This window comes from Melanaphis sacchari, unplaced genomic scaffold, assembly GCF_002803265.2.
Source record: "Melanaphis sacchari strain LSU unplaced genomic scaffold, SCAv2.0 Contig54_pilon_pilon, whole genome shotgun sequence".
Lineage (NCBI taxonomy): Eukaryota > Metazoa > Arthropoda > Insecta > Hemiptera > Aphididae > Melanaphis > Melanaphis sacchari.
Window position 1 is genome coordinate 291071 of NW_020271380.1, and position 72089 is coordinate 363159.

Sequence of the window (72089 nt, forward strand, 5' to 3'; positions counted from 1 at the left end):
ACGAATGATACCATTATGATAGGTATATAATATTATGTATGTCTGGCACTTAAAAACTGTTTTCAAACCGTAACAACTGCACTGCAGCTGCGGGCGGCCTGATGCACTCTGTATGCGCGTGCCTATACGTACATATAATAATTTGTAGTTTTCTGGCGCACGTATAACAATAATAACGATAATAATAATGACAAGAGAAACAGCCGACGATCGTGGTGTATTGCATAATATTATAATATTATGTTTATGTTTATGTGTATAATAAAGACGTACCGTGGTCGAAGTCGTGCGTATAAAATTTTATTTACGACGCGCGCGCCGGCCCGGCAGAGCGCGTTAGCGGCGTAAATACGATCAGCTGCCGCCCCCGCCGCCCGCCAAAGTCAGTCGGCTGGTTCGCGCGCGGATTCCGCTTCCGCCGACGACTACAGGCGGCACGCACTCGCTACTACTACTGCCGATACTACGCGCGACTACTACTACTACTACTACTACTACAACTACTACTACTACTACAACTACTACTACTACAATAACTACTACTAACGCTCAAGTGTAACGGCCATGAGTATACAGAGTGATCCACTTTAACGACTATAGATACATCAGTTTTTCACGTCTTATATTATATTACCACAGTCGTTACTAGCGGATGTGCAGTGAATTCGATATGCGGAAAAACCACGAGGGAAGAATTCCAAATCACGCGAAACTAAGATAAAAATTAATTTAGTGTAACGGAATCACAATTTACGGTTTTATGTAAACCGGCGATGTACCTACTGAAGAAATTTTGAGCGTATTTTCGGTGTTTCAGCATAGGTTCACTTTGAATAACACGCCATACTGGCAATGGGTGGAAATAAATGTGATATTTCCAACCAACGTGTATTGGTGAAGGCGTGAAGCTTTGTTTATAAATTCAAATGTGATAAATTTTTTAATTTAAGCCTGCAGGTTTTTGATCCAGATAACAGATAATACTGATTAAATTAAAAGTTGAAGAGATAATATAATATTTATTTTTTTTCAAAAATGCAATCAATAGAAATATTTTTATTTGTATTGTTCAGATTGAAGAAATTAAATGAAAACTAAAAAAAAATTGACTCTGTACATTTTGCCACATTTATACTTTTAATATAAGAAATCGATTGTAAAAAGTCAGAAGTATCTACATTATATTATCTGAATTTGGAAAAATTGATTAAATTTGAAAATTGTAAAAATCAGTTGCTAGTCATATGCGAAACATAAGATATTTTGTATTTAGCATATTAATGTCTTAAATTAAATGATGAAATATACACTTCACTTATTTTGAATTCAATTTGCAAAGTCGTTAATTTTATCACACAATCGAATAATCTAAATTTTAACACAGAAAATATGTTTTATCATTTTGCGAGGTTGCTTATTATATTTTTTCGTAATTATAGAGGTAGAATATTTACTTTTCTAAAAATATTGATATTTAAATAATAATATAATACAGAATAATATAGTTAAATGAATATATATATATTTTTTTTAATCAAAATAATCGTTATAACTACGTAACTACGTTCGAAATAAATCATGAAACATGTATCCCACATAAGTCGAAGTTCGCTATAATAAATAATAATACACAGTTCAATATTTAAGTAGGTACATGAAAATTTTTTTATGAGAATATTTTACTACTGGCTATAATAAACGTGGTTACCTAATCATGAAACTGTTTTGTTAAAGTGAGTAGATATATGGTATAGTTTTTTGAATATTTAAAAGTAAAATAATATATGTAACAAAATAATAAATTATTATAAATATAGCAAGTATCTATGACAATAACAGTTTTTAAAATCACTAAAAAAGTGTGGCTGTTTAATAGATCATACCGTGTGATAAATTATTTAAAAGGAGATTAATAAGCATATTCATCTACAGTTTCTTTTAAAAATTAGTTTCATGCTTTTAAATGTTGAGGATTTTTTGTTCTACTGAAAGAGTATCAGGTATACATACAAATTTATGTTTTCTAAATAATAACTCCTCTATCTTTATACTAAATAAATTATTTAGCAGATAATTTTTATGAAAATGTCGATAAATCAATATCAAAAATCAAAGAAGCAGTTTTTGAGTTATTCATCTTCGAGTAATAAAAATAATCAATCATACATCGACGATAAAGGCTTTGAAGGATGTAGGGACAATGGAAATTTTAAAATTGTATTATTATTATTATTATTATATTTACCTATTAACATTTATAACATTTTGTAAAAATACTAATACATTTAATACATTCTAAATTCAATATGTAACATAAACTATCGGGTTAATTATAATTATATACTCGTTTGAATTAGATAAATCAACATTTGTAAAACAAAAAAGAGTCTACATAGTTTATGCTAAACAAATTAGGGTTATCACTCGAAAGGAAAGAAAGTAAGTTGTATCGTCGCCTCTCAGGACACTCATTTATAGACGTAATAAAAAAGAATCTCGAGAATTTGAAAATATGCTGTCTTTAAGACGTATATTTTTTTTAATAAATTCCGAAAACAAGAATTTAAAATAACTGCATTATACTAAAAAAAAAAAAAAAAAATAATCGGGGTGAGCACGCATGGCGAATCACTCTATACGTCGCACGCCGCCACGCGTCGTACAAAAATAATAATAATAATAATAATACGGGAAACAGCGCACTGTGCCCGCAGACAGCTGGGGGCCGTTTCGCCGCGCGCACGCACACCGCACCGGTCGCGAGTCGCCGTCGCACCGTTACCGCGTTACTTCCCGTTTCGTCTTTCCCGTCGCCGCCGCGCTGGTCTTCCGTGGTGTCCGAAACTCGTAGTCGTCATCTGTCATTGTCACGCCGTCACCGGCACGACCGTCCAGTTGCCACTTGTTGACGACCGCCGTGAGACTCGTCACCGATGAGCAGCGGTTTTTTTTCTCCGCCGTTTTCCCCCCCACCCAAAAGGTTGGTGGGTTCCCTCCCCCCCCCCTGGAGGGCAGTTCGCGATAGTAAAAAAATTTTTTTTTTTTTTTTTTAATAATTTCGCGGTACGATGAAACTCGCAAGTTTTTCACCGTTCATTGGGCACGATATTATTTTTTAATAATATTATATGCATACTAGCTCTGTTTCGCACTCACGTCGTCGACTTGCCGGGCAGCGGGGTCGACTACTGTGGATGGATGAGAGCGTGTCGTTAAAATATTATACAACACCGACTGCGTTAAATATATTTTAATACATAACCACACACGCATACACGCACTCGAATGGAGTTTCCGAGGTACGTCTAAATTACCAGCCATGTATACCGCGGTAACGTGTCATTAGTTTTTTACAGATGCATGGCGATAGTAATAGACTGGCTATGAGTAGAATGCCGTGATATAGATTAAAAAAAAAAAAAAAACCCCGGCATGCCATGTAGTTATCATATTTTAATATGCTGAATGATTTGTTGACTTGAAAAATGCAAAATATTATGTCATAGTTTTTAAAAATATATGGCATGTATGGACTGTGGACCGTATGGATTTGTCTATGACCGATGTTAACAATGAACACACGCTGGACAATATTAAGTTGTTTTATTGCACTGAAAATATAACATAATATTTTTAATAAGTAAATAAGTAAATAGTTTTTCGATGGCTTGTTGCGAGGGCATGTGGTTGTGATTGTTGTGAATAGTTAAAATCACCAATATTATCTTATCGCTTGAAATTAAACAGACATATATATCAAGGTTTACATTTGAAAAAAAATGTTATACGTTATTTACAATTAAACATAATAAAAATTTTGCGTTTATCGTTATTCAGAATTAAATTTTTTATAAATTTTATAAATTATAACTATTAAATGATTGGAAATTAATTATTTCGTTTAGTGATATACCATAATGCGCCTATTATATTCGTTATGTTTTTTTTGATGATATATCATAGATTTTGTTAATCGTTATGTTTTGTTTTGTGTTATTTAATAATTTATGTTTATTTTTTTTCCGTTATAATTACGTTTACAAGTCCTAATATATATATATATATATATATATATATATATATATATATACACACTACACACATACATATACACGGTATACACGGTGTTACATAAAACCAAATGATTTTGTGTTTTAAACATTTCATAATTTGATATACAAAATAAAAATTTAGAAAACCAGTGTAATTACATGCATGTACTATGTGAAATATATGTAATATCAGATCTAGAGTTTAATCATAATTGGACGATTTATAATCAGATTATTGGTAAATGAAATATAGCCTAAATATCAAAATATTAGGCATAAAATATAACTATGAATATTTAATATAATAATAGGCAACGATCGGTACGGTACCTTATTAATTTTGTATTCTTGGCTACATTTGTTCCTACACAGCTATATTTTATTTATGGCCATACATTTTTTATCGGTTAACAAATGATTTATATAGAATATACACATTTGGTTTGTTAGTTGCCACTTTGTAATATAAAATAAAATAATAAATTCATAATTCGTTTCGTATTTGTTTTTCTGAACGCAGTAGTGAATTAATGTTCGATATTATACAGTATTTGCACTATATTTTACAAGCAATGTGAAATTTATGTTTTTAATTGATTTTTAGAAAAAAAAAAACCAATATTGTGCTCTAGTTATAAAAATAAAAATATATTTTTGAATCAGTAAATGTCTTTATAATTAAAAATAAGAGTTTCATCAACAAAACAATACATATATTAGTATTTAATCATATTGTTTTTTGAAAAAATTCTATTTATCTACTGCAATTATGTAACATTAAGTAATATATGTAACATAATATTGTATATATTAAAAAATAATGTATACTATAAAATATATATCATTTTTTTTGTTATAATTTTATATCTTGAGTCACAATGAAATTTAAAATATCTTAATAATATTTTCTTATATGCAACGAATTAATCAAATATTATTAGTTTTTATTTTGTAATCGTATGCAAAAAAAAAAAATCCATTACGATTTTGTATAATTTAACTAAAAATAATTATATGGGATAGGTAAATGAGCTTAACACACATACAGCAATGTACACTGTTTATAGGGTTAACATACTAATTTTTTTTAGAAAGAATTATGAGTTATTTTTACAATAAACCATCATAATAATCAATAATATTTAATTTTTAAATATAACAACTGATAACATTTTTAATCGATTTAAGAATTTTTGAAAATTTATTGTTTTAAATGTTAATGTTTCACTAAAAAAATATGATATATATTAGTAAAACATTGTTTTACTATTTTATTGTCTTAATCAAATTACTTTTTACTCACTCTGAGAAAATTTTGATAAATTTCTAACCTTATAAAATATATAATATTAAACTTAAATAAATTATATGTTTTATACAGTAATATTAACGAATTTCAGAAAATTAATCTAGGTTGTTTAATTATGTGTTGTTTTGCAATGCAATTTAATTCAATCACACTTTAATATAAACCAATTTAAAACTTGAAATTTCAATCAAAATAATCAATACTTGACTTTGTACATACCAATCACGTATTTGTCAGAAATCGTATTTAATAAAATACAATTAAAATAAGTCAAAAGCTAGAATAGCTTAAATTCGAAAATTACTTAATAGGCAAATTATGTTTTAGTGAAGTCACTGACAAATTAATCTACTGCATTTCAAAATCTTAGACATTTACTACGAAATTGGATTAATTTAATTTATGCATAAAGTATCTAAATTTTAGTTTTTTTTTTTCGAAATATTTACTAGTTATAGGGATCATAAGGTTCAAAGTTTAAAAAGTAGCTTTTAGGTAATTCGCGTATTGTTTAGAAAAAAAAAATAATATTTTTTTTTGTTTTATAAATTGATCGTATAATTCGATGATTGCATTCTTCATTTTGTCGTATTTGCAATAAATTGAAAATACTAAAAAATAGTTGATATTTAATATAACTAATGTTATGTGAAAAATGTATAATAACACTATACAAAATTATATCAAGCAGTAATTATTTATTATAGTAACTTAGTAATATACCAACAAGTTCTTTTTATATAATTTATTAACAGAAATGCACAATCTCAATATAGTTTTCCAAATGAAGTGTACAAACTTTTGTAATTAGATAAATTGTTGGTAATTTTTTAGTGTACGTTTGAAAAGCTTATGTATATTATTATCATTACTATTAAAATTAAATTTTCTCTAAGAAAAAATGAAATTAAGAACCTTTTTCAAACTAATCGAGTTGTGAGAAAAATATTAGAAGGTAATTAAATTTGTTTTAATCATGATAATATTAAATATTTTATTTAACAACTACTATATAATATTGTAAATTAATTTAAAAAAAATAGAATTTATAAAAAATTATTTTAAGTAAAACAATAATTTATTAGATTGTTTAATTTATATTTAAATGTACATACTTTAATGTTTTGTAATCAATGTGAAAAATAAAAGTTTTTCTGATTTCTTTACTACGTTTTATTATATAAATTAGATCGTCTATTTTTATTTTTGTGTTGATAAATAATAAATAATAACCAAAATGACATAGATAAAATTGTATTATATAATATTATTCTTAATTAATTATTTCATAAGTCACATTATTAACTGTGTAAAAAATATACAGGTATATGATTAGTTTGAATTTTGAATAGATTGATGTAATGTCGTAAATTTTAAATGATAAACATTGACTTGCGAGGTAAGGGTCAGTATAATAATCATACAATCTATTAAACAATACTTAAACAAAAATAATCGGTTAATAAGTTTGCATAAACTGTAACTTTAATAAGATATTAGAAATATCTTTATCCCATAATTCATAGTTGATATTATATTTAAAAATCATAAAATATTTACAGTTCACGGGGTTTGAGATTGGTTATAAATTAGTTGTACTATAAATTAAAATCAACGATAATTTCAGTGGTATTCTATCAAATAAATGGACAATTATAAAAAAAAATTGAGGAAAGTGATCTGATGCATAATTTAAGTAATTATTGTACCTAGTGGATTGGATTTATCATTGTAATGGGTAAGTAAGACTTGAATTAAATAATGTACTCATGTTATTGTATTATTGAATATAAACAATAATTCTGAATGAATGCGGTCACCTAACTTTCTAAATATATTTTGGTTACCTATTTATATTAGTCTTATTCTAAATTTCACTAATATTTTAAAAGTATCATTGTGTTTAATTAATTAAATCATAGCTGCGTAATAGAAAAATGTTGTATGTCTCTAAAGGCTACGAATAATATTCGATTTAGAATTTACAACAGAATTTATAATTAAAAATCAATTTTATAAAATATTGGCATTACGTTTATATGCTTATATTTTGTAATTTGTATATTTTTTTTCCTGATTATTAAAAAAAAAAAATTGCCAAGAATATTTTAATTTTGTCTCACTGAAGTAAAAACCAGTTTAAATTTCTTATAAGAAAAAAACTATGTTTAAAATGGAGTTTTATTGCTCAAAATTATGAAGAAAGAAAAAAAAAAACAAAATTGTAAAATCAACACAATTATTGCTATGTTCATAGCCTAAAATATACAATTTAATAAATTTATATTTTACAATTTATAACTTTTCTTTTAGATGTTGACAAATACTTAATAATAATAATAATAATTTTGTTATATCTTATTATATTTAAATTATAGCTACAATATGATTTTACATTAATGAGTTAAATAATATTTAAACTCATACAAAACTGTATACATGAACGTAGCTTAGTGCAAGAATATAGAGGATTTAATATAAGCAAGTTTTCGATAAAAAAAAAAAAAAATATATAAAATTTCGAAAAGAAATGGAAAAAAATATTCTTTGTAATTATTATTATTGTTATTTACTATTGAAGTATTTATACGTTAAATATGAATTGAAAATATTGTCAAATGGAAGTATAAAATGTTTTTATTTGTTCCAAAACTATGATTTTATGAAAAGGTAGTGAAATATCACAAAATAAAAAAATCCAGCTGAATATTGTTATAGTACGAAATTCAAATATTAAACTTAAATTTTTCATATCTAACTAAAATAAGAATTAATCATTCACATTAATTCTCCTACATACTGAAAATGTAGGAACTATATTAAAATGTTGTTGGTCTTTCAATTACTCAAAGTGTTTGATATTTTAGATTCACGTTCACCTCCATCAAGTTTTGAGTTATGATGTTTTTACCTTACTTGCTAATTATATAAGTTAATAATTTTAATTTTCATGAAAATATAATCATTATTTTGTATATATTTTTTCGAGATTTAAGTCGATTCAGCGATTTTATTTCCAATGTGTAATTATTTAGTGTGTAATGCATTATATTAGTAACTCCACAACCTTCAAGAAACAAGATCATTTAGCTAATTTATTTTTATTCTAATTTACAGTTAATAAAAAATGTATAAACATATAAAATATTGCTATTTGAAATATTATTGATTTTGATATTTTAATTACAAATTTTAACATTGAGGGAAATAATAGGTAAGTTTTAGATATTCGCTCCTACCTTTTGGAACAAACGTTCTATTTCAGATCTCTTATAATTATAACACTATAATATTAATACTATGCGTTGTATTTGGATTTTCTTCTTATCTATGAAATAATTATTAACACTATTAATTTAAAATCATTTTGAATATAAATCAAGCAATGAAAGTTTATCTAAAACATAATATAACAGAAAATAATATGTTGTAGCAAGCGTTTACCAATTTAAAATTCAAATTCCATTGAGTCAATACTCAATAGTATTATGACTAGCTAAAGAAAAGATTTATCATAGATGTAATATTGAAGTTTTTAATGAAATTTGCCAGTTTTCAAGGAAAATTTTACTCGGAATATCCTCTGTAGGTTTGCATCAATCAATTCTTTGGAACGGGCTTATGATTTTCAGTGATGATGAAAATCCGTACCAAATGCAAGTTAAACAGAATAAATAACCTATATTATACTATTTTAAAAAGCATTTTCATGCCTGTATCTGACAGAAAAGATATTGTTGCTAGTTACTTTTAAAAATAAATATCTACTTTTTAATGATTACTGTAAAATCGGCTAGTTCTTTTTTTTTTTTTTTTGATACTCAACCAATATTCTTGTTGTCTTTTGACTGAAAATCATAGCGTGAAATTAATATACAAATGCGTTCAAAGTTCGTCGTTTCAGAACATGCATTTGTAAAACATTATTTAAATCTTTGAAATTATTACAGTCTAGTTAATCGTGAGATGTTATTTAAATTTTTATTTAAAATTATTAACCAATAGTATATTTTTTAATTTGAAACTTACAATAAATATTAGCCTATTTTGAAAGTAAATGTCCACAATAATATCATTGATTTAATAACAAAGTTTTCGAAGTGCGAGTAAATAGTTATTCTTATTTAAGTTATACATACTTGTGAAAGTTACTTAGAAAAAATTATCTCCTTGAAACTGCTAACTAGATACAATTTTCAATCGATAATTAAGGCTATTGAAACTTTTGAATTTACTTTTGACCACTTGAGTAAATTATAAAGGTAAAAACAAATAAACAAGCAAAATTAAAACTGAAGAAACCATTTTCCGAGATAAGTTTAAAATATTTTAATTAAGGATCTCCATCGAGATTAAAATGTAAAATAATAAAATACAATTTCAAAAAATTTTATTTAAAAATAATTTTAAGTTAAAATGTTGTTGATGAGACACTCAACATACATTATACGTTACCGATTGTATTTGAGCGTGATTAACTGTGGCAAATGTTTTGATAAGCGACTTATTTAATATAATAAACGATTAGGTAATTTATAGTTTCGATTAGTGTTGATTTAATTTCATGGCACAAATCGGTGTATTTTTAAAACACTGTTTTACAATGTTTGTAATCACATTAAAGATTTTATGATAATGTTTTAGCTAATCTCGGTAATTATTTCTGTAAGCATTAAATCAAAAAAAAAAAAAATAAATAAATAAAATGAGCTGACAGGATTTTTAGATCTATTGAATTTTTTTAAAAGATGCAAAAAAAGATATAATTCTTTTATGTGCTGTATTGTTTTTTTTTTTTTTTTATTCACAAAAAAAGCCCATGAAAATTCCTTGGTTATTATTTTTATGTCGCACATTATATTCACGGCTGTGTATATTTTGTATAACGACAAAAGCTCGCGAAAAAAACCCATTAAAACATTTTATAAATGGTTTACGCGCGTGTGTGTTTATACTGACATTTTTTTTTTCGCGTACGTCGATAAATTATATATATATATATTATATATACATTTATTGACGTACGTAAACGACACGGCGTATTGTGCCTTTGGGAAAATTACTTGGAGATTGGATTTATTTCAATTGTCCCGTCGATGATGATAGATATTATATACCTTCGATAAATTCAATATTATCGTTCACACCTAAAACGTTTACAAACATAATGTAATATTTTCTTATCCGACAAGGCTAACTTGTTTGTATGATATATTAGGACACGTCATAATATTCATACCATGTTGGGTTTTATAAATGTATCTACCATCTGACCGTTCAGCACTACCTTAAACCATAATAATTATATTTCTATGTAGTCGAAAATAATTAATATAGCCTTATCGTGTGCACGGATGTGACGTGTTTAACGAAAGCGTGTTTTATTTTTGTCTAAGTTCTTAGCGAATTTTTTTTTCAAACTTGACTTCTTAACTTAATTCTATTCAGTACTATTAAATTTTAAAAAAAGTTATTTTTTTTTTAATAATAGTTAAAAGTGAAATTATTATATATATTTCAATAATTTTATTTTTATCTTTTAATGGGATCAAATATAAAATTTACATTCACATAATAAGGTATCATTATAAATTACAGCAAAATATGTACAGAAATTAATCAAATTTTGATCTAATATACGTAGTTCCCCAAACTCTTGAGTAATATATTTTTTTTATATGTTTACATAGAATATAACTTTGAAATGTTAATAATAAAAAAACATTAAAATACATCTCTAGTTTTTAATATCACAATATAGGTATATATACAACGAACTCATATTACATCACATTGATAAATAATTTATAAAGTAATATATTAAGTAAGTAAATTTAAGTAGAAAAATCTTTGATAAGCCTGTTTCAATGGATAAAAATTATAATATGTTTCACCATAAATAAACTAAAAAAGATAAACCTCTAAAAAAATATGTATACATATACAAAAATTAATAATATGATTTAAAATTGTTCATAATTAACTATTTTTAATTGTCCTTGATCATCACTTAATAATGGCATTTATATTTAGATTATGAATTATGATACCATCGATTTTTGTATTTATCTAAATGGATAGTGGTATTAGATAAAATATTACATTTATCGATTTATGTAACTAATTTTAAAGTGTGTGAAGTTGGATTAAAAAATCTTTATTAACTGCGAATGATTTTCTGCTTAATAAATAATAATATTAAATATAATATTTGTTATATATAATTTTTTTTTTTTTTTTTAATAGAATAGTGTGTTTTTGTTTTATTTTTTTTACCCGAGTGGTTTACAAATACTAAATTTTACAATGTCCTGATATTCTATGACAATAAGAACACTTGAGTGTGTAGATAATACACTAGACAATAACTAGAGTGCATACATCACAATATTGTACGGTGACCTTAAGCATACCAACAATTGCTCTTTAAATTATTTTTCGTTAATATACCGAATTAAAAACCAATTTAATAACGCCATATTAGGACAAACAATTAAGAATATAATATTCGATAATTTTACTAAACATCAATTATTATTAAAAAAAATATTTATGCATACAGCTATAGTACAAATATATTACAATTTTAAATTTAAATTACTCTGCAAATACTATAAATGGTTATTCAGTAATTAAATATAAATTTAAATACAGAATGAATAATACAATTTTAGGTATATGTTACATTTTTATTTCGTTTTATATTTATATTTTTATAATTTATTATATTAATGTTTTTTTTTATTTGATTTTATGGAAATTTTTCCATTGTATCGTTGTATTCTTAAAGTATATATTTTAGATTTGAACTGATTGTATATTTAATACAACTATATTATTAGTATCAAGATTCAATGCATAAAAAAAAACTGTCTTATTGTGTTTTCTTGGAAACATTTACGAGTATTATTTGAATTAAAAATGTAATCAAAATATATTTATATTCGTATCTTAAAATGTAACATAAAACGCTTTGTTAATTCATTAAGATGCATAATGAATATGGTAATGAATTTAAAATAGCATTATTATTATATAATTATATTTTAAAATTGTTTATTGAATTTTATTTTTATTAATTTAATATATTTTTTTTTGGTATAGTTTATTGTTTATTTCATTTGAATTCTATAAGTGGGTTTTTAAGTTATCAAATTGTTCTAAAAGTTTTTTCAATTATAGTTGTCTTAATTCAATTACATATATAGTATATTGTAACGTATTATAAATATTTAAATTCATTTTATTGGAATAAAAATATAATATATTTTTAATAACCCACACATAAAATATGTGACAGATGACAGATCATAAAAAAATATTTCATTGATTTAGTGTATATACTTTAAATTGATAACATAATGCATTTTTAGTATATTTTATTAAAAGTATACGGTTTTTCAATAATTATTATAGCATTTAATAAATTATAAATTATAATACTGTAAGTGATTGTCTATAAATAATATTATTTTCATTTTTTTATTTTACTTACTTCCGATATATGTTTTAATGAATCATAAAAATTCAATATTATTCATGAATTCAAAATGTTTTATGAAATTTAAAAGATATATGAGGAGTATGTATAAAATATGATTCATCAAGCATGCTCACCCCTTTTTTTATTCAATAACAGATTGAGTTATTCAAAAATATTTTTTTTTTAGAATTTTTAAATATAATTAATAGAACGCCATGCCCGCATATGTTGTCTTCATTTTATAAGCGTACAACATAGCAAATTTATTTTCAGCAGAACCGATGTCGTGTTGTAGTTTTAAAGCAAATTTATCTATTCTCAGACTTAAGGTGAGAACATTATCTGATTTGTTACATGTCGTTTGATTTTTATAATCTTTAAAATTTTGAGTAATTTATGAGTATTTTAATAATTTAGTATTATACGTGATTATAACTTAACTAAGAATAATGTTATCATTAGAATAATGACAAAAATAACAAAGTAAATAATGTCTTATGTTCTTACCTTGAGGTTTAATAATACGTCAATTTGCTCTAAAATTGAAAATAACAACAAACCACAGGTTCTATTGAAAGCAAATTTACTATATTGTACTTCTGTAAAGTGAATGTAATACATGTGAGTGTAGCATCCTCTTAAAGATCAGTGTTTCGATTCCTTATGAATCAAAAGTTATAATTATTTTTGCTCTAATTAAGAACTGTCCTGTAATTATTTCTGTATTTAAATGAAAAAATCAATTTTAAAACTGTAAATTAGTAAGTTAAAATATTAAGAAACCAATAAATTATAGGTTTTTATTCAAAAATCTATGGCGAATGTTATAGTACATACAGCTATATTATTTATAAATTGAATATGTAACAACCACACAATAACAAGTAAATATTCAAATCATACCCATGAATTTTATTTTTCTTAAAACACGCCATACTAAAATTATATATGTGATAAATATGGATATATGCGGTATATGCGGTGTGTTTCTAATGGCGTATGCAATTATTTGTAATATATTTTGTATTTCTCGTTAAAAACTAATGATTTCACAAAGCAGTCTTGCATAGTGTGATTAATATAATTTGTATCTAATTAATGTACACCTACGTTATAACATATCTACCATCGAAATAAATGTGTTCGTTTTTTACCAATTCTTGTGTTTTTATATTTTATTGAGTAAATAGTTTTTAATAGATAAATAATATTATCATTATAAGAAAAAATATAATAGAATATTTTATTAAACTATCTAAAATATTATATTAAATTGATAAGAATAAATTAGATTATTACAAATTGTGATACACCAAGTTCATTTTTGTTTATGTAAAATAAATCTTAAATTTATGTCTTCATTTTTTTTTTCATTCACATAGAATTTAATATTTTAAAACATAATTTAGTGATACACTTTATTTTAATGCTATAGAAATATTTATTTTGATTTTTATTTTGAATAAAATATTATATTTTATTAGCTGTTGAGTTTCAATCGTATTAAATTAATATTTAGTTGTTCAAGATATTGGATATTATTATTTTTCAATTACCTAAAATAACTATTAGTACATTAATTCTAAACTATATTATTTTAACTTTTATTTCAGTTGGTTATTCTGTAATTTTCACATCAAAACAGAGTTTATCCAGACTTTTAAAAATTGAATTGAAATAATACATTTTTTCTATGATTTTCAGTGACACTATAAGCTACACTCTGCACTCTAGGGGAAAATAATAAGGATTTCTATTTTAAATTATTAGGTTACCGTATCAATCGTACACGTTCGAAATCCCTTTTAGAAAATGAAATTATTTATCATACCTATTTTGTATTCATGTATTGTCGTCCTTATGTCAACCGTTGAAATTGCTTAATATTCTAATGATTGTGATCAAAGTATACATCTGCATATTTTGCATCTATGTTATTACGATTTAAATGATATTATTTATAATACATAATACTAGACACAATAATACATTGAATTGTGAATGTATTGTAGTACACAAAATAAAATTAATGTGTAAAGTCGAATACTCTTTATCCAAAAATAAGAATAAACAATAAAATATTTTAAATATTATTTATTATTTTAATAAAATATTTCTTATCTGTATTTTATTAGTTTTTAAATATTTTATCAAGCAATTTTAAATTTTAACTAGCATATACAATTGTTATTATAATTTATTAATATTTATGCCATACTATAATGAATTTTAGGTAAAAAAATATTTTCTATCAAAAATAATGAACAAGTTATTTTTTTTAATTTGGCGTTTTATAGATGTATGTACATAACTATTTTGTTGTACTTGTTTTAATTTTATTAATGTACGATAGTAAAACGTTTTAAGCGAACAGTATAGATAAAAATGAATGTACTATTTAGACAATATTTTACAGGCATAACATAAAATTAAACGTATGTATAGGTACGATAAATAATTTTATCTAGTATCTAGTAGTTTAAATAACATACATGGACTTAATATTGTTTTAGTGGTTTCATAATGATAAATAAATATTATTGCTATAGAAATAATTTGTTTTATAAAACTTAAGACAATGAAAAATGTAAAAAATAAATAAAAATCACCTCTTAATTGAGACGATTTATTACTTTCTTTTCGGAGCTAATTGCCATTTAACGATTTTAAAATATCTTAAAAACCTTTCCGGGTCACGAACTCTTTAAAACACTTAAAACGTTAGTGACTTTTTTGCTTATACAGTAAATAACTGGACGTATATAATACGTTTAGTGATTGGCAAAATTAAGTCTTCTTGATTCTATTGTATTTTGCAAACATTTTACATCTATTGGTTAATTACTAACATTTTCAGATTTCAAAGTATGCAAAAATAGTACAAAAATTAAAATAACATAATTTATATTTATAAACATAAATTATAACTATAATTTTACATTTATACACTGTTATTTTAGCTTAATTATATATTTCTATATAAAATTATACATATATTTAATTTTGTTCTTGTTATTACATTCTTGAAAACATTTTTTTTTTTAATTAAATTATCAGGTAAAATAAAATATCGACGGGTCACTTATTAAATTAATATATAGAAAAAAAATAATGATAAAAGTCATGAATATAACTCACTAGGAATAATAAAATACTTAAAGAATTATGCTTATTTTATCATATATTATTGAAAATTTGCTTATTTTATTAAATGCCTATATATTTTTTATGAATATAAATAAAGTCTTTAAATGCAAATTATTAAAAATGTTAATATTGAAATTTTTGATTTATAAATACCTATATATATTATAGTTTTTTTTTTTTTTTTTTTTTTTTTTAAATATTTAAATTGTATAAAGAAAAACTGGCTTTAAACTATAAATTAGGTATATTTTGTTTTAATTGTACACTGATGATTGTCATGTTGATGTAATGATGTCCGGGAACAAAAATGTAATTCACTTCTTTAGATTTTAACCATAAATCAATGTTTTTATTTTTTATAAAAGAAACGGCACTAATAAAATATTGTGAATAAGGTCAAGTTTTAGCCTATTTATTTAAAATTTAAAATTTATTTGGTTCATAAATGTATATAATTTCAAGCATTTCTAGTACATACAAACCTAGATTTCACTTATAACATTATTCCTTATCTAAACACAATGTTATATCAAAATCATATAGGTCAGGGTTAGTAGATTTTCAGAATACTATTTGCGAGCTATTGTTCTTGATCTCTCCTAACTCAAATATATTGTATTTTTATATTGACACAGTAGTTTTTAATCTTATTCTTTTCAAAATGTTCATGTTCTTTTATGATAGTGTATGAATATAATGAAATATTATCAACAAAACATTTTGTCATTTTTACTTTGTTAGTTTTTTTTTTTTTTTTATCATTTATTTAGTCCCAGACGTTTTACATAACTAGTCTGTTATGATATGTATTTTATATTGTTTTATATGTATAGAATATTAACGTATTTTTTTATTTTTTTATTAAGTCAACTAAAAAAATAAAATAAAAAAAATAACATTTTTAAATTGGTTTAGTTAAAATATCGATTAAAGATAAATAAGAAAATAAATATTACAGCTGCACTGGTTTTTTTCTTTATTTTTATTTTGTTTGCTTCATTGTCTATCTGTACGTACTTTTTCCAAGTTATATATACGTACTTTATATTAGAAACGCATAAATAACTGTGGACGTCTTCTTTAGAAAACACCTGATTTATTTTATGAGCACATATATAGATATTTTAATTGCAAACGACAACATAATTCACGCCAGATAAAATTTTGTTCAATCGAAGTTATCCAATAATAATTTTCAAAAACGTTTACAAAGATTAAGTTTAGACTAGGTAAGTAATCGAATTGACATTAAGTGTTAAGTTAAAAACTTAATATGATAAATATCATTAGATACTGATATTCAATTGTAATAAATATTATTGAAATATTTCATGTGAAATTTATATAAACATTATTGATGGTATCAATGTATTGAGTGTTGTGATTTACATGTTAAATATTAATACGTTGACAGTATGACTTCAATGGCGTTTAAACAGTTTTCGTCTATTTAAAATCACTTTGTCTTATCACGATTCCACAATATTTGAACACGTATTATTGTCACATCAGTCATAATTTTCCTTGTATACACATAATATAATTATACCTGAGTACATTTTAAAAATCATTACGTACAAGTTATCAATACAAATTACATTCAAAATATGTAAATTATAATTGAAATAGCATTTACAATACCCTATGACTTAAAAGTCATGAGCGCTATAAGCATGAGTTAATGTATATTTAAATATACAAGTATGTATTACTATTGTGATGAAAGTATAATATATTTAAATATTTTAGTATGTTTAATTGCCAATATGAAAATTGTAAATTGTTTTAAAATATAAATGCATTTAAATATAATAATAGTTTACAATATAATAGCTTGGAGCTTCAATTCAGATTTTCTTACACATTTTGTATAAAATTTGCTTTGCTGCCAAAACTTATTTCGAATCTTCACAAAAATGAAAAAAATATATTTTTTTTTTGTTCAAAATGTATTATTCATATCATTATAATAGTGAGATCACTGATAATATTATAAAATATTAGCTAGTAATCCCAAGTTCAAGCTATACTGTTGACTTCTAACCAATTATAGACAAGTAAAAACATAATGAGTAAAATTAAAAATATACATTTATATATTAATAATATTAAGAATAATAATAATTAAAATTTAGTAGGGCAGGGGGTTCTACCAAATCTATTTAAGTAGGAAGAGTAATACGAATTTAATGTATATGATAAAATAACGTATAATTTATAAAATAATTAATTTTTTTGTTTTCTAACAAAATAATAACATCATTCAACAGTAGAAAGGGATTTTGGGATGTTTTTACTGTTCAAAAAAAAAAAAAAAAAAATGGTAATAATAATTATCGTCAAGGCACTCGACTGGAAAACAGTATCATATTACATATTATACGCTCTTGTAATGACCGTAATTCAAAAATGTCAGCAGGGACGCCAACCAGAGCGGCGGCGCGTTGTGGGATTACGGCGGGTTGGACAATTGGCCGTGGCAAAAGTACCGGATGAGGTACTCGCCTGAGGTGACTGTGCTGTTTTGCATCGCATACACGGCCGTGTTCGTTGTAGGCTTCGTGGGAAACATGTCCGTGGTGCTTGTGGTGTACAAGAACGTGAGGATGCAGTCGTCGCCCACTAACATATTCATCGTCAACTTGGCAATTGCCGATCTGCTGGTCATCGTCGTCTGCGTACCATTTACCCTCATCGGCAGCATAACCACCGGTAAGCGCGACGCATAACCCATACCGACTTTTACCGATTACTACGCCTATAATATTGTTTAATAATTTATTCGAATTTTCGGACAGTTACAGTTCCATTTCGATAAAAGTGGAATCATCCATGTGCTAACGAGTAGTTTTGACATAGTACAAGTGCATAACAATTTTAACATAATAATACATCATATTATTACATTGGTAGTATACAGGCGTTAAGTACTGTTAAGAATATTCTAAAACAAAATTGTTACCTGTGATCATAAAAAGATTGGATGAGTCCAGTTAAAAATACCGTTTTTACTGAAGAACAAATGTTTTGGGTCTCTTGTAACAAGGAAATTTATTTTGAACAAATTTAAGAAAGAATTTTGAGGCAGTTAATAGCCCCAAATGTTAAATTAAATGTGAATTGTGAAAGCAAAAATGTGCGTTTTTCATTGAGTAAAGATTGAGATAAAATTAAAAATATTCTAATACGACCCGTGAATAGGTTTGAGAATATAAATATAGTTAACAAAAAGATTGAGTTGGAAAAAAATGATGTCATGTATAAGTATTGCAGCATGCAATGAAAAACACAAAATTAATTAAAAACAAATAAATAAATATTTTAAGTATTTTAACTTTTTGTAATATTTGATATTATAAATAAATATAAATTTACAATAATTATTAATACAAGTCGAATTGCGTGTAAAGATGCATTCGTTTTTGAAAATATTATATTATATCAGTTTCTATATTCATAACAATTATTTACAAAATGTCCACTTATTGGTTATGATAGATTATTGTAATATTTTATATTAGTGGATTTTTAATATAATTTAAAGTTCAATACCTAAATTGTTTTGTAACATATTTTTATTTTTATTTCAATAATGGTGTTAAAAACAAAAAGACTAATTAAATTTTGTTTTGATTTATAGGTACATGCATTTTAAATTTTAAATTTATGTGTTTTAAATTGAATCCTTATAGATATAAATATTTTATGTTCAAATAGCTATTCATTTAGTTTCTTATACTAGATTTGTTAACTTTCAAATCATCCATGACGTTTATTACCTCTTTAACATTATCAATAGCTTTATTGTTTAAATCTTCATTTCGTTTGAAAATGGTTAGTGCGTAAATATTGCTTACCTGCAAATTGCAATTTATAATATGGATCAGTTTGATCTAGTATTTCAAAAAATGTGTACAAGCTAACATTATATTTACTTCTTTTAATCCAAATCAATATTATTTGAAAGATAATAATAAAATAATATAACCGAATTCAATTTTTATAAATTATACTTAATGAAATGAGTTTTCTTATTGTGATGTTAAGTTTTTCAAAATTATATTACACTTGTATAGACGTTAATATATAAAATCAATTATTTTTCTTTGTTTTATTACTTATAAAAATTATAAACATAATAATATATCAAATTATCAATAATGTATACCGGTATACCATTACATGTTATGTATGATCATAAAAACGTTGTTTTAAAAACTTTTAAACTGTACTAAACATATTATTTTAATTATTACTATATTATACTACTAAATTGATTAAGTAGCTGTCTAAAATCGAAATTCACATTACATCATGCAATGCGAAAACAGAAACTTATAAGTACTATAACTTTTAGAGTACAAAGGAATAAGGGCCATTCATATCCTGCAGTTTGAAACGTGACAGGACTTGTCCGTAAGTACGACCTGATATTCGTTTTTGCCGAATGTGTAGCATTGTCTGAAATGCACAATCAAAGCCTTCGAGTTAAATATAATATAGTTAAATATAATTATATTCCACTCACATATCTAATATCTATTATATCTTTATATAATATACGTAAATTTAAAATTGTTGGTTTTTACTTCAACTATGGAACTGTTGGCCATGTTTAAATGTGATTAAAGATCTTGAATCCGAGATTTGTGCGTAAGTATTCGGAGAGAATGACTGTTATTCTGTAATAATTTATTAATTATTCATATGAAAATCGATTTTTATTTTACTACTATGCAATACTATACTATTACAATACGTAGTTACTGGTTTGTTATCTCCCCGTCATAATATACTGTTAATATAATATATATTGGTTTTTAATAAGTAATTAAATATTAAAAAAAAAAAAAAAAAAAAAAGATTGCATATTAAAAAAAAAAATGTATTATTTTATTAATGATTATGATAAATAAATCAATATGGTATTACGAAGAAATTTAACATTTTGAAATACCCTAACTACGTTGATAACATTTGTTCAAAAGAATTTTTTTCCCCCCAGGCTTTGATCACTATAAGAACTCTACCAAATAGAACTCAATTAAATTTCGAGTTATATTACAACGTGTTTTGTTTCTTATTTTTTGAACTAACCCGCATTTTTTGTTCGTTTTAAGACTGAGCTTTAGAAATAGGGTCCTGAAATATGTACTTACATTTTGTTAATCATAGTGATAATCTTCTTTTTGATTGTTATTATTCGATTTCTAGAAATCTAAAAATATTGTTATTTGTTGGCCACTTTGAAGTGATTATATTTTTATGCTTTGTGGCGGCATTATAATAAATCAAAAACTAATAATTAAAATCATATCATTCAAGAAAACTATGTTAAAGAACTAATTATTTAATAATATAAAATTGTTTTACAATTCCATAATTTAATATTCATAAGTTATAACTTATAATTATTATTTTTTTTTTATGTTTACGATTTAAGTCTTTATCCTATACTTATATTTTAGATATAAATATGGTAATCATTTTCTGATATTTAAAATAATATATTAGAATTTAATATCCATTTCATATGTAAGTAAATATCATCCTATAATCTTAAAATAATAATTGTAAAATTAAAATCGATATGTTTTGTAATAATAATTTATATATGGAGTAAAAATATTATAAATTAAAAAACCATCACTCAAATTTTATTTTCGCTAATGGTATTTTATTGTATTATATTCGTCAAAATGGAACATATTGAATTATATTACAACAATCCAAATATACCCAGACAGGTCCAATAACATTTTGGCATTCGGCCTATCCAAATCAGTGACATATTCATGGTCGAATCAACGAGGTTCACTTATTGTCTTATTGGCATTTTGTTTTGTACGACTATAATAACTATTTCTCTGAAAATAAATTTCACAGTACTTTAATATTATTGAATTAAAAACATTTGATGTTAAATACTTGTATGTACATAGGGGTTCACCAAGCATACACGTGCCTTATTATTTCTTCAATAATGTAGTTATTTAAAATCTGATTCTTGATATTTTTGTATAATTTACTTAGATATTTAAAAATTGTTGATATATTTGTGAACTAATTAACAAAAATCTTGAAAAAATGGAAGCTTTTGTTTTTTAAATATTCTCTCTCTTTTTTATTAAATTCTTTAATAGATAATTTTTTTTGAAAATGTTGATAAACATTTGAATGAGTAATATTTGAGTTATTTAATTGCACGAACTAAAATTCATAATTGTATTGTGTTAATAGATTTGGAAGATATGTAGATGTAGACATTTAAAAATGTTTATATAATCTATGAACACTCATGTTCGTAAAAATGGTGAAATTTATTATGATGAACACTATTCACTAAATATAATAATAAATATAATATTATATATATATTTTTTTTAAAACTATTTTCAAGCACTTTTTCCCTTAGTAAAAACATGTTAATATTTATTAGCACATTGAAATTAAAAAAAAAATTATATCAACTAAAATAATTTACAGTAAAAAAAAAGTTAAAAAATATAAGTTTGTTTCATCAACATGACACTAGCCTTAAGTGGTGGCATAAAAAAATCTCAATAATTTTAAAATATATGGTCTTTAAGTATATTTAAATATTTCATAAACTAATGATAAATTTTATTTTTAAATGAAAAAAAATGAGAAAAGATTGATGAATCACTCTATATAACTACTCTGTATAATTCACAAAAATACTTGTATTTGTACATAAATTCGTTAAAATAAACGTGAGAGCAGCGCATACTTTATAACAACGAATTTATCACGGAATTATAACTTCAGAATATTATGTTATGAGGATGTAGTTCAAGCTCGTATTTTGCTTTGTTTGTTTTTCTACCGACTTAAGCTCACATAAAATGCGTGTATATTATTGAATATAAATATATAATTCTGATCTGTACACATATCTGTATATGTGAGTTTTTACGCGTGCATTACATTAATATATTGTAACATTGAGAATGACAAACGATCGTGGTCCTATCTTCAACGACCCACAACAATAAGTCTATATTACAGAGACGGAAAAATGACAAGTTTTGGTAACTGGACATTGGATGTTATACAATTACTATTCATCTTAGCATGCGCCTTTTGACAGGAAGATAAGCTTAGTGAAATCTTGGTCGATTTATCTTTTATGTGCGAATTTCAAAAGGATTTATCGGACCGTGTTACTAAAAAGTATGCAAAACGTCTCTGTGACACTATTGCATTATACGATTAATGTGATGTTTAAATAGGTCAGCGTAAAAGTTTTAAGATTATTTTTTGAATGCGATGATCAATTTTTAATTATAACATTATATTTTACAAAAACTTGGACACCATGTTTAATTAACACTGCACCGTGAATCTAATTTGATAGCTGAACGGATGTATTGTAATGTTTTATGTTATATTAAAATTAAAATTAATGTTTGTGATGGTAAATTTTAATGCGAAATGTTAGCATAATGGATAAAAATAGCAGTAAATGTGAATAGATTAAAAAGATTATACTGTAATTTGGATTCTACATGGGTAAGCTTTAAACCTTATAAATAATAATAGTAAAAAAAAACAATACGAACAGTATTTTGGTACACAAGATAGGTTTTTATATTAATTTAAATAAATGAAAACAATATTCTATAAGTTTTTTATACGTTATTAATCCGTTTTCGAGCATAATTTTTATTTAAATGTTTATCTTAATATTTTCTATTCTTGAAAATATTTTGTTATGATTTTATGACTTTAACATGAAATTTTTAACATCTTTTTACAAATATTTATTACACTCAGACGTTTAATAAAACAATGCGTAATATATAGTTAATTTACCTAAATGATAGCTTGATATTGTTTGAAACGATTCATCAGTTGCTAAGAATCAAAAAAATAAATATAATTTTACAATGACTATTACATCATTTAGTTTGGTTTTTTGATCATAAGTAATATTTTTTTTTATTTTTTTTTTTTTTAAATATATATTTAAGTTCAGTTTTTAATTTATTTGTCTAATTAGGTACTTAGGTAGTTGTACCTTGTCCGTAGGTATATTATTTTTGATTAAGTAAATTTTTTTAACTAATAACAAAACATAAAATATATTATTGGCATATAATAAGTGGAAGAACCTAAGTCCTAAGGACGTAAAACAAAAATGTGTACAAATGATATAGCCTTGAAAATGAACCATTGGGAAATATCACCGAACCACCATCAAACCGTAAAAAATCGACGCGTGTTGATCCAAGAACATTTCGAGAAGTTATCTGATATTTTTGCTGGGAACATACCTGTTGATTTTGATGTAAACTGCAATCCGAATCATTTGCTCGCGGACGCCAATAATAACGGCATACTCGTAGATCTCAAAGCCATGAAAAAACTCACGAAGCTTTGTTCATTATTAAGAAAGAACGTGGACGATCTAAAAAATGTGTACAAGAAAAGGCGTCGTATGAGCGACGAGTATTATACTGAATCTGAACTTGCTTATCTGGAGCCAGAATTACGGTCATTGGATGAAGACGTTTGGAAAATGATGGGCATATTAAACGACATCAGTGGGAACAATCATGAAATAAAACACGTTTTAAAAATGTACACTGAAAATGAGAACCGTTACGTAAGACTTTGGTCGTTAAACAAAAGCGCAAGACTTCGATATCAAGCAAAAAAAACGGAAAATGGTATGAACGATGATGAATTTCATCGCGGGCTGTGCAATAAAATTTACAAATGGGTTTGTGATTGTTGTCCGTTCTCCTGCAACACTATACAAGAAAATAATTTTAAACGTAAGTTGTTTCAAGAAAATAGGAAATTTGGCTTAATATGGAAATAATGGTTTTATGAATTCTCGATATGTATCCTATATTATTCATTTAGTATTATCATTGGTTTTCAAGCTACCTAGTAAAATGTATAGCTTAATAAATTATTATTTATTCATACATTTTATTATGCTATCATCGTTATTTTACTATCAATAGGTTACGAATTTAAATTTTATAAAAGTACCTAAAATTATTCTATGAGAAAAATTTTTTAGTAATTATTATTTAAAAAGAAAAATGGTCAAGAATTTAAATCATTTTTAATAAAATAACTCCATTAATAGTTTACATATTTCTGGTTTGTTAAGTTTTTAAATATTTGAAAAGTTGTTGAGATTTTATACAATAATAAAATTAATTTATGTTTTAATCTTTAATTTTTAATTTAGATATCTATCTAATGAGTTATTCTTAGTCATCTGATTATGTTAAATTATATTTTGGAAAAAAAATTATTGTATCCAACATTTTTTCGAGTTTTAAATAATTAAATTATATTAAAAATAAATAAATACATTTATTTTTTATATATCTACAGATATAAATATAAATAAATGTATGATTTATATTTACTTCTTATTATTTGTATCTCGTCTGTATATTTCTAATTTTTGACGTTTCTTAATACTTTTATCTTTTTTTATTTATATTTATTAATTAATTTTAAGTGAATATAATATTTAAATAGTTATATGAATCTATTGAATAAGAAACATATTAAATTAATTAATTTAGTACTTAGTTTTTATACTAAGATATAGATCATTTCAAATTTGCTTCATTTTACACAATGATTGAAAATGTCAATAATCGAATCACGTATCAAAATACGTGTCTATAGTAGAACCCTCGGACAATGTGACGCTGGATCGCAGTGACGTGGATCACAGGGGCAAGAAGAAACTCAGAAAGCTCTGTTCGTTTCTGAGAACAAACGTAATCGACCTAAAAAACTATTACGATATAGCCAGACAACGTCTAAGTGGATCGTTTTATACCGAATCGGAAATCGTTGATCTTGACACGGGGCTGTGGTCGTTGAAAAACGATGTGGATGAGCTGTTGGTCACATTGAACGATATCAATGGATACCGAAACGAAATTAAGCACGTATTGGATGTGTACACCAAATACGAAGTCCGGTATAGAGCACTTAGATCACTAAACAAGGGAGCAATACATCGATACAAAGTTGGCCAAATCAAAAACGATAAGAATACGAATAATACACTTAATTTTGATAAATTCGGAAGATAGTACAAATGGGTACGTGCGGCTGCGCGGTCACCTTTGCACAGGAAAAAAATATAAATTGTACATGGTTTTAAAAGTTACCGATAAATCGATAAAATCAACATTTAATTAAAAATAAATAATAGTCGTAAAAATTGGTTTTTCATTAGTATTTAATTTCCCGAAATCAAACAAGTTATTAGTTATTATATATAGTTATTAGAATAATATTAATGTATCATAAATGATAAAAAATTATTAATGATAATAGTGTTGTAAGTTCCATGATAAAAAATATCAAAATTTGATTAATTTTATTTCAATTGTTTCAAAATTTTGAAATTAAAAATATCGTAATTTTACCAAGTATGGACATTAGTTGTGTTACATAGCATTTGTCATTGTATATTAAACTGGATATTGTATGTCAAATTGATATTTTTTTTTTTAAGATCTAGACAATTCAAATTTTATGGTATTTTAATTTTTTTAATTTTTCAAATCTTTTTTATAATGAAAAAAAAAATTAGATTACGCTAAAATATTTTGTAATTTCAAACGTATTTTGCAACAACATTAATTTTTTAATTATTTTTATTTTTCAATTAGAAGCCCTAAAATAAAATTGAAATCTGGAGTTGTAGTTTATTGAGTTATTTCACTTTTTAACAAAGATAATAGGTCAATAATAATTGGACTTTTATGATATGAAGGCTATAGTAGCATTATAATTTTAGAAATTAATATTAATTTATCAAAATTATCAGTTTATAAAAATGTATAAAAATGTGTAAATTTACTCAAAAAATGAATTGATACCTAAGAAGGCTGGACTCTTTTTGCATATAATTATTTTCACCCAAAATATTTTAAGACTACTTTCTCTTTTTTCTTTAGAATATTGTAGTATTTTTTGACCACACTTTTATAATACACACTTTAAGAAACAATTCATTATTTATTAGTGTAAATTAGTTTTATAAAGCCATTTAACATTACCCACAGAGAATATCACGAGGAGGTGTATTATAAACAAAAAAAAAAAAAATTAGTATTAAAAATATAAATTGTTATAATATAATTATTAAATTTGTAACTTATTTATAAATAGCTTAAAATAAGTGTTTACAGAAGTATGTATCATAAAAATGTGGTCAAAAAATGCTATACTAGTTTTGGGTGAAAAGGGAAAGAACTAAGTAGTTTGAAAAATATTTGAGCGAAAATACGTGGACGAAAAACAAGATGTAATTTTTGCAAATGGTGTCTTGCCTTTAAGAAAATATACATTTTTACAAACTTTATAAGCCTACTTATTATTACTTTTTAGTGGTTGTGTATTTATGTCATAAAATCATTTGTGGGCAATAATTCGATAAAAATTTGAGCAAACATTGAATAATTTAAATGATTACCACGTAACATAAAAGCCTAAAAATATAATATATAATATAATAGCTGCATATTTTCCTTTGTTTATGAATAAAAAACATCAGTGCCCTAATAAAACGCGCTATCTACCTATATAGATTACTATACAGTATACACAATAATAGCGTAAGAAATTATATAGTGCTCACTGCTCACGTAGCTTTGTCATCGTAAAAAATGTTTAATATATTATTGTTATTTATTCTGTTATAATACATATATATTAAATACCTATATACAGTATAATTTTACCGTTGTCATTGTTTTTCCGATGAAATTCCACAGGGGAAAGAGGAGGAATCTCCGCGCGTTTGTTGAGAGTTTTCAATTATTTTTGTATGGCAAAAATTACAAATTATAAAAAAAAAGTTTATTTTTCTATTGTGTAACGAAAAAAAATGCTGGCGAGATGGTCATAGTTTCTTTTTGTGAAATGCATTACCCACTAAACAAAACAAAATATAAAATTAACTGAAAAGAAATTTTCAACTAATTGTGATGAGTAAGTATGCGCATGTGTATACTAACATTATTACGTTTGTGGAAAATAACGAGTTTTGGGAAAAAGTGGTTTTTTGTAAGTATATATAGCCATTTTGTATACCTATATAGATATAGTATCTTTATTATTATATAATATAGAACGTACCTAAACAAAAATAGCCTAAGGTCTTGAAGGTCTAGGTTCGAAAAAAAAAAGCACACCATTATATTATGTATTGTCTTATAATTAAAAGAATTTTTTTTATTTGGTGGGGGGTGGGGTGTAGAAGGTACTGTAAACATATTGTATTATGTATTACAGTAGTGACAGTAGAATATTAAATCATGATAAAACAGTTCAACACTTTATAATCCAAAGAAATAATTTTTTTTTCTAGCAATTTGTTTTTATTTCTATTTTGTCAAAAACCATTCTATTATGGATGTTTTAACGTTTATGTTTTATTTTTTGCATAATAGTAATAAATGTATCAAACACGTTTTATTATTATAGCTATTTTTTTTAATTTAAAAAGTTATATTCAATAATATTATGTTATCCACATTTCACATTAACTGCTAAATTTACATAAAGTTTCGTTTATGAATTCTGTAAATGCATAGCTAATATATTATATAATATGATATTATAGAACATATTATATTATTTATAATATTCAATGTTGATAATTAACATTTAAACTTTTCAAGAGAATAGTGCTTATTATTAAATTTGGTATCTACCTGACTGCAGGTAGTGTAGCAATATAAAATTTTAAAATCCAAACCTAATCGTACGTATAACATATGGTACACAACGGATCCCTCCATACAATAACGTGCACATAATGAAAATTTTAATAATAATATCATATAATATGATATTAATATTATAATATACGAGTTCCTGGCGACGGTGATCATATTTTATTCAACGACTCGGACAGCTAGCGCGGGCTTTCGTGCATTGTCTATCTTTATGATTACCGCGAGCGCTGTGTACACACCCGGAAGGGTTCCACTTGACCGGAACACACCGACCGCGCAGATATTATAAAACTTTTATGCGCTCATTACAATTTCGAGGCGAACGTGGTATGATCTAGGTTAGAATGATAGTTAGTAGCTTATTCATAATATTTTTTTTCCTACCACTCCGCGTCAATATTATTATAATGGGCGTTATGAAGGATCCATGTTAAGTATTAGTTAAACTTATTGGGTATTCTATGTTTTACTATTGATCATAAATACATTGACTACTTAATCATTAGGATATAGTACATTTAAAAATGTACCATGGTTTTGTATTTATGTTAGGTATACAGATTTTTTTGAGAAATTAAATTAAATTTGTAATATTATCTTGGTAGTTGAGTTCTAAGGTTTAACTAATTCATTTGGGGTAAATGAGCAATATTTATTTATTTTTTTTTTTTTTTTATTTTAACCTCGAGGACATTCTGACTTTTTTACGATGAAAATAAATATATAATATATTTAAAAATATGAAAATAGATACGAAAAAATTACTCGAAAGTTTAGATTCAAATCGCGCGACTTCAATTATGATTATGATAAAAATTGGTTCAATGACACTTAAGATAACTCATACAGTATAGACTTTTTTTATATAATAAAATAAAAATTTAGGATTTTTTCCTATCTGTATCTGTCAAAGCCAGGTATAAATACAATATCTATAATTATCTAAAATGTACAAAGAAAATAGAAAACTGTGAAAAAATGTAAATGATAACACCTTAAGTGTTTTTATCAGTTAAAAAAATACCTATTGAAATTGTTATTCAATGTTTCTCAAAATACACTTTCCTTTAATACATATTTTAAAGCTGAATATAATACATATTATAAATATATTAGTTTATTTCTGTTTGAAATCTACAATAAACATATACAATAATCTGAAAATTTGTAATTATAAATATATATATATATATATATGCAAAATATACGTACATATTTTTTTACATGAAATAGTTCAAACTTTATGACATATTCAATGATGTTAATATTAAAAAATAGTAAAACAGCCTATGTTTTTTATTTTTTATTTATAACCGTACAAAGTGCCCTACGACCGATTGATTGCAATCGAATTTTTGAAATTTTACGAGAGAGTGGTTTATTATTAAGCGGAAATCACATATATCACAAATTTAATATTTTTTGTTTAGTTATCAAATAACTTACTGCATTTTGAGAGAGTGAGACTTATTTGAAAACGATCAATCGTAGTTTTTTATTTTCATATCAATCCGGAATTTAGTCACATGTTGATATTGCTTTTATAATGTTTATTTTAGTATATATTTTGTTATTTACTTCTCAATATCAAAATAATATGACGTCCAGGAGATTGTTTTAATATTTAAGTACTCCTTGATCTGCTTTTTCATTTCCTAGTACAGTAGACGCCGCTTATAAGACTCACTTTGGGACCAGCACAAAGTGAGTCTTATAACCGAATGCATCTTATAGGCGAAATGGAAAAAAAAATTAATTACGTATTTATAAATTTTATTTTACTACATATTTTGCTTTGATTTTAATACATGAACACATATTACATATTACATACTTTATTATTGAATAAATTTAATAATCTTGATAAAAAAAACTAAAATTATAATCGTTATAATTATCGTTGCAATAAATGTGAACTTTTATCTGCGATAAAAATTATTATACGTTATAAGGTACCAACAGAAACTAGAAATAATCAACACGAATATTATTTCATTTTTCAAAACCAATTTATTTCTAAATTATAACCAAAAAAGTTTATTTTCTACTATTTATTTTACGAAATTTGAGTCTTATAACCGAAGTGTTGAGTCTTAAAACTGATTTTTTTTTTATGTATTTGGATACGTCCGGACCGTTCCAGACGATTTTGAGTCTAATAAGCGACTGAACCTTATATCCGTGAGTCTTATAAGCGGCATCTACTGTATATCTAAATATCTGGCAATCAATATGAAATTAATCTGTTATGTATGTATGCTATAGCGGCAGCAGTTCAGTGATTGCTTTGGACAGTATTCTCATCGTTATTAATTGTTATCTCTGTTGATCTATCGATGTTTTTGTTTAAAAGAAACCCATTGTCTTAGATGCTTATAAGCTGCTAAATTTCTATCTTTATGCACATTTATTAAAAATCATAATTTAAAATTATAATAGACTAATAGAGTTGTATCTATTAAGTCATCCATTATATATATATATGTGTGTGTGGTGTGTGTGTGTGTGTCTGTTTTATAATTATTCAGTGATTGAGAAAATAATTTAAAATGTTTGTAAAAAAACATTCTGTTATTGATATAAGCTTAAAAATAATTCTAAAAAACTGCTCCAATTCAACTATAATAAAATTATACCAAATAGTTTTTTTTTTAATTTGTTAATCGTATGTTTTAGCCATTTAAAAACTACAAAATCGTATTCCATTGTAAATTAATCACGTTCACAAATCGTCAAGTATTGATTTTTAATATGTTTTCGTTATGTTCGTTCAACAGTATTAATAAATAATAATATATTTTATAAGCCGTTGACAATATTTCGTTAGTGTTTAATTGTTTCTTCCTAACTAGTCACCGTGATACGCTAGACGTGGTCCAGCCTTTTATTACAATGCGTCATATACATAATAAGATAATGAGTTCCGTCGTAATAATGTTCGATAATATACATCTACAGTACAATTTATAATATGTCTGCTGTAATATATAATAGTATGTTTTATGGCAGCCAGTTTGGCCGGTTTTCCAAACCACGTATTACGACACCGTCGTCTCAGTCTAAAATACAACTACATTCGCTCGGTCCGGACAAAATTATATTGATAGTAATAATAAAAGCAGTAGACAGTATTTATCAACGTGTAGTATCGATAAAATCAGATTTTAAGACAAGAAAACAAAATACTCAGAACGGGATACACGTGCATAGCATTCCGTCACGATTTTCGTACACGACACGAAATGAAAATATTATAGTTTTTGTCGATTGGGTTTTGAAAAAATACCGTCGCTTGATTAATATTGCTAAGTTTTTATTTATTAGTTTTCTACTCAAACCAACCTACATGCAAAACAAATATATCACGCTGCATCTACGTATTTCATGATCATTCTATACTATATAACATTTAACAAAATATAGGTATTTTTTTTTTAAATGTTTCACTGTTTTTTGTGTTAATAAAAAGTATAATATAACCTATGACTTGGTTACGATATCATGATGAAGTTTAATAATTTAAAACGTTCACAATTTTATTATTTTTCACGTTGGAGTTGTATATTGATACAAAAAAAAAAAAAAACTCTTTTACACTTAATAAGTTGTATTTACGTAATATCATCTACACTCAAATTAAATCACATAACGAAATCAAATACAATTTATTTATTGAAATCAGTATTAAGTCTTCAGTTAGACAAGTATAAGCTGTGGTCTTCACATGGCTAAAATATCAAAGTATTATAAATTACAAATTAATTTTACCAGAACCCCTAAACCACCTTGTACCCTGTATTCTCGATTGTCCTAACACCCACCTTTCTACCATATCAACATTTGTTTCAAGAGTATTGCGTGTTGTGTAGCATGTAACATTATTATTTATTTATTATTATTAACGAAAAAAATTAAATTAATACGCATAAACATGAATCTTAATTAAATAATAATTAGACCTTATCTAATCAAATCATAACTATTTGTTTAGTATACACACATATATATATATATATGATAATATGTGAACAATATATTTTTAAAATACAGTAACTATAACAGAATCACCATAAAATGTTATTAAAATGGTAAAAGTAATACGACATAAAAAGAGGGAAAATAATTAACAAATTTAAATAATTGTGAAATAATTCAGGCGAAAGTTTCAATATCAAATTACATAGTACCGATTATAAACTAAATGGTTGTATCAAGTATATATTCTACACGATTAGTATTACTGCCGTGTATCTTAAAAAACTCTTCTCTAGGTATTCACAAATTTAAATTTTATAAGTTTAGTCAAAACATTCCTCAATATTGAGCACAATACATGAATTAATGGCTACACTAATATTTGATACGATTTTAGTCGAGTGACCGGTTTGATGTGTTGAATTCATTTCTTTAACGTGGACAGACAAAATAAGTCATCGTGTTTTTGTACCATGTTAGCCGTATTCGTAAACGATTCACAGAGTAAATTATTCGATAACCTAATTCCGCTTTACCATTTTGTCCATCGAAATATTTGCCCGATTTCAATAATTATTTTCTAGCTACGAGTAATTTCATACACAATTCAGTGAATTTGCGTTTTAGAAATTTCAACGTACATAACATGCGCGTTTTAGCGAGTTACCATAAATATGTCTTTGTTTTCGATTCATCATTAATTAATACAGTGATTTCAATCTGTCAATTTATGGATGCAAAAAAGGTGAGGTTAGGATACCCCCCATTTTTCCGTTGAGTTAAGCTCTACCCAATAATCTACCACAATACCGTTAATCGTATACAATTTATCACAAGTGTCCAAGGAATGAGTACCTAAGTAAATGAAAAACAAAAGTAATTCCTTATAGCAGCCTCCACAGACTTAACTAATTATCTGTTTCTATTTAAATGAATACAATTCGGTTTACCCTTAGTATGCTACCCCCCTCTTTTTTAAATTGAATAGTTAATTTTGTTTTTTAGAATTTAAGATGTTAGTATTTTTGGTATAATATTCAAGGAGGGTCCTGTTTCGATACAAATTTCTGGTTTTCAATTGAGATTACTTTATCTAAAGTGAATCATTTAAAAGATATTTTTTCTTAAAGAATTTTGAGTATCATAATCAAAATTTGAACAAGATTAGGTATTTAATTTTGTACTCTAATGGCAAATATAGATCCATGGTAATTTTTTGGAAGATATGGAGGTTATGGTAATTTTAAAATGTTACTAATTGTATTTATCAATATTAATCTTTTAATAATACATTTAAATTTCATAAAAATGGTCAGAATCATCAATACTAAATCTAATATTAAACCCATTTTTTATTTTTGTGGAATCAAGTTAAGAATTATCAATCTTGTTATAAACATTTAAAAAAATTAAAAAAAAATATTTATTCAAATTTTGTATTATGTAAGTACATTGACATTTTCAAAAAAAATATCCACTAAATAATATTTTGAGGTTCTCGTAAGAGAACCAGAAGTTTATATTGCAATGAGATACTCCTCAAACATTTCAAGAAGTGTTATACATTTTAATAAATTAAATTATTAAATGAAATTATGGCAATGAACATACTCGACGAATCATTTTATATTTATTACACCGTTATAATATTATTCCATGTTTGGTTAACAGTTTTAATACATGCTATATTGATAAATAGAAAAACAAAACGCCACACGTTATCGTTTATTCGTATATAATATTTATCTTAAAATAATATTATTACTACCGAAACTACAAAACTGCACAGATAACTCGGCTTTTGAAGACGTGATATGGTTGTGGTCCACATAAGAGAGTAAAAATAATATTATGTACTGTATTTTTCTCACGTTTAAATGAAACGCATGAGCGTACATTTTTAACGTTTGCGAAGTAGTTTTCATACGTAAATAACACTTATGCAGAGATGTAAAAAAATCGGGAACCGTTCAAACTTTATTTCCAAACTACCCAAAAATGTCTATGTTTGACGAGTTATTTCAAAATAATTTTTTGTAATTTTAAAATTATTCATAAGAAGTAATTAGTTTCACTTTTTTAAAGTCACTGAAGTTTTTACCTATAACCAAAAACATATTTTTTTTAAAATAAAAACTATTTTATTTTTTCATCAAAGATATTCAATAATAAGTAAAGTTAAACATTTTTGTTTATTTTTGCTGCTTTGAAAAAAATAATTGTATTTTAATTATAACTATCGTAATTGCTACTGTATTTTATACGCATAAAAATTAATCATTTACATTTTTTCAAATAAAAAATATATGCATATCTAATGTAAAATAATATATTAACTTTAAATGATTAAAGTTTTTATAAATTATATTTGTATTAAAAATGTACATAGAAAATTTGGTATTAAGTACAAGACGTATTCTATTTAGATTCAATAATAATTATGTTCAAAAATCAAAAACATTATAAATAATCTTGTATATACATTATAATATATCACCCAAAAATTTTACTTGTTGATGTTCATCTGAAGATTTAATTCACATTTTTTATTTGTTCACTCTTGCATAGAAAAACCATTAATTATTTTAACTAGATGATTTTTGTGTAGTACACGGAACTTGTAGTAAGGTATTAGTCACGTACGAAATAGTAACAAGATACCGTTAAGATAATTAATGGATTCCAGTAAATGTAATTTTCAAGAATAAATATCATTATTGTGTTTGCTGTTAGTTAAACTAGTTTAAGAAATAATAGTTAAAATATAAATTCGTGTTAATGTTGTATTTAGATTGTATATACAATTGTTATAAACTACAAGTGCTTAAAATTGTATTTTAGCTTTTATTAATATAACATCTTATATATCTATTTCGTTTAATAAGATACTATAAATGTAGGTCATTAATTAATATCATTTTATCATCCTTAATAGTCACTTACATTAAATAAATTCTTTGGGTCACAATTTATAAACAAAGAATTGATATGGCCATTTTTATTGTAAAATATAGCATGGTTTTATATATTTTATTTGATTATTTTGATATTCTGATGTATATATTTTTAAATAAGCGAATATATAAAACAACGAGATTTACTAAATTTTGTTTAAATCACTTAAGTTAGTTTCTCGATCTGAATTTATCAGACCATAGGTGAGCAGCATTGAAAATATTCAGCTTTAATTTCTAACATTATAATTTGTATAATAATCTCTGATCTATAAGATTTATTTAGAAATTATAAGCCAATAAGTTTTGAATAAGACTTAGACATAATATAATATTATGTTAAATATTTATATTGTAGCAGTTATTATTTAGTATTAAAATATAATATTTACCTACCTACATATTATAAACTCCGTGAAATATTGTCATTTATGCAAAGTTTTAAAATAAACCAATTGTTTAAATAGTTATAAAAATGTAAATCTAGTTGTATAATTGTATTGTATTAGGTATATTATAGGATCATCGTTTGGTAGTGGTTCAATGAAACATAACTTAACTTTGTTTTATCAGGAGTATTTTTGATCGAAAATACACCTATCCAACTAATTTTAAATTTCAATTTATATCTCATCATATTTGTTAATCGGTCGCATGTTCAGTTGTTTTTTTAGTAACATTGAATGTTCAGTTATTAGTTATATTTGGTTGCTATAATAATTTTGAATGTAACTCATTTCATTAGAAAGTTATTAGTAGTGATATATTTAATTTGACATTGTGTACAATTGCAGTAAATTTTGATGAAAATTGGTTTAGATTTTAATTTATATATGTGAAATTGTAACATACAATTTAAACAGTATTAATGTGAGAAAAAAACAATTTATATATTTACACCACGATATTTGTATGTTTAAACAAAATTATATAATTTGAATAGAGAAACGTTTAAATTGTTCAATAATTGTTAAAAATAACAGCACAAATATAACATTAAAATATATGCACGCTAATTGAAAATTTGTTTTTATATTACTTTTGACGTAAAAATGAGTTAGAATATTATCATATTATAACGTTTTTATAAAATACTTCTATTATTTTTCCCACGATCCTGGTCTAAAAAAATAACAACATACTGAGACTTCATTTAAATAAACCAATAGCAACAATATGACAAAACGTTAATTGGTTAAAAAAACAAAACAAAAACTGCTGTTGAGAAAGGAAAAAACGTTTCCTACAGAATCAGACATTCAGACGGAATATAAAATAATACGATGTTCATTTATGCAGTACATTATCTGTAATTTTATAAAATGTGTGTTTGTTTATATATATATTATATGTTTTTGGTTTAGGTAATATATTAGGATATTGTTATATATATATTTATAAAAAAAATATAAAATTATTAAATAAACACTTGAAGTAGTTATTAAATGCACGTTGTTATAGCACGCTATTCAACTGCTAATTTGTGAATTGTGAGATTTATATTCAAGTGTGTTTCATTAATTTCCTTTAAGGTGCCGGCCTGAATATGGGTCATCGCGGTAAACTCAAAATATATCGAATTATTTGGGTTGTTCAACACTTACCCTTGCGCACTACCATCCGCCTGTTCTGTATAAAAACATATACAACAATTATATTATACAAGAAAACATGAATAAATATTATACGCCTGTATTAAATTGTTTATCTACTTTGATCAATTAATTCGAAAAATACGCCAATATTTTGCAAGCTGAAATTTAAGCATTTGCTAAAATATCATTCAATACATTGAAATTATAAATAATAAATATTGGAAAATTTATGAAAACGATTGGACGATTTTCTGGTAGACTAAAACACTGTAAGACTTGAAAAAAAAAATGTGTTTGTTATATTTATATATATATTTAATATTTCGACTATTTGATGAAAGATACAACGATTCGATTTATTTGTGCAAATTAGGAGTATAAAAAATGTCTTCTTATTTTGGGTCATGATGAATGACCACATAAACGTGGTTATAACTAACTTGTGGGAATTTAAAACGGTTATATTATTTGATTATCAAAAACTGTATTGGTATTAATCGCTGTAAATATGAAAAAACATATTAAAATGACCACTCGCTACAGCTATACATTACGACGTCGTTGATATTAGTTGAACAATATAATCATTAGTATATATCGTGTATAAAGTTATTTTTCGTTATAGAGTTAAACAATAATACATATAAAAGTAAAAGTCATAAATAATTGCATGTTTACTATACATTATACAACTGTGATGTAATATTATGTGTATAATACGTAAAATTTACAATGGATGTACCAAACGAGAACGAGTCTTGTTTACCTAAAAAACAAAACACCCATGTTTTCTATCTCGTTGAAAATACAAAAACCAATCAGTTTCGTTCAGATGTCACGACAAGTGGATTGCAAGATAATAATATAAAATCTCATCGTGTATAATAAAGCACATTGCTTATAAATAGCTAAATTCACTAATTATTTTTTAAAATGTTTGGTTTTTTTTTATAGATGACGTAATATGGTTTATTCAGTTTCTCAAATTAATACAGTCAATAATTTTGTTTTATTTATGATATGGCTTTTATTTTTAATACCCATTTATTCTTATTATTGATATAGATTAACGATTAAAAAATATGCATAACTACATATTACATTATGTTTTATTAATATGTATCCACAAGAAATACTACTGTTCTAAAGAATTTTTTTCGATATTGCAGATTCTATAGATTATTATTTGAATTATATTAAAGATCTTTTACGATTTGCATAGCTTTTTTGATTTAAGTTATGTTTAATTTCAATTTAAATGATCAATTTTTACATGAATTTCAATGTTTTCCTAAACGTCACTTGACACTTTTTATCACACGATCACGTTATAAGTTATCAAGTAAAATGTTTTTCTGGTGTTGAAACATAATATTAGTTGTAATAATTAGAAGTAAATTACGTAAATGACAGTTAAATAATATTAATATGCGTATTAAATTCATGAATTTCACAAATACGTACAATGATGCGTATTACTTAATTTTTTAAAGATGATAATAAAATTTCAAATATTCTTTCTTAAAAAAAATACATGCTACAACATATAACACAGATAGTTAAGTGTATTCTATATCATTACAACTGATATTACACATGGAATTTTGTCAAAAACATATTACTCATGCTTAAGTTTTTCTTTGTGAAATTAAAATTATTATGTAATATGGTTAAATTTAATAAAAGAAAGATAAACAGTGTTAACAAATATGTTTAAATCTGATGATTTATGATAAGCCAGCGTGGTATGATATAATAAATAGTGACTCCATATTTTGTTCACGATTATGTTTCATAATATTTTATTTTCTAAAATATAAAGCGAATATGTATTGTAAAAGGTTGGAATAATCATTATTCATAAAATATGAACCATCATAAGTATATAAATTTGATGAAATAAAAATTAAATTGTTTCCCAAAGTGTACTTTATACAGTAAAATGGCTATATTAAATACACTGTAAAATGTATTAAATATATGTTAAAATATTAAATACAAACCGAATTGACGTTTTCGGTTAAGAAGGTTTTTCTTATGTTTATCACTTTTTTTTTTTTGTAAAAAAAATAAATACATTTCACATAATATTATGATACAGATTTTTATTCGATTTAAAAATACTTATTATACTATCATATTAAATAAAATTGCAATCTTTAGAAAACTATATTTAATGGATACATCTTTACATCTATATAAAGTATTAAACAATCATTATTACATTGCTATTTTACGATTTTTATGAATATTATTACAGTCATTATATTATACACATTTGGTTTCTCTGTATATTTATTACTTTCTGCTTTTTTTTTTTTTTAACTTTTTGTTTATACATAATTATATTAATCATTTAATTTATTACTATGATATTACACGTGATAAATTTATGATTATTTGTAATATGATGTATGTAGCGATATATTTAATACCCATGGTCGCGAGTTTTTCTCAGTGAGGCCCATCATTTCTTTTTAAACAAATATAATTAAATAAACGAATAATCGGTAAGTTTACGTAAAATAATTCTAGAAATAATTTGTACTATATCTCAAGGAGAATGACGTTAGTCTGTTCTGTATTATTTACTATTTAATACGTCGTTCGTTGAACTCGGTTGACGATGATCATGCGGTAGCCATTGATTGACGTCAACATAACGTACATTTTAAGTAATTTAAGTTTTATTCCGCACTGTTGAACCATACACACTCACGATACCCACCTCTTTAACTCTTGTTGTCCTCAACACAAAAACATAGTACTGCACAAAAATTTTTAGATTTAAAGGTCTACATGATACTTTAATATTCAAATATTTTAAAATTGTCCATTAATGTCAGTGAATTCAACAGTAAAATATTATTCGCGTCTGTAAAAACATTACTAAACGGGCGCACATACAAACAGCCATTATTATTATTACTACCACTAAAAGAGTTTCGTGGCATTGCGTGACGATGCTTTTATTTACCAAGTACAAAATAATCTTTTCCGCTCATGAATATTATTATATGAACATAATATGTTATATACTACATCGTATAGTGCTTTGTGGGCGAGACTTGCGCCTATTTTTTTGTGCACCCGTCTGAATTTGGAATCATAATAATAATAACAATAATAATAATATTCAACATATTTTATTGTGGCACCTACGTCAAATAATAACATGCATCATAATCGTGAGAGCTACAATGAATTCAAAAAATATTATGATTTGTATCTGTAGTGTAAAAACGAGATAACCGGAAAACGCATTTTCTGACCATGGCCTCTGCATTAATTTATTACTATTAACACATCGTCCGAATAATAATATATAATTATTCGAAGGGTTAGCCCGTAGACTGCCAAGGCGAAACAAGGCGGCGACCCGTATAGGCAATTTAGCTACGTCCGTGCTTTGAATACCCGATAACAAACCTGCATTCTTACGGCCAGTGTGCATATATTATTATTATTATTGTTATATTATTATCTTATACTGCAAACAGTAAATGCGGTACGGAGCGTGAACTTCAAAAACCAGAACATAATAAAAGCAATTGGAGACGAAAACTTTATCCAAAAGTTCAGTTCGTCCCATTTCTCGGGGACTGTAGACCGAATGTCACTCGTTATTTATATAATATTATTTGATACGCAATTCACAAATGATCCCGACATGAATGCGGTTTATCCAACACTATATGCAAGTACTCATAAATCGTTATCTTTATTGTTGATATTATTATTATTATTATTATAACACATTTAGACTAGTGAATGATCGAAATACATTTGTATATATTATATAATCTCAATGTTGGTCGTCTATAACTGCCATAAATGTTTGATATTTTCTTCCGAAATACCATACTATCAGTATGACTACTGTATTAATCACAAAAATCCAGAAATCTTAGGTCTAATCTTTATCTTAGGAAATCTAATCTAGGATGCGGATATTAAAATTATTTTTATTACAATATCATCATAATTATTGTATATCATACATACTGTGTGACACGAAATTAAATTACAAAAAAATTGCATTCAATCGTGACCTCCAAACGAATTTTGCATTACGCGTATAGTCGTATACAATTTAGTTAACATAGTTAGTTCATAAGTATATTAATCACTCATCACTCATGTGAATATTTTAATTTAATTTTATTAAAAAAATACCAACTCAAGCAGCCACTAATATTACTGCTGTTTAGGTACATAATATATACTCCGAGTTATAGGTAACAGGAAACTGTTTGGCAATGCATTGAACGCAACATCGGAATTTTAAATTTTAAATATAATATAATATAATTGTATGCTTGTACAAAAAAACAATACCCACCCAGATGAAAAATGTTGAAATTCTTTGAGAGATAACAGTTGAGGAATTGTATTTAAAGTTTGTCAATAACTCAAAACGCTTTGTATAGGACTATATTTTTACAGCGTTAAAGCGTAAAATGAGACGAGGAAAATTTTAAATTTCTAATTTTGCGAATGAAAGCACATTATACGTATTCTCTAAATGAAGTCTTTTTTTGAGGTCAAGGTTAAGGGTACAAAAACGCAGTTTTCAAACTGTGAATTTGTCTTGAACGTGTATGCAATACAAATATCGATTTCAATATACCCTTTCAACATACTCAAGCATACATATATTGAAATTGCATTATGGGATATCGGAATTTTGATGACGTGTTGTTTGTAGTGAAAGAAAATCTTGGTAAAGCATGCGTGAAGTTTATCAAACCAGAACCATCTCATTAAAATTATTAAATAGGAAGCTGTTATTCGCATTACAGCTGCGTATTATAATATAACATCTATGCAATCATTAAATTTAAATTTCAGTTTTAATTTCGGTAGGTTTATTTACTACGTTCCAATGTAAATATATCATTGCAGGTTCAATCAACAAACTGGAGATACAAATATATATTAATACGATACTTTATAATATAAAATATCTATACTATCGTTTTATTCCTTAAAAACATACAGAGAAATAAAAAAATAAAATATACCCTGGAGATATTAAAAACGACGCGTAATTTACTCTGAAAAAGTTGATGTAAAATCTATTAATTTAAGTGTTTATTTATTTTTTTTTTTTGCGTCAATTTTTCATATTGCCATATTATTTTTGTACTAGGATAACAGAATAAAAATAGTAGGCTTAGTTGGTTTCAGAAATTTACAGCTTGGACGAACATTTCTTTTATCTGGATTTTCTTGTATTAACCACTATTGAAAAATATGTTTGTTAATTGCGATCTTTGTAATTAAAATAAAACAAAAAAATAATGTTTATGAAAAAAAAAAAAAAAAAAAAAATTATTAATTATGTAATAAGTCTGCTTTAGTATAGATGTTGAGTGCCATTGAGTAACTATTTTAATGAATGTGCTAAATTTAATGCTATGTATTTTTACTACATATAATGGAAAGTGAAAATGATATAAATTTGGTACCCAAAGTTATTAAACAATTATTTTAAATGTAATATTAAAATTGTATCCATATTTCAATATACTTTGATTATTTTGAAAATTATTAAGTTTAATTAATGTTGATCTATATAAAGTACCGATTAAATCTTATCGTCTATCAGAAACGTCTCTCAAAGTTGATAATTAAAACTTTTTTTTTTTTTTTTTTTTTTTAAAAAAAACAAGAAAAGCAAAAAAAAACACATACATCATTTACAAATCAATACACTTTTTGTTCTACTGAGAATTTAAAAAAAATAACTATTCAAATAAAAAGGAGTTTGTATAAATAAATAAGAAGGATTAATAATTTTCTTGGACACAGAAAATAATATTAACAAAATAAATATCTTTCTCCTAAACTGAGTTGAAGTAAATAATATACATTCAATAAATTGTATGTTATAACATTATGTGTGGTTATCTATAGCTATTTTAACACTTGTGGTTTTACAGAATGGCGTTTAGGATTGGTCATATGTAAACTTGTGCCGTACTTTCAAGGGGTGTCCGTGAATGCATCGATAAACACGTTGATGGCCATCTCCGTGGAAAGATGTTTGTCCATTTGTTACCCCATGAACCCTGTGGGCAAAGGCGTCTGTAAACGGGTTGTGGCCATAATATGGATCATTTCGCTCACTATCACTATGCCGTGGGCTATTTATTTCGACCTGCAGCCAATGGAGGAAGGCAGCGATAATCAGGTGACCATTTTACGAATATTGGTTTTTGTTATTTTAATAATCTTGTCATATTTTTTTAAAGCATATTAATAAAATATATGGAAAACAATTTATTCGATTACATAAAAATTAAAAACAAAAAAATACTCTTGGAAAATTTTTATTATAATACATATTTATTGCCAGTTGATAGTAAAATTTTACGTATATATTTCAAGAAAAAAAAAATCAAAAAAAATCATAGAGTTAGTGAGAATGGTATCGTCACGATAACTATTTATTTTTATCGTCTCGCAAATTATTTATTTGTATATCTACACATGCCTCATATTATTTTATTACTATATATTAGTGACAAACATTTTTTAAGCGTTCACAAGTAATATGCCGTTAGTATGACTAGTATTAGTGACTTTTAAAACCTTTTAATACCTACATACAATCATGACAGAAGACAGTTATAATACGTATCATATATACTGTCATGTTAATATTTTGAAATATTATAAGATATTATACACCACCCGACTTGCACGCTCTACACTAATGCATTTAAATTTTTTTTTTTTTTGTTGTTGTTGCTGATGTCGAAGCATTGGCCTAGCCGGTACAGCTGTTAAACGTCCCGTCTTATACTTTACGTTCATAATCTCGCAGACTTATTTTTCCAGTCTTACAAATACGTATATTATTCATTATGATTTATATCATAGCAGACTAATATAAATCGCTGGAATGTAAAGACTTAAATTTACGGAATGTGTTGTGTCTATTATTTATAAAAAATACAAATGCTAATTATAATAATTATATCATGGTTTTTTTATATAAAAATTGTAATTAAATGATACTGAAAATAGAAAAATGCATTAAACAAAAACAATTAATGCGATTGAAATATAATAAAAACGTGTAAATTATAAAAATTTAGAAACCAACGTGAAATTAGTTTATTTTAAATAAAATGAGTTTTAACATTATCTAACAAGAATAAAAATCTCAATACTTTTTATAAATTTATAATATAGTAGATATATTTTATATATTTTTATATCAGAGACGTCAATTTTTATTTATTTCTAAGTATTTCTTGTTTTATAAAATCCATTAGGTAAGCGGAATTTTATCTTAAAATATATTGACTATTTATATAAAAACTGAGCTCGGCTCAAAATCGTTTTTCAAGTGCATTAATTTATCACGGCTTTCAAATAAAGCAATTCGTTCTGGTAGGATCAACCGACTGCATTACCAGTATTTTTTAGGTTTATTTATAGCTGCAAAATAAAATTACCAATAAATTCTTGTCTCCTATAATTGTTTGGAATATCGTCAATGATATATTTTGAAATTCAAGATTTATGTATAATGGACCTGTTAGTAATTATTAATTAATCATCATCCAATAATATTAGTAATATTAATTGAGCAAAAATTGTGCATAATATATGTGTATTTGTAATATTTTTCTTAAAAACAGCCTAATAGATTTCGTCAACATTTCTTATCTAATAGTTTTTTTCTAAAAAATATTAATTAAACAGATCTCATCCTTAGAAAAATTTACAAAAATCTGAAATATTGATATTATTTGATAATTTCAAAAAACATGTTTTTTAAAGAGCACAAAATAATCGGAACGTGTATTTTTAAGTATAAGACGTTGATTTTCAAAGTAATGTTAGTTATGCGTGTTGTAGTGAAAGTCACGGTAATTTAATTTTTTTATTACTCAAGTCTCATTATACAATCTTATATAATCTTTATAGAAAACATTTGTATTTTTGTTTTTATATAGAATTATACACAATGTACAAATTATAAAATAAAACTATATAACTATTTTTGACAACTTGGCACTTAATCATAAATTAATATTCACTATTTCAATAATTGAATTGTAAACTTATTTACCTGCTAAATTATTATATATATAAAATGTTCTAGCTTACATAATATTAATAAAAAATAATATTTATATTTATTTTCATAATCACACTAAACACGCGACATATAAAAGATTGAATTTATTAAAGTATTACACTAGATCTCAATGTACGAGTATATGATATAATATATACATATTATTGTACACGTTTATTTATTTTGGACATACATTTAGCCTTTTCAACCTTTTTCTTGAAAACAGTTATGTATATTATACATATAAAATATTTTTTGATTTTTGAACTATAGTTTCAGTACTAATACAAAGTTTATTAATAATATAGGTACGTAATTATATTTTAAGTTTGATTTAATTTAATGCTTTTAAGTGATTTGAGTTATTTGAAGAACGCATCATCACAGATAAATGTACAGATTTAATGAAGAATTTATCAATATTAAAGAGCCACGTTATTTTGAAACGATTTGCATATTCTCCGACAATTTGCAAAAAAAATTAATTAAGTCGAGTAAACGTTTACGGTCGATATTATAGAAAGTACCTATACATCTAATGATTTAAAGTTGAATTTATACTATTTGCTGCAGCTTAAAATAAACGATAATTTTAGTATACGAGAAGTAAATATAAGTTCCACTATTAAAGAAGTCATAATGTATTAAAGTCGGACAAGAGAATAAATAATAAAACGTTTCTACGAGTAATTAAATATAGGTTAGTAGACATTTCGTCGATTGTGTGTTTGACGTTTGACGTTTGTATTTCAGCTGTTTCTAGTCGTAGTCGTCTTTAAAATAAATGAACAACATTAAGATGTAGACAATAATTTTAGTATTTATTTTAATTATTGAGAATAATGATTAAATTAAATTTTTGTTTTGATTGTCAAAAGTATAGGGCTACTGTACTAAATCTCAGTATAAAATCCATTAAAAAAAAATTGTGAACTTCATAAATACATAAACATCTTTCCGTGTGTTGCGAGGTCGACCAGTTCTTCCGGGTTACCCCGGAGACACTCAGCCCCTTTGTATAACCGCGAGGTTATCTCTTCTGGGCGGTAAACCCGGATGACTCCGGGGGTCCCGCCCAGGGCGCCGCCTCACCTCGGGCGTTATAATGAGTGACCGCCGCGGCCAGGGCCCGACGGATTATCGCCTGAGTCAAACCCCTTCTACTAAGGCGGTACATCCACAGCCACCACGAGTTCTTCCTCAAGTGTGTCCCCGGTGCGGGCGAGCGCACGTCCTCGGTGAGTCCACGCGGTCGTGCGCCTCGGGTCCAACACCCCCGGAGCGTCGAGGCGCTATTAGCAAGCCGACTCGACGGGGCTTACTCCGAGTTCCGTGGTAAAATACATAAACAGTAAAATTGTTTACCAAAATACATATCAGTTAAGTACAGGTTTAAAAAAATACATTAAATAACAATACGAAATAACTGGGTTTATTCTCTATTTCTGATTATAGTTTATATTATAAAATATATAGTTTGTTCATGCTCCTAATCTTATTAGTTATTACTAAACGTAACCAATATTTATGTTATTATAATTTTTAAGTAAAATGTCACATAATGTTATAATAATATAATATTTAGTCATAGATTAAATTTATACTTAGATCAACCCTAAAACTGAAGTATATTATATAGGGCAGAATGTCTACAATATTAGGGGGTGATTGCAAAGTTGCAATATAGTGTCGTGTAATATTAATATTGCATAATGTCATTTTAGGATATTATATTTTTGTATTATACAATATGTTACTTTATTTGTTATGCACATTATAATATTTACCATCCGACTATATTATGTTTTTTTTTTTTTTATCGGATCCTATTAAAAATAGTTTAACTGCAGCATCAGTATTAATTCTTACTTAGTTATCACTTATCTATATAGTAAAATTAAATTAAATTATATTAAAATGCTAAATTAATGCAATATTATTTCTCATAAAAAACTTAAGATTAAATAAACAAAAAATATTTCTTGATTTAAAAAGAAGTCGCATCATGTAATTTATCCATTAAAATTATTTAGATTGGAATAAACTTACAGAGACAGTATTGTTGACAGTGGTATAATCAAATTTTAACCATGTATGCCATATAACGTTTTTATTTTTCGGTAACTTAAAGATTATCCAAATTACTCATTTGCACAGATTCATTAGTTATTTTATTTGTTTATTAAAAGCTATTCAGAATTGATTTAAAAAAAAACACGACTCCGGTTTTTTTTTTTTTTAAAAGGTAGAAATTTTGTAAATAAACTGTAAATAACATATTCATAAATCGTAGGTTTATCCCATATTAAACCGTTTTTCTATATAATATCCTCATTGAGTAGTAGCTATTGTCGATATGGGACCTCTTTTACAATAATTTATATTACTCTGTTATTCTTAAAACTAGTGTAAATCGATTCTTTATGAAATGTGAACGCAAGATTATCATTTAGGTATTTTTGGAGAGTCTTTATAAGATAAATATTCGATTAGATTTTAATATCATTAAATAATAAGTTACGGTCGTTTTAAAACTGTAAACTGTTCGTAAACGTCAAAATTGTCATAACTCGCTTCGAAATAAAATATGAAAAAAAAAAAATACTCAAAGGACAAAGACGACAATAATTTGTGTTGTGTTGGAACCGTAATCAAATAAAAAAAAAATAAAATAAAAATAAAAAATACTCGGAGATGATAATTTTTGTTGTGTTGAAATCGTAATTGAAAGAAAAAAATTTAAAAATAGAATAAAAAATATAACTGCTAACGTAAAATGCGCTATATATGGCGTAATAAAGAGTTTGTACACACACACACACACACACACACAATAAGCAGTCATCGTAGTTATAGTGACAGCTATAATGCTAAGCGTCACGCGACTAGTGTACGCGCGCTTGACTTTGGTGAGATATCTTCCACCCCCCCCCCCCCCCCCCCCCCCCCCCCCCCCCCCCCCCCCATCTCATGCAATTTCAAACAACTGCAATGATATTAATAACCGTGCGTTGCAGATATGCCTGGAATCGTGGCCGACCGTGGAGAGCGGCAACCTGTACTTCGTGCTGGCCAACCTGGTGCTGTGCTACATGCTGCCGCTGACGGTGATCGCGGTGTGCTACATGTTCATCTGGCAGAAGGTGAGCCGGCGGAAGGTGCCGGGCGAGCCGATGCACAACGGCGCCAACATGGTGCAGCGGTCCAAGATGAAGGTGATCACCATGATCATGTACGTGGTGGTGCTGTTCGCGGTGTCGTGGCTGCCGCTGTACGTGGCGTTCACGCTGATCAAGTTCTGGACGCTGCCGCCGGCCGTCGAGAGCTACACGGTGGCCTCGCTTCCGGTCGCCCAGTGGCTGGGCGCCGCCAACTCGTCCATCAACCCGCTGCTGTACGCCATATTCAACCACAGGTTCCGGGACGGTTACCGGGCCCTGTTGTCCGGCAAGATATGCCAAGCGTTCGACTACAGCAACTCGGTGAGGTACCTGCGCGGCGGCGGCCGGGCCGGTACCGCGGCCGCGTTCAAGCGTAACAACAACAACGACTACGACGGCGGCGGTGGCCGCGACCGCAACCGCAAGACCATCGGCGCCATTTATGTGCACGCCGCGCTACACGACGACCGGCGGACTCGGCAGCGGCCACAGCAGCGGCCACAGCAGCAACAGCGACAGGTCCAACAACTGCAACCGCCGCCGACCCACCGGCCGGCCAGGTCTTCGTCGGTCAGGGAAACGCACGTCGCCGCCGAAGGGCCCGCCGGCGGTGGTCCGGTGGTGCAGTTCTGCCCGACGAACGGCGAAAACTCGTTCGTCTGACCCGTTCGCCGCCCACACGCCGCAGCCGTCGGACCGTGCGCAAGACTCGTAGACTGTACCTATAATAACTACAGCTGTGAAATCGTATTGACTTGTTCACGCGGTGTCTTAGACGCAGGGCAAAGGGCTCGAGTGAATTGTTATTTATTATATATTTAATCGTACAGACGGCGACAAAACCGTTGTTCAGACTTGCGCACGAGACAAAAAAAAAATAAATAAATAAATAAAACGCTACACGCTGTGTCTGAAAATCAATCCGTACATAAATTCACCGGAAGTATCGCGATAATAATAGTAGTAATAATTTAACAACGAAACGCGTCAGACGCAAACGATATACGCGTTTAATATGTATTATACTGGTGACTTGTGGGGTTAGGTGAAACGGACGGACAGGACGACCGGAGGAGATTATAGGGACGTTGAAGTTTTTGAGGTGGACACACAAGTTCACCGGAGCGCCAATCCTGCTGTTCATCGGACAAACCTCGGCATTAACGACGTCGCAAATGTTGATATTATTTCAATTCTAACAATATGGCTTATTTTATCGGTTTTCATCCCCTCTAAAACAACTTAATTGATTTTTTTTTATGTAGGTACAGTTATTGTAACGCTTTAGTAAAGGTATTGCTGTAAAAAAGTTTTCAACGAAATTATATAATTTTTGAGTTTTGATATTTTATGTTCATCCGTGAAATCGCGTAGAAATTAGATTCACAGAAATTATTCTTTCTTTCTAAACTTAACCCGTTGAAAGTTATTCAGAAAATTGCTAGCCCATCCTTGGTTTTGTCAACACTACGGTTAAAAGTGTATACTTATAATATTACATAATACGTATTTCTAGTGCTCTCAACAAAATGCAATGATACTATGAAAGCACCGCTTAAGAAATATATGTATCGATAATGTTATTCCCACAAAGGTACCCATATTTATGTATATTAATTTTTTGTAATATTTATTGAAAGAGACGAAAAATGATTATTATAATTTTTATTTCATCATTACAATTGGATTGGATCTCAAAAATATATGTTATACATAATATATCATATTATATACGACATGCGTACAATATTTTTTTTTAAATATTATATTATTTTGCGAACTTTATCAAATAGACATTTCTCTGGAAACGTCCTTATTAATATATTATTATCATAATCATTACCATTATTATAAATTTACAGCAATGCGCGATCGTCCTGAAGTATAACGAACGCACATTCCTAACCTCAAAACTTATTTTGACGCACGAAATATTGACCAAATCAGAATAAATTTCAAATGAAAGTTCTCAACTTTATCACAGTTGAACCTACCTGTATAATAATTAATAATATACTGCACGTTCTTTGAGATACCAGCTGCAATGACTTATCTCGATTATCATTATTTTAAATTATATTGATAGGGAAATAGTATACGAATATGCCGAACGTTCGTCATTATTAATTTCAACATTATACAATTTATTTGATATGTAATTCAATCAAGCACTGATAATATGATTGTTGAACTACTCCTCCAACTGTAAAATAAAAAGACAAAAATAATTAAGACTTTGTAACTGTATGTGGTGTTAACGAAAAACCCTATCATATTTATATACGTACATTTGTCTCTAAACTTAACCACAACATTATATTATGTTATATTTTAATATTATTGCGTTTGATAATTTGAAAAATTATGAAATTAAAAAAAAAAAAATTGCACAGTGATGATTTAAATGAAAACTTGAGCTCTTGTGCAGTCGCTTAGACCATAAACATTATATTTATGTATTTATAAAATATATCATAAAAATATGTATCCCACTGCCTTCGTAGTATTCATTGTTAAATATTATCGTATTATTATTCATTAGTGTTATTTAATTTTATGTTACATATTATTATATAATATCAAAATATACATAAAAATTTACGATCCTGCTCAAATGTATATTCGTATAAATAGTTGAAACGAGATCTCATTGCCAACGTGTATAATGCAATACAAAAAAAAAAAAAAAAAAAATAATAATAATAAATATTGTAAGCAAATTGTAACTTATAAATTGTGATGAATTATTTTGTAAATGTCAATAGTATAGTATCATAATCATCTATCAGTGCGTTTTACCATCGCTCCAGTGGGATACGTTGTATTATATTGTTATAGTATTGTTTTTATCTATAATATTGTTAGGTTTTATTATTTTATTGTTTCATATTATTATTATTATTGACAATGGACTTATGAATCATATCTTAGCGATTGAAATAGTAGTTATAATCAACACTATAACGCGTAAATCGTAAAAATATTAGTGTATGATTTAAATTACAATATCACGCGAATATTAATAATATAAACAGCAATATTAGACAATAATAATAATAATAAAAGTGTATTGTTAATATTATTTTATACGTAATAATTAAATTATATTATATTATTTGAATATACTGCTTACATACACAAGACGCCGCCTTCAGAAGCACATATTTGTATTATATAAAATTATATATTTATATAGATAATAGGTACATCATTATTTTATAAAATAACAGTAACATTATATGATATATATTTATATAAATTATATAGAATGTATAATACACTCGTAAGTACTATACATGTCTATGATACAACATATCTATCATATAACGATATAATATTAGTAGTGTTGACAGACAAACTTTTAAGTATACATTACTATTATTGTTATTATTATTATTAGGGCCAAGATTTAAATTCCCTTGAAACTACCAAGAAATGTTCTAAATAATAACCGAAATGCTCCAAAATATGCGTATAGTTATATCTATAAAAACGATCTGATATATTATTACCAAAGAAAATCAATTTAATATAACGTACTTTAATATTAAAGGTAATTTTATAATTCTAAGATTATATCATTTTAATTTTTTATAAAAAAAAAAAAAAATTTTTAACAGAAATAAATAATAAATTTTACTCAGTTTAAGTATCAAATCGTATCTTAATAATAATATTATAAATATTATAATAACGTGTATTCATGGCTGTTGTAAACATGTAGTGAAAAAACTTAAAAAATAAGCTTTTTGCAACTAACAATTATTTTTTGGTTAGTCTTAAAATATACTTTATTACTGTGAATATTATTAGTAAATTTATAAAAAAAATGTAATTTAAGTATTATTGGCTAAAAACGTTTTTGTTGTATTTAACTTACTAGAAAATTGACGATTTTCCATTCACCAATAAACGTCTTCACCCTATATATTATGTGACATTGTTTTTTTATAATATAATTTTCGTTTTAAATCGGTTACTATTAGTGAAATGCCGACATATATCACTCATACCATAAAATAAAATAATAATAATAACAATAATATGTGTTCCTCGCCTAAATCGTCTCTGTTTAAGTCGTCTAATTTTATCTATAATGACAGTTTTATATGCGGTTTTCTTGCATAATACGTATTTAATACATATAAAAATGATGATGATCTATACCATTTATACCGCCATTTTTGTGTTAATCTACAAATTTATACATATAAACATAAATATTACAATTTAAGTAGAACGTTTGTCCAGAAGGCTGTGTAGATGTAATGTAACGATAATATAATAACATCATTATATTATATTATTCTTATTTCTTATAATATGTATTATGCATATAATAATATTATTATTAAGCGTGTTTTATATTATATATTATTATGTTATTGGACAATAAAATCTAAGTTTATACTGTGTACAACACCAGTTTATAGTGTAACATGTTATTAATATTATTCATCGCCATCGCGTTCTCGTTTATTTTTCCACTTCCACTTCCCTTCTATATTAATAATGTTTTATTTCCACAACTTTTAATTTTTAGATAATATTACAATATTTATAAGTACAATGACAGCTACAACAAATTATTTATCGATTATTCCAATCTATAAACACCACAATGATTTACCAAGCATGTTCATTCTAATGTTTTCATTTTATAACGAATTTATTCAAATTTTAATTTTTAGAATTTTTAAATATTTATTAAAAACTATATTTTAAATTTTTTGTACGTACTACTTAAATAGTACTTAATACTAGTGTCATGTTGCTATACAAATTTCTGTTCTTCAAATGAGAATCACAATTCTTTAGTACTTACAAGTCATGTAATGGATAATTATTTTTAAAATTTCAATGTATCTAATTCAACATTTGAACGAGTGTTATTTCTCTATATCAGGGATGGCAAACCTTTTGAACACTGAGTGCCCAAAATTACATTTTTTTTTTTTTTTTTAAAGCGTGCCATGAAAAAAATTATATTTTGTTATATTATAATTCAATTGTATAATTAATGTATAAAAAGGTTAGTTTAGGTACATAATAATAATTATAATTATATTGATACAGACATATTAAATAATGTTAAATAAAATATAATAACCGCACACGAAATACGAAACACGCACGACACACTCACAAATTGACAGACGTATTTGTACTGATTAGTGTTTACTGAGGTAGGTTTATTACTCTCAATAATATTATAGGTATTATTATTTAGAATAATCGTTAATGACCGATAAAAGCCGTATGCTCAAAATATTTTTACCTATTACCTATAAACTATAATACTATATTATATTATATATTAGTAAAAATTTTCGCGTGCCATCTTGGGCACGCGTGCCATGGATTTGCCATCCCTGCTCTAAATGGTAGAAAAAATAAAATGGCTGAATATGATTGGTTACCTACTCTATATTATATTAAATTGTGTGTGTATCTAACAGTGACGACGGAGATAAAAATAATATGTTTTTCAAAGTGACTAGATTTCCGGCGGACAGTCATCGGTGTGGGTGTGTCACCCGCCTGCAGGTCAAAATTTCTTCAGACGTGAGTAAAAAATATACAACCCTATTGTTATTTTCTCGATGCTAATAATATCATGGCTAAATACTTAGGTATGACAGCAATAATACTAAAATCCGTTCTATAAGCGCATTCATGGAATAATAAATAAATCTTGATTTATTATATGATTATTATATGATAATATGACGTTAGCCTGCAAGGATTTTTATCGGCCAAATCTTAAAACTAGTTACAATTGTGATAAAAGTTCATGCCGGCTGACGTCATGACATGCGTATCACAGAGTTGCTGTCATACCTAAGTATTTAGCCATGGATAATACATAGTTGCGATATATCCATGTCACGTAGTTAATTATATACATACAGATCAGGAGTACTCTATATAATGGGCTTAATTAATATACATTAAAGGATGTGGTTAAATTTAAAAAAAAAAAACAATTAAACGAGTTAAAAAGCTACAATAATAAAACTGGGATTACATTTTCAAATCTATGTTTGTGGGTCAGGTTTGGAATACATTTTTAGAAAATGAATACACAAACTTATTTGAGTAAATAAGTAGAATTGGTATCTGCAGGTGTGGTTATGTACTGCACGATTTTGTTTAGTAGAGATAGTGTGATAAATTTTTTAAAGTTGTCAACATAACTTACCTAGTAAGAGTAATACATCTTATTAATTGGCGTTTCAGTATTTAAAATTAACTTGGATTTAGCTATATATATATAAAATTGAAAATTTTAGTTGTCTATAAATAGCTTAAAAAAGATCAAAATATTTTGAAAATTAAATCATGTAAAGAAAATGTCAATCTAAATAACTGGTAAAATTTTCAAGTATCTACGGCTTATACTTTTTGAATATTAACAAATATTTAAAATCGTTTGAGGATAAATCGTTATTGTACGTTATTTCGTAAAATTTTAAAATTCAAACGCACTTAAAATTTTTTCTATAATAATGCCTCAAGTTTTTACTATAGCTACTTGAAGAAAAACTTAAGGAAAACATAGTTTAGTATTTTTAATTTTTAGTTATAAACACAAAACATTTTATGATTTTTCAATTTCAAAATTAGTTACAAATGTTTGCGTTTTTGATAGATTTCTTAAATATTTGAACTATAAACGTTTATAAAAAAAAAAATGTGACTAACGATTTTTAATTTTTTTAACTACAATAAAAATAACTCATAAGGAACCTTGTATTCAATTTTCAAAATTTTATTGTCAACCAACATATTTTTTATCGACACTTCAAAAAAAAATTTTCTTAAAAATTGATAATTTCAATAGTCTATAAATAACTCAAAAAAAGTCAAAAATTTTTGAAAATTAAACTGTATATAGATAACACTAACATCAACATTTGGTGAAAATTTCAAGTATTTACAGTGATCAGTTTTTGAATAACAACCATATAAAAAAAATCCATTTGGTCAAAAACTAGTTTAGCGTAAAAATTCCCGTTTTTCCGTCATTTTTTTTTGTTTTTTTTCGATTTTTTTGAAAACTGTTGGAAAATGTTGCAATACTTTTTATTTGCCAATTGATACTATTATAGAATTAACATAAGTTACCAAATAATACAGTTCATTTACTAATGGATTGCTGAGCAAACAAATAACATTTGGAGTACACGTAATACTTTTATGTTATAATACAACACAGAATTCATAAGATTTATGCTTCCGATTTGACGTCATTGAGGTCAGTAAAAATAAATCACAGTGGCTGATATATTTTATTTTAAATAAATAATAAAACATATAGTTATATTATCATAACCATGTATATAAGTAATAACAAATAATTTAATTTAAGTAACTAATTTAATAAACTTATATCACAATTGTAAGATTCTTGGGGACAATTCAACACATTAATAAAAAAGTGTTGAGGATTTGGTCAGTCATAATATTATGACTGAATTCCTCTTATTGATAGCACATGTTTTTTGAGTCTTTGAAACATTAAAACTAATGGTATACTTAAAATACTTTTACTACTATCCCCTTTATTCTCGTATATCAAGATTGGACGAAGGGAGCTTTGTCCTCCACAATTCACAAATCACAAATCTCAGAATAAGGTATAAGTAAATTTTAAATTGTAATAAAATCACACCATCAATATTGTAATTATGAATAATATATTTCTTAGGATCCTAGAAGGACAAATTCTTAACATAAAAGCTTATTTTAGAATAAAAAAACATATATGTTCTCCACAAGTTATTAATATAACAAATACAAAAAATACAATTCAGCTTAAATGTTTTTTGTTATTAGCCAGTTTGACCCAGATTGACAAAAATCTATCTATATATAGTTTTGACAATAGCTAATGACGTATCCTTAAAAGTTTAAAAATTAACAATTAGGCACAGAAAAGTGATGTCTAATATTGCAAAACAAAAAATATATTATTCATTTGAATTTAGCAAGTGATTTATTACGAAATTAATATTATGTTAATTGTTTCGATCACAAAGTAGTATCATAATTGAAACATAGGAGTATGTAATCCATTTATACGTGATTTTTTTTCCTATTTATTATGTTATTTTAAAATTATATCGTATTACTTTCTTATTTTTATTTTATTTATTCCATGCAAAATTATATGATATCAAGGGGAATAATATACCTATGAGTCATCTACGTATATTATTCAATATTATTATTATGTTTAATATTGAATTTAAAAATTCATAGTTTTAAATATTATAATAAATTAAATAGTATATTCTTTATGTATTTTAGTAAAGAACATTATAAATTGTACACCATGCATTAAGGTATTGTTATAAACGCGTAACTTAGGTATAGAATACTTAAACAGCTAAACAAATATTATATTCTTTCGTATAATTTTATTTGTCTTTATTAAACTAACAAAACATTGTAAATATTTTTATTTTTTTATCTATTGTAATTGTTTAGTAATATATAGCGTATAAAAGAACTATTTTAGTGTGATATGATTCAGTCTATTATTCAACTTTCAGATATTTTCAATATTTTTTTCGTAATAAACCAAAATGTTCTTTTTTAAGAATAGTCTAACATATTCTGTTATAATTTTAGTTATTGCAACTTCGGTTGTACCGATAAATTTAACTACAGATCAAATACTAAGAAGTATAATTTACTTTATTTATAAATAAATTATTTTAAATTTTTAATTTATACTATGCTAAAATGTATTATTAATAACATAATTTTATACAACTGATGTAAAAATGAAATTCAATAATACTGTTTCTTAACTTTCAATTGCATATACGTAATATTATGAAATAGGCCTTAAATCATAATATTACATACAATTGAAGGTAAAATATATTTAAATCTATTTTATTTCTAGACAATCATTAACAACGAATCAAAAGATTTCTTAAAAAGTTCAAAGTTAATTGTTTTGAAGGAGAATAATTTACAGTAATATATTTTTAAGTAATGACAAATATTATAATTAAAAACATTTATTGATGTGTTAAATTCAGGTTTGTGTTTAAAATTTAGTTAATAAACAATCAATTAATATTTTTAAAAATTTATTTCTATTTAGATACAAAATATTAAAATTAAATAATATATAATATATTATCATATATCCTTATTTATATTATTCAGTCAAATTTTTAATGACTTTAAATGTTTTTTTTTTTTTTAGATTACTGTGAAGGTAATATTTCTAATTAATTGTTATCAAACAAAATTATTGTATAGAAAAGTTATATTATTATGTTTTATTAAGCAAATTAAAAAGTTGATAAATATTTTTTTTGTTTAACTACGGTTTAGAATTTTCATTAATGTCTGTTATTCCAATGGGCAAAACAATAATATTATATATATTTTTGATTGACATTAGTTTTTATTTTAAAGTCGACTTGTTTAAACTTTATGTTGCTTAGACTTGTCAAGAATATTTTTCAAAATGTATTTATAATAGTTCTAAAAATTTATAGATTTACTAACGAGTTTTGCTGGATTTAGTAGTAAGTGATTGTTACTTACAACAAAATAATTTTTTTTGTAATAAAATATGATTTTTTAAGTATTTTAAACAATATTTATCTGTGTATCTATTATTATTTTTGGTTTAGTGTTTTTTAGTTATAATGTTATAAATGTATGGAAATAACATCATTTATTAAGGTGCTTATTTTGTACCTAGAATATCCTCATTTTTGTAATTTTAAACTCTAATTCACTATTTCGTTCTCCAAACAGTTTTCTCATGAGATCATTATATTATTCCAATAGTTATATAAATTAGTAATTATGAATAATTAATGATTTGCAATTTTATAAAATGAAAAGTTAAAATATTTCTATAATAGTTAACCCACAAAAATTAATTTACCTGATAATCTATACAAATAAATTTATTTTTTGTAGATGCTCGTACCGAAAAAATAATATTCCTAACTTTCAATTTCTGAAATGACACTTTATTTAGAAAAAATAAATAAATATATTTATTGATTTACTATGACAACCAACAGCATTTAATTTTCTTATTATTAGTATTATTATTATTACATTTATTTGTTTTATTTAATAACTAATTTTCCGCATAGCTTTCTTATTTTTTCTTCCATATATACCTTCTTATGTTAATAATAAATACAACAGAACAAGAATTACCAAAACTGCCAATCCGTTCACGTGTGATGCCGTCACCACAGGAAATAAGGATTCATTTTTATATATTAATATATTTTTAAGAGATAATAAATGTTATACAATTTCTATTGAATAGTTATTATGTGTACAATAATACTAGTTTAATTATATTTCAGATGAACCAGAGGATACAGATTATGACTTTTCAAGTATGTAATTAAGACTAAAAAAATAAAATTTTAACATCACTTATCGTATTTATATATATTTTTTAAATTAATTTTAGACCACCAAATTAGTAGTTTTATTCTGTAATTTTCACAGAAACCAAATTGCTCATTCGGAATGAAATTATTATCTTTGATCATGGGGTGTATTCTTTTTAAAATTAATTTTTCGCATAGTTTAGGGAAAAGTAGGAATAAGCTTATTGATTTGTAAGAGATAGGGTTGTTTCTGTTTTCCATTGTACAGGGAAGTATGATAATTTCAGCTGTTATTAAATCAAAACCGGGAAATATTTTTAGAGGAAAGTTATAGATGCAAGTTTTGACTTCCCCGTGGGAGAAGGGTTTTGGGGGATTGGTTGGTGGGAAAGGGATAGTAAGTGATTCGTTAGTTCATCTGATTGTTTTGGAAGTGAGTAAGTTTGCATTTGTTTGGAATACCCAACCAAAATAAAATATTATTGTGACAAATATATCCAAGATATCTGGTCGTTTCCTTGATGAGGTTGACCAATATGTGGGACCAGGTGGGGAATTAATTAAATAGTTTTTTAGTATTGAAATTTGGCGTAGCGAGTTATCACGAGGAGAGTTTGAATGACACCCCTATCAATGTACTTAGCATTTATATCGCTGCCTACAATGAAGATGTTATCTAGAGTGGCAAAAAATTGTTTGAAACGAGCAGGAGTGATTATGTGTTTTAGTGGGCAGTAGGCGAAATTGATTGTTATTGGGGTATGGTCTAGGTTGTTTATATAGAAGATAATTAAGGATTTTATGATTATTGCCGCACCTCCATAGGCAGTGCCGCCAGGGTGGTTTGTGTGGAGTGTTTAGTAGCCAGGTAGGTGAATTTTAGTGTAGTCAGTAAAGTGGGTTTCAGAAATGAAGGCTATGTCGATGCGTTCATCTTGTAAAGTTAGTAGTAGGCCATAAGAAAGATTGTTGAGACCATTCGCGTTCCCTAACAGGATGAGGAGTAATTTAGAAGTTGAGGAGTTATTTATCATTTTGTAAAATGAGCTTGTGAGAACTTTTGTGAGGATAGAAAGTAAGGGATTGATAATTTCTTTAAATTTATGTATTTATAAAGTTTGCTAACATAGTACCTGTAGCTATATCCGTTAGGTTGGTGTTATGGATAGGTGATGGTTCGAGGTTGGCTGTAAAATTAGCATATGTTCTTTGGTGGGAATTTGGTGGTGTGGATTCGGCCGCACGTGCTGTCGCTTGGAGGTTAACATTAGTTTGGATTTGGTTTTGAGATGAGTGGTTGATTGTAGATCTTGGATGACGAAGTTTTTGCAAATCTTTGGGCACTTGGTAGCCTTTGTAACTGGCTGGATGGTCACCCTTGCATAAGGCCCATTTCACGGGTGAGTCACGAGGTTTTTTACAAGTTGAGGATGGGTGTTATGCTGCACAGCGGACGCATATGGAGGGCTATAAACAGTAACATTTCAAATGTCCGTATTCTTGGCAGTTCTAACATTGGATAAAATGACGGCGTTTGTGGGGCCCTTCTATTTTTATATTTGTGTGGAGTAGGAAATTAACTTTAAAAATGTCTTTGTTAGTATCTGCTGGTTCTAAGTTGATGAAGAATAGAGGAAGTTTTGATTTTGTGATTTCGTATAGAACGTTTGTTACTTGTCGGACTGAGAATCCTAGTTCTTCAATAGCTAATTTTATTTCTGAGATGTTTGTGGTCGGGTGCAGATTTCTTAAAACTTTTCTAAAGGCTTTGTTTTCTTGAATTAGGTATGTATGGTATTCACCTTCGGCGTATTTTAAGAAAATGAATAATTTCTCTGTATACATCAGGGCTGGAGGATTGAATTTTTAAGGAGTTTGAGGTTGATTTAAATGTAAAATTATTCGAACCAATTAGGTCTATGAGTGAGGATTGTACACTTACAAAGTCGATGATGCCTCTAACTATAATAGGAAGTGGTAGTGGAATTTTTTTCTCTAGGTTTGTTATATGTGTTGAGTTGTATGAATCTTGAGTGTTTTGGCTTTGTGGGCCTTCTTGATCGGTTTCGAATTGATCGTCGGTATCAAGTACGGCGTACCGGTTTGTTGGGACGAAGAAAGTTTTTGCTTTTTTCGTGATAGCAAGGTTGAGGGGGATAGAGGGCGTTTAGATACATTTGACAATGTGTAGTTGTTAGTAGAATGTTTTGACGAAGTGAGGTTTTCATTTGGCACGCTCTGTATAGGTTAGGTTAGGTTAAAAAGATTACGAAGCGTTGACAAAAACGTGTTGAGCGAACGACAACGCGCATGCGACTACTTAATGCAAATTATTTTATAAATACAAAAAAAAAATATTTTTAGTATATGAGTTATTTATAATATATTTATTATTTTTATTTTTAGCTTATTTAGGTAAGTATTTTCTATATTTTTAAAGTTATTTTTCTATTAATTTATTTACACAATACACTTTTTTTAAATTCTGGAATATTCCATGTAATATTATATTGTAATTTGTCTATAGATAATTATGTCTATAAAAAATAAACCTACTTATACTTGCCAATGCATTGTCTACTTTAATTCTACTTCGCTTGTCAAAAAAAATACGTATATGTAAATTATATAATCCATTTATTGTACTTAACGATTATTTGTTTTTAATTTTACAATCGACTCAAAGAAAGTCAGTTAGTGTAACATAATTTATTAGACTGATGCTTAAACCATTAACAATTTTAACTTAATAAATGAGTCAAGTAGCTATAATCTTAATTTCTTTTCTAAAACTTTTTTAATATTTACAATGGTTAAAGTCATAAATGAAAAATTAATTATTAATTAATATTTTAAATAACATATCCAATAAACGAATCATTTACAATTTTTGATTATACCTAGTTACAATTTAAAAAATTAAATAATAGTTAGAATTTGATATCATACCTATTATTCTTACAAATTTATATTTATAAAAGGTAATATGTATTAATTTTTTTCCTATTCTTGAAACTTTATATTATCAATATTTATTCCAAAACATGATTATTTTATTTTAAAGCCATAATGAATGGTAAGTATTAATTAATATTATTTTATTTTTAATAATCAAGTCTAATTAATTTTTAATTTTTTTTTTAAATTTTCTAAAATTCATCTGAATCAATATAGTAAAATAGAATAAACATATTACTAAGTAACGTTAGTTTAAATTAAATGTATATTATTATAATAAACGCCGAGCCGTACTTATTAATGTTACCGAATCGAAATTATATTATAATTCCACCATAAGAAAGGATTTTTCAAAATTTTGATTTTAAAGAGTTTAGATCAGAAATTAACAGAAAATATACGTGTAAATTGTATACACGTGATATAAGATTTATGAATATGGTAATAAATCAAAATTTAATTTATAGAGAAGTATTAAAATAAGATTGTTGTTTAAAATTATTTGTTTTTTTTTTGAGTTCGGCAACTAGGGCCATTAGCTGTTTGTAGGGGTTATGAACTGTGATAGGGGGTAAGGTTAGAACGGTAGGTTGTATTTTTACTATTGTTACGGTCTAACGTGTATGTGTGGCACCCATCCGGGAGCTAGTAGCTGTGGCCGTTACTTACTCTCAGTTGCATTCCGCAACTGGAAGCAGCGAACGCGCCACACTAAGCCACTTTTAAATTGTTATTTATTGGTAAATACCAATTAAAATTTTGAGGGCAAAACCGTGACAAGTTACCCATTAGTACAATATAAAATAATGTATATTTCGAAGTTAAGTGTCTAGTTATTAACCTTCACCGATGTAATAAAAACCTATATATTTTCCAAATATAGTCCTCTTATATTTGTCTTGTTTATTTTACATGTAAAAAATTAAAAGACAGAAGTTTTCTTTGAGTTTACTTATCATTCATCTCTAGTAAAAATTGATAGCACGCTAAGCTTAACGCCAGTGAAATTTGGGTTAAGTTTTATTTGATTCTTATACAAGTATAAGACATAAATTCTGAATCCAAAATAGAAAATGTTGAAATTTTCCACTTATTGGAGGTCAGGGTGAAAAAATAATTATATATATTCAATTGAAAATCTGGCTTTTAGAAAAAGAAAGGAACCCGAAATCCTGAATTTCGAAGACATTTATAAACTAAAATATATCAAGTCTAAAATCCAAAATTTTGAGCTAGTGATAATACTAAGTGTAAACATACATAGTTAAAAACCTCATAAATGTCTGGAGAAAGATAAGGATAAAAATAAATAATAATCGTCCCATATATCGATAACTTCGGTCATCTATTTTAATAACAAATTACAACAAGGAACTGCAAAACAGCTGTGGAAATAGGTGTCTGAGTCTCGTCTATCACTCTCCGCAGAAAAAATTAAAAGTTTTATAATTATGAATGCATGGATATATGAATCAATATTGCATTAAGAAGAAATACTAATAGAATATAGATTATGGTTGTAATTTGTGGATTGACATTTTGGTAACACTGTAGTGTTGAAATCTTAAGAAAATTGTATTCCTGTACAACCGTGTAGTTTGATATGTTATACTATTAAAATATGTGTCATCTGTCTTATGAGACCATCATTCGGAATTTCCTGAAAACAAAAGTGGGGATTTAAGATTTAAATCTGGAGGAAATAATGAAAATTGTTCCATTGACAACCATAATTTATTTAAAATTAAACTCAATTGCAAAACAACATATTAAAGTATCAACCAAATTAAAAAAAAAAAAAAAAAAATATGAATGAAAACAGTTTATAAAGAATGGCAGGTCTACTAAAAATGTATTGATCTATTAATTAAAAATTATTATTATTATTTTTTTTTTTTTTTTATAGCCAGTCCAGGTTAATATTATTTATAGTATTATTATTTGGTTTAATAATATAAAAAATAAAAAGTTTTTAAGTGTGGATGATGATTATGTAATGTCACTAAAACAAACATAGTTATTTTTATTAAATTTCGTTACAATATCTTAAAAAAATGTTGTACAAAAATTAAGAAATTAGAGTACTAGATTTAAGTTATAGTGTTGTATTGTTTCATAAATTATGATATTATATTCTAATTATTATTTTTTATGTTAATGATAAATCTAAAATAATTTTCATAATTTACAATTGTTATTTAATTTCTATTAAATTAATATGTGAATCAATCATGTTTTATTTTAATGATCTCAATCTTGATAAAGCCACAATCAAACATGTTCATAGTTGTGTATTGTAAGATAAATGGTTATTTTGTAATCACTTAAATATAATTAATATTTTTGTAGGATGTATGGGTAAGTCAAATTTGAATTGATATTATTTTAAGTTAAATAAATTGTGTTATTCTGATTGTTAATGGGAAACAACTATAATTTATAAATACATTTTTTTATTTGTATAGCGGCGTTAAGAGATAAGTGATTTTTAATTCTTGATTATTTTGCGTTTTGTAATGTTATGTTATTTGATTCCTTTTTTAAAGTGTGTTTTATCAACACTATAGTGATTTTCACTATTTTTATTATAAATTTTTATAAAAAAAGAGGTTAATATAAAATGAAAACTACCATATCTAGTGCATATTCTTCACATTTTTTAAATATAATTTTTGTTTGTTATAATTATGTTCTATTAAATTCTTGTATTTTTTTTTTTTTTTTTTTTTTGTCCAAAACACATTTTAATACAAATAACTTATTGTATTTTATATAATGATTTAAATAAAAATTAAATATCATAAAATTTTTTTGTATTTAAAAGGTTAAATATAACAGTATTTTTAAAAATAATCGAAAAGAACTAACAAAAAACTAAGGAAAACTGTAATTTCATTATAATACTTTTTTTAATTTTCTTAAAATTCCAAAATAGTTTACCATAGAGTTTTTAAATTTATTTTTATTTTTTATAAATGGAAATAATTTAAAATATTTTAACACTTTTTGAGCTATTTTTAAATTTTTTTTTATATTGATGTATTATTATGTATATAATATTGTTAATTAATTAAAATAATTATTTTTTTTTCAAGAAATGATGAACTCAATAAGTACGTGTATTATTATTTTTTCTTTAAATTAGAATTTGTAACTTATTTTATGTAATTTGTGTCTCATAACTTTTTTGATAAAAACCAATATTAATTTGTTCTCATTTATCATGAATCCTAAGTATAAAAGTGAGTAGTTAGGCCTAGTTATAGTGTATTATCCTGTAGAGAGATTCACTTTCTATCACAATTGACAAGTTTACTCTGGATCTCTATGAAATAATAAAAATAACCCAACATTTATATATTCAATATTTATTTATATTTTAATCATTCAGTTCTATCTATTTTAAATTCGTTTCTAAATTAACATTTTAAAAGCTTGTGTGGTTACTATTGTGCCTAATAAGAATTCTCAAATGAGACTTCATATAGTTCATCATATTAAATAATATTTAAATACATTTTTTTTCAGTTTCATCAGGTGGAAGTAAGTATGGTTTTGATTTTATTTTGAATGAAGATTATTAAAATTATAGCCAATATTACGCATTTTGATGGTATAAGTCTTGATAATGTATTATTCTTATTATTAGAGTATATAGAAATTGAAATTTTAATATATTTAAATTTACCATAAACTAATTAAACATATACATTATGATAAAATAGATAAATCTAATTGAATAATTATCAATTAATTATTAATTATATTATATATTTATTACTTTATTATACTTATTATAAATTTTTAATATTTTTAAAAACCAAAAGTTATAATATTGTTACGTTAAAAATAGCTAAATGTGTTTCTTTTTTTTGAATAAAGTATTGTCACTGGTTACTATTTTATTAAGTATAATAAAATATATAACAGACATTTTATCATTAAGCTTAGATAAAAATGAATTTTATATGTAATTTATAACATTATATTCATTTTTATTTGAATGACAAATGACTTTTGATAAACTGAATTGTGTTAGTCTTTTCCTCAGTTTCTTGCCAATATTTCACCATTGTTTTGAATTGTAATAGGAATTTTCAAATCTAGTTATTTGCAATATATTATATTAATAAAATATTCTCCTTCTGAATGTTTGGTAAATTTATTGATAATTATTCAACTAGGTTTATCTATTTTATCATAATATATAAATATATCTTAAATAAAATTATTCATAAATGGATATTTTTTTTCTAGGTACCAGATGTAAGCTTTTATTATTTTTAGTAATTAACGTATTTTCCACGATAATATACTTAGTGAATCTTACATTTCTTTTTTTTATTTAAAGACATTTGAGTATTGTTTAAATAATAATTTAAAAGGTTGATATGAATTTATTTAAGTGGTTTAAAATTACAAGTAATTTTCAAAATTCTTAACATAACACTGTTACCAATTATTTAATTTAATTATAAAATTATAATATTGATCTTACACTAAAAATTTTTGAACTGCGTGTTAGTAATTTTTATTCTAATCTATGACCATATATAAGAAATATTATGTATACATCATAAATAATAACTACTTATTTTATATGTTTATTCCAGCTACTCATGATGATGGTTAGTAACGAATTTTGATTTAATCATCATCATTCTTATACTGTATAGTTTTATCATAATGCATAAGTTATTGTTTATTAATTGAAGTTTTATTTTTATTTTTTTTAGAAATATTCAGTACGTGTATTTTATATTTGTATTTTTTTTTTTTTCAATAAATTAGATTTTGTTATTTATTTTATATGGATATTTATCTGATAACTTTTATAATAAAAACCAACTTCAATTGTTTACTCACTTAACATGATTCTTAAATATGAAAGATTTGATCTAGTCATAGTGTATTATCCAGTTGAACGACTCACTTTGTATTGCAATTTTACAATGGATTCTTATTATATAATAGATTTAAACCAAAATTTAGAATTTTAATATTCACTTTTATTTCAATCATTTATTTCTATCTATTTCAAATACATTTATAAATTAAAATATTAAAAGATTGGGTCTTTTTTATTGTATATCGAAAAGTTTTTAAAAGGGCCTTGGTATATTATAATTAATATCATTGAAATACATTTTTTTTTTTAGTTGTGGGAACTGGATGTAAGTATGGTTTTGATTTAATTTTGTATGGAGATTATTTACTACCATTGATTTGCATTTCGATCATATAAATTCTTACAAATTTATTATTATTATTATTACATCGTGTTGAGTTTGACGATTTTGAATTTATTTAAAACTACTATAAACTAATTACCTATGCAATCTATTCTTTGGTATAAAAATATAAGTTACAAACAATAACTCTTAAATTATGAAAAAAAAATTATACATGACTGTGTATTCTATTTATTTTTTACTAAGAATTTAGATCATTTATATTATTCCACGTTTTATCAGAACTAATAACATTTTATTTGGTATTTTTGAATATATTGGTAGGTGTGTGTAATAGAAAATATTACACATGTTTAATGATTCTGGAAGAATAATTTTTGAATCAGTCTTAAGACTATTAATTGAAACCTCAGATATTAAAATTAAATTTTAGTTTTATTTATTTTATAAAATTTATATTTTATATGTATTTTGTCAACATTTTAAAATAATAAAAATTTTAGTGCTTAAAATGAATGACCGATAGTAAAATATTTAAGCTCTTTTATTGTTTGAACTTACAAACAACTTGAGAAAAGTTATCAATATAATTTATTAAATAACTGAAGAAGTACAAAATTTCAAATATCTACAAATAGTACCTGAAGAAAAAAAATAGTATGAAATTATATTAAGTAAATTTTTAATCTAATATAAATTTTTATGTGCATTTCCAGCACATATTTTGACCAAAAACTAATGTTGTTTAAAAACTGTCAATTTGAAATAAATTAAGTTACTGTTAACTATTTTTTCAGATTTGGCAGTCGACTACGTTAAGTATATCGAAGGTTTGTATCAATATGTATTGAAATTATATAACAACACAATGTTATAACTGTAATGATTATAATAATTATCAAATTCAACGTAATTTATCTAAAAATAAGAATATGGAATTTAAATATATTTACAATGGATTTTGATATTGTATGTATAATGCTCTAATACAAATAAATAATTTGCGGAAGTAACTATGGGCTGTATTTAAGTAAGAGAATAACTGAATTGTCTTACAAATTAAATATTGTGTGTTGTAAAAATATCTCAAAATGTTTACAACTCAATTAAATGGTGTAATAAGAAGAGGTAATTCAGGGGTTAGATTGATAAACATTTCTATGTCTGGAGTATTATTTAATTAGACAATTGATATTTTATACCTTTATGTTTATGAATTTAAATTAAGACTATTTTATGGCACAAAATTGACAAATTTATTTTCTAGAAAACAATTATACCAATACGCCGATTCAAGACTTCTGTGCGTCGAAAATTTCAAAGAATGATCTCAGTTATTTTTCAATCTTGTTAAGTGATGTAAGAACCGAACAGTAACTTTTCAATATTTGTTTAATTATTTTACAATAAATTTAATATATAATATTGTTGAATAAAATAATATTCTAACTTTATTCTACTTATGTTTTCGATTTTTGTCGACTTTCAAAACGGAAACATTGAAAGATTCCTAATAAGAATTCACTATTTAAAAATCCTAGTAATATTTGATTATGAATGTAAAACTTAAGATTGTTTTTAAATTTAATTTCCTCTAGTTATGAACTGTGGTATTCAAAATATATAAAGGTAGTAAATAAAACTAATTTATTAAAAAGATGTAGAAATTGTAAAGCAGCTGAAAACTATGGCTAACAGTGATAAATATAAAAATATATTGAAAAAAATAGATAGATTTTCACAGGAACCAATTAAATACAATAATAATTTTATAAAAAAAAGACCAGGGAAGTTGCTCAGGTATACTTTCAGTTTATAATAATAATATTCTGTGTGTCGTAGAGTAGGACAGTATGACACCATAATGGGTGTGTCAATAGGAACTATTGTATTATTTTGGTAACAGATACCAACAGATAACAATTGAAATTAGAAAATAAGATCTGTAGGTATTCAAATAGCATTATTTAATACTCATAAAATAAAATCAAAAGAGTACTGTAAGTGTTGTTTCAGATTTTAAAATTAAGTAGAGGTTAGTAAATACAATATATATATGGATATATGTTTCAGGGACTGAGAATTAATGTTATTATTGGTTTCGGTTAGAGTTAGAAGTTTAAAGTCTTTAAAATATTATTTTTTTTGGGTTTAGGTTAAATTTTTTGAATTAAAATTTTTAAAATTTAGGTTTCGGTTCTAACCGGTTTTTAATCTTCATTTTTGTACATTATTTTTTCAAACTAAAAATATTTATACATGAATATAATATGTATATTATAGTTTAGTTATACAGTATGTTATACTCATTAAGGTATAACGCATTGTGAATATCTATATAGAAACCTCTGAGAATTTGTTTCATTGTTAAAAACGAATACACAGTTTACACTTTTACAGTTTATAATATATAATTTATGGTTGAATTTTAACAAAATTATTCAATTAGTATAGTTTACGAATATTGGTGTAATACTAGTAACGACATACGGTCGTCGCGGACGAAAATAGCATTGCGTTAATACTGTATAATCTAAGATATAATATTATTGTTAATAAAAAATGTATTTTTAGTTTAAACTGTTGAAAGAGTAATTATTTCTTTTTACTTCAATCAGAACTTGAAAACAGAAAAAAAACATTAAAAAAATCAATATTCTTTTGGTATTGGTTAGGATCTGTTAAAAATTTAAAATACAGATTACGGTTGTTTTCAGTTCTTTAATTTACACTAGGTTTATATATTTTAACCGGTCCTTTTCGGTCCGGTCTCAGTCCCAGCTGATACGTTTATTTGTCAACTGCCAGGCTTATAATTCATACTCATACTCATATGATTATTATATTATTCACAATTAAATCCGTGCTTTTAAATTTCAAATGATAATGTTTAATTTTGTTTGAAAGTTACTGGAAGTACAAATGAAGATGCATTTCAAATTAATAAGTCATACGAACCAAAAATATAAAAATACAATTGATAAAAAACAAACTCTTTGGGAACAAATGGCAAAGTAGACTTCTTCTTTTTTTGTATTTATTCCTGAGTTTGGTTTGTAGAAACACTTCTTACTTCTCCGATAAATCCCACACATAAATCCAAATGGAAGACTATTTTACCTCTGAAATATTTCACTTGAAAAGAAATCATGTTATTGCTAATACCTGGGATGGTTCATACAGTGATCTCCCTTGGCCTTCCGTATCATACTGGCCGCCATGCATACAGTTTATGTATCTGCTAGTTGCTGTATGGTGAGTAGTTATTATTTCTATCATTGTAAGTTTCCCAATATTGTTGTAGTAGATGCCCTACTTCAAGTCCATTTTAGTCGCTTTTTATGAATGGCAGGAACAATCGATGGTATATCCCAACCACAACCCACAAAGACAAAAGTATACTAATAAATAATAATATAATAATTTGATTTGGATTTGATAGATCCGTATCAAATTAGTTTTTCCAAGATTTATAATATATACACTAGATATTCAGATAAGGTTAGGAATTTCATTTATAATACATTTTTTATTATAATTTTAATACTTTTTTAAGTCTTTACGGTTATCTGTATTTAAATTTCAAAAATAAGATTTAAATTTTATCGACAACTGATACTTTAGTTTTTTTTTTTTTCTCGGTGTTAAAGTCGTCATAATCTTGAATAAACAGATATTAGTACGCATCATCTTTTGGAGTTCAAAACGATGCCAGAAGATAATTCCACTTTTTTTACTTCGACTGATTGAAATTTTGTTTTTTTTTGGAATTTAAAGTACCTATTGGACTATATTATTATACTTAGAATAAGAACATCTTGAAGACATCTTTTACAACAAGAGTCTCATCGCTGATACAAACCATTTATTTTAAACGAGAAACAACGTATTTACTGTAAAATATTAATCATACAAGTATCAAAGTAACTCGATATATCAAATCAAAAAACGAACGATTATATTTTGAATTATTTAATTTTTATACTTAAGATAGTTGATCTATAGTATTGAGGAATTGACGACTATCATGATATTAGTTGAATAGTGGAACTATAAACAATCACAAATTACAGTTTTCCACAACAATACCAAAAGAAATACTATTTTAATTGTTTTTATTTAATGGGTAATCTAGATAATATACAAGGATCTACCTTTTTATTTAATCATTATCGTTCATTGGAAATACAATTATGCAAGTATATTGGTTATAACTATTCTAGGTCACTTAGTACGGCCAAACATAATAATTTGAAACGTAGACTTCACTTCTTACGGTTGGATAAAAATGAATATTTCAGAACGTGTTTTACGTAGTATGAGGTATATAAAAAGCATAAACAATTCTGAAGTCATGAAAAATTATTTTAACAATGTTATAAAGTTTTTACAATTTTTACCAAATCGATTCCAAAGCTCACACAATGTCAACAATGATTTTGATTTTATCATTATTATGTACCTACATGTTTATATTATGAATCTATTTATTTTATCATTATATTTACTATTTACTTATCATTAATTAATGAATAAATATTATACAAAACCTTTTTTTTAACTGTATATCCTTAATACCGTGTAAACGTCAGTGCTTTTTCATGTATTGAAATAATAATACATCATGGACTGATTAATGATTAAATCTCTAGTATATTATATAAGTTTGGATCGGAAATTGCATCCTCTTTTAGACCTGTAATTATTCAGTAGAAGTTGATTTTAATTAATTAAAAAAAATATAACATTAATTATTATTGTTTGATGTTCTTGTAAGGTAGCTGCGCCTTCTATTGGTGTAATTGTTGACTTAATAACGTTCGCGAAAGAACGCGATAATAAACGCTCGCTTCAATTGCTAGACTGCGCTATAGTATATACTTTCTTTTTTATTAATGTTTACTTCCGACCATATGACGATAAAATAAAAATTATACTTAAATTTTTCTTCTCACTACCGACTACAAATTACATAAACACTGATTAATATCGAGAGATGGAAAAAAAAAAACATTATAA

At 25.6% G+C, this 72089-nt stretch overlaps 1 protein-coding gene across 2 annotated transcripts; it reads left to right on the plus strand.

The window, feature by feature from the left end:
- Positions 1–3004: 3004 nt before the first annotated feature.
- LOC112599749 (neuropeptide SIFamide receptor-like) lies at positions 3005–50195 on the plus strand. 2 transcript variants are annotated; one of them, XM_025346805.1, is made up of 4 exons: positions 3005–3299; positions 18408–18703; positions 43216–43466; positions 48386–50195. In XM_025346805.1, the coding sequence occupies exons 1-4, from the start codon at positions 3286–3288 to the stop codon at positions 49190–49192; spliced, it is 1368 nt and encodes a 455-aa protein (XP_025202590.1). In that variant the 5' UTR covers positions 3005–3285; the 3' UTR covers positions 49193–50195. The 2 variants fall into 2 exon arrangements, with proteins under 2 accessions (XP_025202590.1, XP_025202591.1); XM_025346806.1 differs by having other exon boundaries at positions 18411–18703.
- The last annotated feature ends 21894 nt before the right edge of the window (positions 50196–72089 follow it).

What these genes read in the sequence shown, in the direction of transcription:
- LOC112599749 (XM_025346805.1), top strand. An exon ending in CATCGGCAGCATAACCACCG is followed by an intron (nt 18,704 to 43,215) that starts GTAAGCGCGACG and finishes GTGGTTTTACAG; the next exon opens with AATGGCGTTTAGGATTGGTC. An exon ending in AGGAAGGCAGCGATAATCAG is followed by an intron (nt 43,467 to 48,385) that starts GTGACCATTTTA and finishes CGTGCGTTGCAG; the next exon opens with ATATGCCTGGAATCGTGGCC.